The sequence below is a fragment of the Haliotis cracherodii genome, unplaced genomic scaffold (assembly GCF_022045235.1).
Source record: "Haliotis cracherodii isolate W230 unplaced genomic scaffold, xgHalCrac1.p SCAF_10, whole genome shotgun sequence".
Taxonomy (NCBI): Eukaryota; Metazoa; Mollusca; class Gastropoda; order Lepetellida; family Haliotidae; genus Haliotis; species Haliotis cracherodii.
In genome coordinates this window covers 40,866,055-40,938,143 of record NW_027266265.1, presented here as the reverse complement: position 1 = coordinate 40,938,143, position 72,089 = coordinate 40,866,055, and the positions used below count along the sequence as shown (strand labels likewise).

General features: G+C 40.2%; 2 protein-coding genes across 2 annotated transcripts; one reads left to right on the top strand and one right to left on the bottom strand.

Annotated features, from left to right (window-relative positions):
• The first annotated feature begins 19,486 nt into the window (after window positions 1-19,486).
• On the top strand, window positions 19,487-21,197 carry LOC139453822 (uncharacterized protein F54H12.2-like). The gene is made up of 2 exons (XM_071235281.1): window positions 19,487-19,849; window positions 20,172-21,197. Exons 1-2 carry the CDS (start codon window positions 19,487-19,489, stop codon window positions 21,195-21,197), a joined length of 1,389 nt encoding a protein of 462 aa, XP_071091382.1.
• Window positions 21,198-35,735: 14,538 nt separating this feature from the next.
• LOC139450609 (sodium- and chloride-dependent glycine transporter 2-like) lies at window positions 35,736-61,340 on the bottom strand. Its single transcript, XM_071232381.1, has 13 exons — window positions 60,905-61,340; window positions 55,726-55,857; window positions 54,936-55,194; window positions 53,556-53,688; window positions 52,463-52,597; window positions 51,532-51,635; window positions 49,968-50,092; window positions 49,593-49,705; window positions 44,210-44,350; window positions 40,844-40,943; window positions 39,201-39,301; window positions 37,501-37,668; window positions 35,736-36,686 (listed from the first exon to the last, which is right to left on the bottom strand). The coding sequence occupies exons 1-13, from the start codon at window positions 61,143-61,145 to the stop codon at window positions 36,540-36,542; spliced, it is 1,899 nt and encodes a 632-aa protein (XP_071088482.1). The 5' UTR covers window positions 61,146-61,340; the 3' UTR covers window positions 35,736-36,539.
• Between the last annotated feature and the right edge of the window lie 10,749 nt (window positions 61,341-72,089).

The window sequence follows — 72,089 nt, the reverse complement described above, 5'->3', positions numbered from 1 at the left end:
GTGGTGTTGCCAAATGAGAGCATAATAAATATGTTTTCAAAATCAAGGTTTGAACTTATCTTATTTCAGTGTACTGAAATCGTTACTTGCTGCTGGGGCAGTGGTAGACTCTTCTTGTGTTGTGACATATCAGTTACATATCTCATTTCATATATCTATTTCAGCTGATCACGGGTTCGAATACTAAATGTTTCAATAGTGGAAAATGTCTACGACCTGCCTCGGTTTTGCCTCCCGCATACAAAAGCGCAATGGTGCCATTTTGGTGGAATAATTCTATTGTGTTACATCGTGATTTCACTTACAGTAAACAACCCTTATAACGAACTCAGAGGGACCATTAATTTAAGTTCGTAATAACCGCAGTTCGTCGTGAGCATATATACAGCATATATACAACAAATGACCACGACTAAAAAAGAAGTTCGTTATATCGGTCAGTTCGTTATAAGCGTGTTCGTTATAAACGTAGTTTACTGTATTTGTATATTTTCTTCGAAATTTCGATTATTTTTCTCTTTACTTCGGGGAGCACGGGTGGCCCAGTCGTCCAAGGCGCCGCGATTCGCTTTGCAGAGTTGCGTCCCTTGGGCACGCCAGAAACCTATGATTGTGGGTTCGAATCCCGGTTCGCCCCGATTATGTTTCCAGGTTTGTCAACACCCTACCCATGCTCGTGGGTTTCACGGAAGTGGTAAACGTCTTAGACCTGCATCACTTCGGGCTTTCCTCCCACATTAGACTGACACGCCGCAATATAACTGGAATACTGTTAAAAGCGGCGTTAAACCAAACTCACTCACTCACTCACTCCAGCAATATCACGGCAGGGGACACCAGAAATGGGCTTCACAAATTGTACCCATGTGGGGAATCGAACCTCGGGCTTCGGCATGACGAACGAACGCTTTAACCACAAGGCTACCCTACCGCCGACTCACTTTTGACAAAGAAAAAAACAATGACAGTATCACCAAATAGGTAAACGTCCCAGAACTGCACCAGTTGGACTTTCCTCTCACAATGAGCCGACACATGACTGAAATACTGTTCAAAGCGACACTGAACCCAACTCACTCACATAACAAATACCGCATGTGTATGGATAGACAGGGAATTCAGGCTTCTTTGACTGCATGAAATGTTTGATTATTTCATGCGAACATTCATATAGAAATACCAAAATAATTTAACATACATAATTGAAAATATTTGGACAATATAAGTTATATACATATTTAGGTAAACCGATACTGATAATTTATGAAAGCATGTTACCTGAAATATATGCTGAGCACTAAAAAGTTGCATTGTGATCATGAATATTTTGGGGGATATTTTTTTGTCATGAAGACTAAGCACACAATTTCATATAAAAAAAATCCCCAAACATATTTATGATATCTAACTATTTCTTTTCAGTATATTAAGGAGGTCAGAGTTCACATGATAATGTATAGTTTTGATTAATGGCAACTTTTACAGATTTAAACAAATATATTTTGTTGTCAAATGTGTGACGACATATATAATATGACAGGTCATATTTAACTTGAAGTCAGGTTTCAATACAGATTGAGTTTTTTGTCAATGGTCATTTGGAACTATTGTTACAATTACTATTTTTGTGGAATTTATCTGGGTGTACCTGGAAGTAGATAAATTGAAATGTGACTCCATGGCACGTGGTTGGCTAACCAAGCAATCAGGCCACGCGCACCAATGGACCACTGTTTCCTGATTGGCTGATTAAAGAATTGGTGGTGCTTGTGTTGCATTAGGACGTAACTGATTTCGTATCGTTGTCTACAGCATTATGGTTTAGTGTTAGGGGAGTACACACTCGGGGCTCGGGGCTTGCTGTTTGAGGAGGACACCATTGTGGTTTGTTGTTAGGTAGGAAACACCCGGGGATTGCTGTTAAGGGAGGACACACTAGTGGCTTGATGTTAGGGAAGGACACACTCGGGGCTTGCTGTTAGGGGAGGACACACTAGTGGCTTGATGTTAGGGGAGGAAACACTCGGGGCTTGCTGTTAGGGTAGGAAACACTAGTGGCTTGATGTTAGGGGAGGACACACTCGGGGCTAGCTATTAGGGGAGGACACACTTGAGGCTTGTTGTGAAGGACACCATTGGGGCTTGCTGTTAGGGGAGGACACACTCGGGGATTGCTGTTAGGGGAGGAAACACTCGGGGCTTGATGTTAGGGGAGGAAACACTAGTGGCTTGATGTTTGGGGGAGGACACACTAGTGGCTTGATGTTAGGGGAGGAGACACTAGTGGCTTGATGTTAGGGGAGGACACACTCGGGGCTTGATGTTAGGGGAGGAAACACTCGGGGCTTGATGTTAGGGGAGGACACACTCGGGGCTTGATGTTAGGGGAGGACACACTCGGGGCTTGCTGTTCGGAGAGGAAACACTCGGGGCTTGATGTTAGGGGAGGAAACACTATTGGTTTGGTGTTAGGAGAGGAAACACTCGGGACTTGATGTTAGGGGAGAAAACACTCGGGGCTTGATGTTAGGGGAGGACACACTAGTGACTCTATGTTAGGGGAGGAAACACTCGGGGCTTGATGTTAGGGGAGGACACACTCGAGGCTTGATGTTAGGGGAGGACACACTCGGGGCTTGCTGTTCGGGGAGGAAACACTCGGGGCTTGATGTTAGGGGAGGAAACACTATTGGTTTGGTGTTAGGAGAGGAAACACTCGGGACTTGATGTTAGGGGAGAAAACACTCGGGGCTTGATGTTAGGGGAGGACACACTCGGGGCTTGATGTTAGGGGAGGACACACTCGGGGCTTGCTGTTCGGGGAGGAAACGCTCGGGACTTGATGTTAGGGGAGAAAACACTCGGGGCTTGATGTTAGGGGAGGACACGCTAGTGACTCTATGTTAGGGGAGGAAACACTAGTGGCTTGCTGTTAAAGAATGACATCATTGTGGTTTGTCGTTAGGGAGGACACACTCGGGCATGGCTGTTAGGGGAGGACACACTCGGGCATGGCAGTTAGAGGAGGACACAGTCGGGTATGGCAGTTAGGTGAGAACACACTCGGGGCTTGCTGTTAGGGGAGGAAACCATTGTGGCTTGCTGTTAGGGGGATGGGCACTATTGTGGTTTGCTGTTAGGGGAGGACACACTCGGGGCTTGATGCTAGGGGAGGACACATTCGGGGCTTGATGTTAGGGGAAGACACACTTGAGGCTTGTTGTTAGGGGAGGACACACTCGGGGCAACTTGGTGCAGACTGCCCAACGCCAGCTCGTTAGTTACCAGACACTGTCAAATTATTTGGCCTGGAAATGTGCGTATTTTAAACAAATGACATTGTACATTTATAGTGTCATATTCCATATAATATTCCATAAATTATTTTGGGTGCTTTTCTACGAGAGTTATCATTTAAATTGTGTATCCTGATTTACGATTGTTGAACATAAGAAAATGACAGTCCTTCTATAATTCCTATTTGCAATATATGTTCGGGGCCATTGTTTATGTACCCTTACAGTAGTTGTAGCAGCAGTACTCGTGGTTCTAGACAATAACTTGCAGCAATTATAGTTGTAGCAGTCATGGTTGTTGATTATCACATGGTCTGCGATCATTGTAGCAACACCATGAGCAAAGGTTTCTGGATTTCCAAAGGGACACAACTCAGCAAAGCGAATTTCGGCGTCTTAAACGACGGGCCACCTGTGCCCCTTCTACTTTCCCTATACACAACCTGTATTGAAATGACTTTTAAATAGATATTTTTCCTCACAGTTTACGTACCGTCAGAAATACATGAAAGCTAAGGAATTTAAGCACACAGACACCAAACAAATGGCATAAATATAGCTTCAAACACATTTCTAAAACAATTATCACAGGTGTTGGTGCCGACTGGCTCTGTATCCAAATATTTACATATTCTTGAACATGAAACCATGAACTGAAATACATGTACACATAGAGTATCTTTTTAATTCTATATCAAATATCTACTCCAGTAGATAAACGTTTAAAACACCGAGTTTCGACTTTTATCGGCGAGTGTTGAAACTGAAGGCCATAAGAAACGTTACCACTTTAAAAACATATGTTAAAACTATATCATTGAAAAACACAACAACTTCGACTAATTCATATTTATGTGGGGGTCATGGGTGGCCCAGTCGTCTATGGCGCCGCGATTCGCTGTGCAGCGTTGCGTCCCTTGGGCGCTCCAGAAACCTATGATTGTGGGTTCGAATTCCGGTTCGCCCCAATTATGTTTCTAGGTTTGTCAGCATCATACCCGTGCTCCATGGTTTCACCACCGTGATACTTCCCACAGAGTTTAGTCATGCACCATGACTGTGGAGTATATTCATTTTATGAAGAAGAAAAAACAAAAAAAAAAAACAATCTAGAAATGTATTCAAATGCAAGTCTAGCCTGCTCCAGCTAGCTCTATTCAAATGAATCCCTTCTTGAGAAGGCCGATAAGAATGAAATAAACAACTAAAGGCGTTTTGCACTAAGCAGCTGCTTGGGTAAACTATTTTGCAACTTCATAAATGAAAGAATAATGGAACACATGGAACACATGGAAAAAACTGTATTATAAAACCACTGTCAGACTGGATTTAGAAAAAGATACTGAACATCAAATAATATATTTGTTCTTTAAACATAAATATATTCTACAAAATGTTAAAAGAAAAGAATATACAGTTGCTTTGTAGACTTTCAAAAGGCCTTTGATTCAGATGACAGATCACTACTCCTTACAAATCTGAGGAAGTGTATTAATAATATTATCATCACTATATCTCTTATGAAGTGAAAACTGACAAGGTTATTTCACAATCCTTTAACTCCAACATCGGGGTAAGACAAGGATGAATTTTGTCCCCCACATTATTGGATATATTTCTCAATAATATTCCACTTTATATCAAATCTGAAAGTTATAATATAACACATAATGGTTTAAACATTTGCCGTTTGTTGTGTGCCGATGACTCAGTACTATTTGCGGATTAAAAAAAACCATAAGTGTTACTTGATGATCTAAGTGTATTTTGAGCAACAAATAACCTAAAGATCAATGGTGACAAAACAAATGTTGGTGATACAAAAATACTAGTTACGGATAGATATAATTACTAAGGAATTACATTTGAAGCAAATGATAAATTTAAAAATGGTGCTTAACTTCTCCTGAAAAAGTCCCTAAGGCCTACCACAAGCTTCAGTCTCCATTTTAACCAAAATAAACCTACAGCCCTTACTTGCAAATTATTCAAAACATTAATCGAGCCATCAATCCTATATAGTAGTGAAATCTGGGGTAGAGAATCAATCCTCCTGAACAACACTGAGTCATTCATTCATTCTCGAGAAACCGCAGCTCAGATTTTGTAACGGTCCATGACTGAAGGAATTGCAAGGGATGTTTACCACCAACTGGGCGTCGACAGATATTTTGCAAGTCTCGTCATGTTCTTAATTACAGTGCTCAAGTGTGTTGAAGCACTTCGCGAGGTAACACCTGTACACCCATACACGTACAATAACGTAAATAAGAAGTTAAATTCTCATTGCTGGGATGTGTTCAGTAACAGTTTTTGCTTCATTGTTTGTTGTTAAACGCCACATGCGGCATTATTCCAGCTATATGACGGCGGTTTGTAAATAATCGAATCTGGACAAAACAATCCAGTTATTGACATCAAGAGCATCGACCTACGCAATTGGGATACTATGGCATGCCTCAACCAAGTCAGTGAGCCTGACCACCCGTTCCTGTTAGTCGCCTCTTACAACCATGGGTTGCTGAAGACCTATTCTAACCCGGATCTTCACGGGTACATTTTGAATAATTAACAATAAAATTCTGTTTATGTTCAAAATACGTGTGTATAAGTAGATGGATAAATATCGGTACACGCAAATTAAATGGGTTCGACTGCATATGGTTCAGTCATGAGCTTTTTACTAGCTAGCCCGTATTTCAATACATGTATTTGATATTCATAAGAACTCCACAAGAGCTACACAATGAAGACAAAAACTGTATCAGCATCACATATACCACTAATACATTTTTGAATACGAGACGTTTGGTGAGAGAGTGAGTGAGTGAGGTTTTACGCCGCTTTTAGCAATATTCCAGCAATATCACGGCGGGGGACACCACAAATGGGCTTCACACATTGTATCCATGTCGGGAATCGAACCCGGGTCTTCGGCGTGGCGAGCGACCGCTTTCACCACTAGGCTACCCGACCTGCCCCTGGGTGAGAGAAGTAATGACAGTGAAGACATATCGAGACGCAGATGATATATGCTCTTAAAACAAAGTAAGGGGTTATGAAATATACAGTTAATACCAAGTACTAGAATAAAGATAAGTGTTGACGGCACACACCATATGCATGAACGTTTATGTCTGTGAAATTTAACACCAAAACACATCCGATAGTATGCACGTACCCCACGCATTAACGCCACACAAGTACGTCGGCTTTCGTTCTTTATTTTGACACTTTCAGGGAAAGTCGATTAATCTCTGTGGACCATTATTCAATCTTTTTGATGCTGCAGATCATACAGTTTTGGTTTACTTGGTTTGATTCATTGTTTGTGTATGAACTGGCGATGAGGCGTCCGCAACGCGCGGGGCGTCTACGGTTTGTTGGGATGTTGGAAACTGGCAGAAGTCATCATGCAATGGCCAGTACGTTAAATGTTTCAGTCTGTGATCAACAGACCATGGAACAGGTACCAACAAATTGCTTCCGTGTGTGAATGCAGGTTATACTTGGCATCTCAGTTCTCAGTTTCATACCGGATGTATATCTGAATTTGCATATGGAACAGCATGACAATTACTTGCTAGTCGTCAGTCTACAACACACATAACACGGTCAAACAATTTTGGGCACCGCTTTTGCAAGTTGTTTAGTACAATAATGTTTTATTAAAATCTCTTTCAATTTGCTTTCACCATTTTCCCTATTCCATTCCATGCCTGTTAATGTTGCTACATCCTATTGCTCATGTTCACAAGTATTATAAAACACTTTAATGTTTCTTCTTCCTAATCTAACGTTATAACATTTCAGGTCATTACCATCATCTAATACACAAGCGATGATACCAAGACATATTTTATTCGGTTTTATGGTCTATGCGGTCTTACAATTGATTTTATTAGTCTTTAAATCTTATGTCTAGTACATATTTTCACAAACAGGGCTGTTAGCTGATATAAAGAATGTAACATCCAGTTGAATTCCCAGTTGACGTACTTACTTTTTATCAAATAAGAGGACTGTATACGACATACGTTTGTCTCTTAACGAACTTACTACAATTAATATTTTGAATAAGCCGTTAATACGCCAGTTGTGACAGGGATGATGGTATGGTAGCTGTAGCAGACAGATTGACAGTCGTTGTTACGTGAGTCACTAGGTTATTAGTACGGCATTGACCTTGTTGATTGTTACTATACACTGTACTTTTGGGATTTCTGTAGCCAGTGGCGGACGTAATTCAAACTCCTTCCACACTGACACTGCATCAAATATATTTGTGTACCGATTTCATAACTCTTACGGACAGGGTGGGGTGGTAGTTCACCGGACGACACTGTGTATATTGGGCGTCTCCTTTGATATCGCCTCCAAACATACTTTTATTGAATGACCCATTAAACGAAGATACACATATATATCAGGGCACTAATTCATCTTTCATAAACTTTGTTTTGTCTTTGTGCTTAATATATCCACATATCAACGAAAATATGTAATACACGTATCCACCAAAAACATATACATATACAGGCTAGGTATTTGCCCACAGCAACACCTGCATAACTGTTTATTCACGCGTGGTGTGGTAGATTGTAATTGACCGAGAGCAGGTATTGTAGAATCACCTGTAAATGAGGCCGACACTGTAATTAGATACAACGTACTAATGAGAATATGAGAATTATCATATGAAGGCTGTTACCATTTTCATACCAAAACTGGCAATGCATTTAAAAGTTGCTTTCGTGTCACAATATTCACTCAAGTTTTCCTCAATCGCATTGAAACATAATTCCCATTGGTCAGTTCGACCCTGCATGTAATTAAGTAATTATTTCGAGATTTCGTTAGAATGTGAGATATTCAGCCAGACGTTATGCAATGAAAGACGAATCGGGTTTTTTCCATTGAAATACGCGTACCTAGTGTCACGTAATTGCTCAGTTTGATGTATCAACGAGACATAAAATGGGAAATGAAAAAGAAACTAACTAAACTTTAATGTTGTGGAAAACAACGCCAATGAGTTTGTGTACAAGCGCATGAATTCGTATGACAAACTGTCAAAACGTTTTTAAGGTAAGGCCGGGTTCATTACAGATCGTTACAATATGTAAAACAGGTGAAATCTGTAAAACTTCTATAAAGGAAACATCCAACCAAAGGCCCGTTTTAAATAGTAATGTAATGATATAATATTAAGTATATTTCACATGATACAATATACTTTGTACACAATTAGTTGATGCTTTAAGGGGACTGACGAAAACATGGGCGAAATAGTTCAATTAAGTTAAAATGAGTTAAATCATATTTCATGACACTTCTAAGAAAACCTCTATGTATTTGCGAAACAAAACCATGAGTTTTGAGTAAAGAAAAATATTCTCGCCAATGGGCCTACCCATGGGCCACATAGTGTAAATATTGAGTTTTTGAACAATTTATTTTTTCTTCCTTGGCATGTTCCCATGGAAACAGCATGTTTAATTTTGTAAGTACCTTAGACCGAGACTGGGTAAAGACCGTAGAGTTTCTGGACTATTGGGTTTCCAGAATTAAAATGGGACGTGTTTTTGTCTTTCAGTTCTCAACATTGATATTTTATATTGGTTCTATCAAATTATTTGATGCATTAGTAGTAGTAATCTCATAATAGACTTCATAAGTATGAAATGATATGTCTATAACTTAAGAATGTACACGCTTACACAGGCACAACACAGAAACACGTAGGTTACATGTATTTAAGAAATAAACGACGAGTGGGAGTTGTTTATCGTATAATAAAACACTGCAGGGAGAATAAACCATGAGGGGTGCATGTAGTGACAACAACGTAAAGACCTGTAAACACTCTGGTCACGGGGATGACAATCCCGTCACAAGAGGGATACGATCTCAGCTCCTGGGGTTTGCTTGCCTGTCGCTTTTGACCGCTAATCCACAAACAATTTAAGAGTGAATATGGACAAGAAAGCTATGTCAGTCGACCTATCCCACGCAAACACAGAAATGCACTAGCAAAGTTTAGACTGGTCGTGGCCCCTCTGCGGATCGAAACGGGCAGATACGAGAACATACCCAGAGAGATGCGGCTGTGTTTTAACTGCAAAAATGTCATAGAAGATGAGAAGCATGTCCTTTAATTCTGTCCCCTTTACGACGATATATGTTTTAGCCTCATCAACAAGTGCAATAGTTTATGGATAGATTTTACTTCTTTGACAGAGCAAGATAAATATATTAGGATTATATCAACTGATGACTTCACCTTTTACTGTGCCAGAACCTGCCATGACATTTTGTATACCCGGAGAAATATCTTATATCATTGAGTCTTAAACATTTTATTGTATATTAATGTATGTATATTTTAATATTTAGCTTTTGCTTATTTTTACTACATGTCTGTTTACAATGTACCGTCTCTCATAAATGGATGTGCGATTGGTTGTATACAACTTTAATGTAACTATATTTTTAATTTGTTTTAACAAAAATGTGGTATACAATTGAGACGTTAATAAAATCTTCTTCTTCTTCTCCACAGCCAAAAAATGCTTTGCTTGCTGCAATCCCATAGAATATGTGGTTTAAAGAAACTTGCTAATTTCAGTGGAATAATTGTAACACATGTGAAATAGTCGCAACGAACATAATGAAAAATACATATGTTACTCTGCTGACCTCTAAATACAATGTTACCCCTTTAAGATACGGGGTAGAATAGGTCTTCAGCAACCGATGTTTGCCGTAAAAGGCGACTATGCTTGGGCGACTAACGGGATCGGGTGGTCCGGCTCGCTGACTTGGTTGATGGGGGGGGGGGGGGGGGGGGTTGTCATGCGATTAATGACCTCGTGTAACCTTGACCAATAACCTTGTATAACAGTTGTATCAAGAAGCCATTTCCGGACAGTTGAAAGGAAAAACACTTGTATAAACACACGATTGTTTTGAAAGGAATCACTTAAATCAACGAGCGCGTATTTGAAACGTCTCCAGTTACTCAGATTATTTTTTATCAGTTGTATCAACAAGGCATTCCCGGACAGTTGAAAGGAAAAACACTTGTGTAAACACGAGGCTGTTTTGAAAGGAAATACTTAAATCAACGAGGGCGTGTTAGAAACGTCACCATTTACTATTATTGGAGTGAACCTGCAGATTAGTTTTTATCAGCTGTATCAACAAGACGTATCCGGACAGTTGAAAGGAAAAAAAAAAACACTCGTGTAAACACGAGTCTGTTATGAAAAGGGAACTACTCATATCAACAAGGCCGTCTCCAGTTAGTGTTTGAGAAAGGTCACATGTATATGAAAAAAAATATATGAATAAATGGTGATAGTTTTTTTCATTTACACACATCCATGACTCGTTCCACCTCAACCGACTCATGGAAGCTCTTTGGGAAAAGAATACCCAAAACAGAAGCTGTCTTTTTTTCTCAAATCGTTATCATTTATATCGTAGTGATAACTTGCATCGTGAATTTGAGTCTAAACCAAACCAATTCCAACATGTGGACCGAATTGCTCAGTTCACATACTACCTAACCCAAAAATCAAATCTAAAAAAGAGCCACCCTTAACCCACATGTGTCATATCGATAAACAAGCCAGTGGTTTTAATTTCATTAATGCAGAACGTTTTAGACACACAGAACAAGTTAAATATTATTTTCCCTGCTGTTGAGATGGATGACTGATTCCCTCCCCAGCACAGTTGAAAGGAAACACTTGTGTAAACACAACTGTTGTGAAAGGAAATACTTAAAAACAAGTGCGTTTCTGAGACCGTCTCTAGTTACCGTTACTCGAGCCCTACTGTAATTTGAATACACCTGGGTTTTTTACCCTATAAATAACAGTGTTGTGACCTAATATACTGCATTTGGTCTCTCTTGGTTCATGAATGAACATTGTGCTTATTCTCCATACCACAGGACTTTTTGGTCTCAATTTGGGAGAGATATATTTTCTGTGTGAAGGTAAGAGTTTAATTTTTTTTATTAATAGACCATATCTTTTTTAAAATGTATTTTCATAATACGTTTTATGTTATTACAAGTATTTCATATCATTGTTTCAATTTTTTGTAAAAACATTATCTGAGGATGTATTATAATTGTGAAATCATCATGTTGTCTTCATTAGTCTACACAGACATACCAATCTATTTTTATTTATTTTTTATTATTTATTTCAGAAAGATAAAAAGTATTCCAAGAACATTGTTTGCTAGACTTTATGTAAAAACAAAATAATGTCTATCCCATTTACAACACCTGTGTATACATGTGAGTTTTGTCAAAATTCCTACAGCAACAAACAGAACATTGTTAGACATCAGAGAAATTGTGGCCCTGCTTCCAAACATTTTGATTGTCAAATATGTTCCAAATCATTCAACCGTAGTGACAACTTACAAAGACACATAAAAAGTCAACACAAAGATCCACAACCATCTATTTCTACTTCTACCTTTACTTTTACTTGTCATACATGTTCGACCACTTTCCCATCTGTGAAAGATCTCACTAAACACAGGAGACAAACCCATTCAAATCAACAAAGTGGTGGAGGGGCGGCAGCTAAACGTAGGAAAACTAATGTAGATAATCAACAGTCATGTTCCAGACAAGCAATAAATGAAAATGTCAGGGAATTTGATTTTATTCCTCAGGGCCAAGAGGGAAATGATCCCTACTATTATTTTGTGAAAATTCAACCTGACATGATTCATCACTTGAAAACAGAAATTGAAACAAAACATAGTATCAAGTGGGGACTTTGTACCCAATTTAGATTCAGCAAAACAAACTCTGATGGTCTGACTACATTTAGTGAGCCTTACTTTAGAACCAAAATGTCTCCAGCCACCCAAGCTGATGATTTGGATGGGCTGTACACTGAAGTCATAAATACAATAATGAAACTAATGGACAATTACGAAGGAGATAGTTCAAACTTAAACTTTGAAACTGTGTTGAGCGTGAAATTATCCGTAGTTAAATTTCAACCCTTTTGCGGAAGTTCATATCTTCCCCTCCCCCCCCCTTCGTTAGAGAAAAAGCGCTGCCTGTTAGACATTAAAAATGTGGACGACAACCTCTGTTTTGCCTATTGCGTTTTGGCTCATCTGTTCCCCGTTCAGTCTCAACTGGTCAGAGAACAAGTGAGTCACTACAAGGACAAACTACACGAGTTAGATTTGAGAGGGTGTGAATTTCCTATGAGCCTCAGTCATATTTCAAAATTTGAAAAAAACGAACAATGTAAGTATCAACGTCTATGGTTTTGACGAAGATGAGAACCAACAGCATGTCATCTTTCCTTTACGAATCAGTTCAGTAACTTCCGAAGTACCCAAAGAGCGTCACATCGATCTCCTCCTATTAACTCAAGAAGTAGAGGAGGAAGACGAACCCCCGCTGTCTCATTATGTTCTGATCTCAAGTTTGCCAGCTTTGATCAGAAAAACTGGAGATAGTAACAACAAATTCATTTGTTAATTAAAATGCCTGAACCAAACAAAGCTTTTCGAACATTTGGGTTGGGCCACTATGCCAAAACAGTCAAAGTCCCCTTCGTGATCTACTGCGATTTTGAATCCGTGTTGTCGTCTTTAGAACATAATGAGACATCGGGGAGGAGAGGAAGTCACCAACACGTCCATGAGCACATTCCTTGTGGTTACAGTTATCAAATTGTATGTCGGGAACCCGACATGTACACATTTCAATTGAGAACCTATAGCGGGGAACGGGCTTCAGAGCATTTCTTGACGCACCTTTTGGAGGATTACGATCAAATCATGGACATCTTAAATCATCCCGTGCCTATGACATTAACAGATGATGAAAAGTTAGCTTTAGTTTTGGAAACCCATTGCTATCTTTGCGGGCAGAAAGTACAGCAGAATGAGCGACACATCGATCACGATCATTTGACGGGTCGAGTCAGGGGTCTATGTCACAATTACTGCAACGTCAACTACAACGAAGCCAAATTTGTTAATGTCATTTGTCACAATGCTTCGAGGTATGACAATCATTTGATTCTTCAAGCAGCAGAACTTTTTGCCGATCGAAAGTTGACGTGCATAGGTCAAAATTCGGAACACTTCATCATGTTTCAAATAGATCAACTTCGTTTCTTGGACAGTTTCAAATTTTTAAACACCAGCTTACAAAATTCGGCCAACAATTTGAGAAGCAAAGGAGAAGAAGAATTTGTCTTTTTGGCAAAGAAATTTTCCGAACATGTGGATTTGCTGACTCGAAAGTTACCCTACTTTTATGAGTATGTGGACAGTTTCGAAAAATTAGATCGAACAGACTTTCCGAGTCGTGACGACTTTAATTCTTCCTTATCGGAAGACTCCATTTCTGAACGAGACTATGCCTTCGCCCGTCACATTTGGGAGACTTTCAAAATTACATCGGTGAGACAGTTCATGGAATTGTACGTTGCCGTAGACACTTTGATTTTGACCGATGTGTTTGAAGCATTCCGTGACATGTGTCTGAGCTACTACAGATTGGACCCGTGTGAGTACTTTACTCTCCCGGGGATGTCCATGGATGCTTGTCTTTTGATGATTGGGGTGAGCTTAGATCTTATGACCTATCCCGATATGTACAACTTTGTCTCAAACGCAGTGAGAGGAGGCGTGGCGGGTATCAATCATCGCCACGCTCAAGCCAATAACAAACACATGTCCGATTTCGACCCCTCCAAACCCGAATCTCACCTGATGTACTTTGACATTAACAATTTGTATGGTGCAGCCATGAGTTGTCCTTTACCTCAAGGTCATTTTGACTGGGTAGACGAAACAGAAATAGAGTCTATTGATTGGTTGCAAGTCGACCCCGAAGGTAGCGTGGGTTACATTGTAGAGTGTGATTTGGAATATCAACGTCACCTTCATTCTGTCCATCAGTCTCTGCCCCTCGCTCCCACCAAAGAAACCATTCCCTTTGAAGATATGTCCCCCTATCATAGAGAATTGCTCGCAGAGCTTGGTATCAAAGGGGTGAAAGCCACAGGAACCAAACTTTTTGGCACATTGAAAGACAAAGAAAATTATATCATTTACTTTGCTACTTTGCAGCAATATTTACAATTGGGGTTGAAACTGAAAAAAGTACACAAAGTTTTGAAATTTACTCAATCCAAATGGATGAAGCCCTACATTGACTTTAACACTCAGAAACGAAAAGAAGCCACGGATGACTTTTCGAAAGATTTGTTTAAACTGTTCTCAAATGCCGTGTATGGGAAACAGTTGCAAAATGTAAGAAATTACAAACAAATTGAATTAATTGCGACCGAGGAGGACTGCGAAGGTTTTCATCAAAACCCAATTTCAAAAGTGTAAACATCTTTTCGGAAAATGTGGTCGTGGTAAGCATGGAAAAGGTGTCTGTGACTTTGAACCAACCCGTCGCCGTGGGCCTCACCATTTTGGAACACGCAAAAAGACTTCTTTATGACTTTCACTACAATGTCATGTTGAAGGAATACGATAGTGACAATGTCAGGGTCCTCATGACAGACACGGATAGCTTGTTTTATCAAATCTGGTCCCCCGTGGGTACTCCTGTCCGCGATCCTCAAGACTTTATGTCAGCTAACACCCACCTCTTTGACACCTCAAACTATCCCGTAGACCACCCACTTCATTCCATGGAAAGACACAAAGTCATCGGTTTGATGAAAGATGAAGTGGGTGGCACAACCATCAGAGAGTTTGGCGGATTTCGTCCCAAAAACTATAGTTTTATTTTTGACAAAACTCCCGGTGAAAGGGTAGAGAAACGCACTGCTAAAGGTGTGCAGAAAGCTTTTGTCCGAAACCATCTCCGTCAACGGATGTTTAAAGATTGTCTTTTTAAACACCAACAAAACATGGCAACATTTCATAAAATTCGATCCATTCATAACACACTCTTGACAGTCAAAGTGACCAAATTGGGTTTAACTCCTCAAGATGATTAGCGATACTTGCTGGCAGATGGCATCGAATCTCGACCCTATGGATTCAACCCTATTTAAACTTTGTAACTAACATTCCCCATTCCAAGAAAATAAAAAAAATGAGATCGTCTAGCAAACAATGACCACAGCCACGGAATAATGAAACCTCTGCAGTGTTCCTCGACACGTGAAAGGTAGTAAACACATTTCATTTTTTGTTGTTTTTAAAAATACTTTTGGAAAAATATGTTGTGAAATAAATTTTTAAAAAACAGTTAGTAATTAAAGCTAAAAAAAAAGACAGAAACAAAATAGGTTTGATATCAACACATCAAAAAATGGGTTTGACATAAAACTGAAAATAGATTTTATCAAATGAAAAAAAACACACAAAAAAAACAAACAAATAAAATAAAACACTAGAAATATGATTGAGAGTAACATAATATGTTTGAAAAATAAATGTGCAGGATATAAAGTTTAAATTTTTTTTTAAAAATGTGTTTTCTATAAACAGGATGAGTGGACGAGCAACTATCTACCACTACAGGGTGAGAGGGGGAAGAGGAGAACTTATCCGAGATGGGGCACAATCAAGACGATCTCTCCTTGCTGCATATCTTTCTGGATGTCGATCTCTGGAGAGAACCCTGAGAACTCATCGTCAACGGAATAGCATATCAGCGGATATATTAACAGGACCTTTTACTATTAGCGTCCGGGAAGTGAGTATTCCCGAACCAAATCATAATCTTCGATCAAACAGAGAACAATTTGAAATGGTCATTGAAAAGCTTTACTTGGACCGCCTGTGTGTCAAAGTCAATGAATTGTGCAATAGTAATTGTTATGGGTGTGAGATAAATCACCCATCGCAACGGCATCATCAGTGTTTGATGATGGAGCCGGATGAACGTGTGATGATGTACTTTGACGATGCTTTAGAAGCTGTGTCCCATGGCAACATCCTCGAAGAGGCGAGGACACAAAAGAATTCTTCTGGAGTTGACTTCCTGGACATTCAAAACCTGCCTTATGAGAATGTTGATGACTTGAGCAGACATTTTTTAATTTCCAGTAGGAAGGAACGATTGGAGGCCAAATTGATTGAGATCATATGATGAGATCATGAAAGTATGCATTTACGTATCATAAACTGATGAAATAATGCATAGTCAGTGAATTCAATTGATATAATGTAAATAAATAATATGTCTGTTACTCAGTGTGAATAAAAGTTAGAATAACAGAATAATGTGTTCTTTTCATGCGTGTTTGTCTTTCTTTGTTGAATGTATTATGAACAAGAGATAACAGAATGGTTATCAGAGAGAGAGTTTGAATAGAATTCAACCCATAAATATACTACATAAACACCCACTCAACAACCAATGAAATGTTTTTTTCATGTAGATCCAATCATCAAAGGTTTTCATGAACACGTGATCAACAAACTAACCAACCAACCAATGAATTTGAAATAATAGAATAGTGTCATGCTCGTCATTGCGCTTAAATCACACGCATTTCATCCTGTACCTTCAGAGACTCGAGTTGTGTCAGAAAAAACACGGTTACTGTATCATGGCACCAAGGTTAGTGTTCACTCCATTTTGATTTACAATTTACAATTAGTTAATGTCTTTTAAGTTGTTAATCATAGTTTTAGTATTCACTCGACATAGCTATTGCCTTTTAATTTGTTAATGCTGGTATTTGTCACTTTTTGGTTTTTAAAGAAAAAATAAATAAATAAATAACAAAGAGCTGTCACAGAAATTCTAAAGTCATTCATTCTATCTTTAAACAGAGTGGGAAGAAAAGACAAATCTACTTTCTATTGCTGGAAGCAGGTCGTGAAAATGCCGCACATCCTAAACGATGCAGTCATTCGTCAATCTCACGAATGGTTTCCAAGTCGAGACGAATGCGTGAAGGATGCCAAGCGCAAGTTTGAAGACGAATTCAACGTCACGAAGCGAGTCATCATCAAGAAATCTCGCTGGGCACTGTCCGCGGACGAGGTCGCTATGGCAGAGAAGATGAAACTCGTGGAAAACCTGTTGACTTTATTCTACTGTATTCAAGTCACCAAGATAATCAAACGACTGTCTCGTGAACTGTGTTTCGGGTGCATGTTCGATGCGGAAGGTGAACGGGACCACACCTGCAACATGTCTGAACAACAACTGGTGGAGAAATACTTTAACATGACATTATCCAACGTAGACGATGGAGAGGTGCACGAAAGCAAGAGAAAACTGCTGCTAGAAGACCCGAGTTTTCGAGATGTGAGGGACTTTAACTTGGTCCCGTATCGATGCAAGGACTATCGTGACTCTCAATTTAAAACGTCTCAATGGAAGGAGGGATTGAAAGAACGCGTCGAGAAAATGTTAAAGTTAGACAAAAGAATGTGAATGTACATTTTTAGAAAAATAACCTTTTGACAGCTGAATGGTGAGATGTTTTCTAGAGCGTTATGTTAGTTTGTTTGTTTATTTTAATTATGATATTGAAAATAAAAATCAATGTTGAAAATTTGTTTTGTTTTGTATTTCATCTTCAGACACGCATAGATGACAATGATATAAAACGAAACATCATCTATTATAGTCTATCATTACACGATGAGCTCGAGAGAGATAACTTCTGACAAAGTACTGGAAGATTATTATTTCACTCCCAGAAATCCGGGTGCGTTTTAGGGTCCGAGTAAACTCAAAAAGGTGTTAAAAGGTCAGTTATAAAGTTCCAACGATGGGTGTCAGACGGTTTGTCAACAATCAAGATGCTTACAGTTTACACAAACCCGTCAGATACCGTTTCAAACGAATGAAAGTCAGAGTGAATTCTATCCACGAAATGTTTGACGTGGATTTGGCCGACCTGTCTAGGTTTACTAAGTGGAACGATGGTGTGAGATACTTGCTGGTGGCCATCGACATATTGAGCCGCTTTGCATTCGCCCTTCCGTTAAACGATAAGAAACCAGAAACCATCTTGAAAGCTTTCAAACAAATCCTCGAGCAGCGACATCCCGAGAAAGTGAGAGTAGATGGTGGAAGTGAATTTAAGGGCGCGTTCAAGATGTTTTTACAAAAACAAAAGATAAAACTCACCATAGCTTGCAACGAAAACATCAAAAGTAATTATGTGGAACGTTTCAACAGAACACTGAAATCGCTGATCACCAGATACATGACCCACAATAACACCAAACATTATCTGGACGTTCTGGCGGATTTAGTATCCAATTATAATCATACCCTACATTCGTCTCTACCCCGTCTCTCTCCGGCAGATGTCGATAAAACCAACGAAGTGAAAGTGTGGAATCACGTCTCTCTGGAACCTCTGAGAAAAGTCAAACCCGTCATCAAGAAATACTTATTTAAATTGGGCGACCTGGTTCGCATCTCATACCTCAGGAAACCTTTCAGCAAGGAACTCGATCTCAAGTGGACAGAAGAACTGTTTAAAGTGGCCCAACGTTACAAGAAACAAACCTTCCCTCAGTACAAGCTGAAAGATTTTCACGACGAACCCCTGGAAGGCAGCTTTTACGTGAGCGAACTGCAGAAGGTCGACAAAGCTGCGGATGTCTTGTGGCAGGTGGAGAAAATTCTGAAGAGAAAAAAGTGAAAGGGAAAACCTACGCTCTCGTACGTTGGCTCGGCTGGCCTTCGTCTTTTGATTCCTACGTAGAAGAGAGCGAACTGAAAGACCTCTTAAAAAAAAAAAGACGCAATGGAAAAGTACATCTTTCTGAAAAGCACAGATTCCAAAACGACAGCCTTTCCGGAGAATTCACCTTATCACTTCCGCGTCAAATTAAATCAAAGGTTAACCTTCGACGGATTCTGGACAGTGTCTTTGGTCGAGCTCAATTTTGGAAAGCTGAATCTGACAAAAATCGCCGGTGGCGACCCCTACGTGGACGTGTTATGCAACTTAGGCGACAGTTCGTTGGTGGGGGAAACTCAACTGGCCTTATTGAGACGCATCGATCTGAGACAGGGACCTACGTACACTGTTGGTACCGAATTTAACATTCGTATCAAATTGAAAGAAACCGACAATATCGAGTTGTATTTAAAGTCGGAAAATACCTCAATGCCTCGGAGGAGACCTACGCCACACTTCATTTGAGACGTTATCCTTTTGTGGAGTAGTAGTAGTATTGTGACCATGGATTCGTCTTCCCGTCCGCTGTACTTTCCCGACTACGCCAAGTTTAAACATTACTTTGACAAAAAGAGGTCGCCTAGACTAGTCAACGGGAAATTACAAAGGATGGTGATCCAACCCCATCGACCGACAGCAGCAGCAGCAGCAGCACAAACAGCACAACCGTCAGATGCATCTAAGATGGTCGTTCAAATGACTTCGGAATCCCAGAGCGAGGTTGAAAGGGCAGAGGCTCAAGACAAAAGGGTGAAGGCTTTAAAACGAAAGGCAGGAGTCAAATGCGTCACTACGAAGAAAATTCGTCGAACTGACAACATCAACGCCACACCTTCCAAGACGGCGAAAGTGCTCAAGTGTACCCCGGTGAAAGAAGACGATATCTTTAGTTAAAAGTAATCATGGCTCTGTTGAACGATAAAGAACTCGAAGAGCTGGTGCCAGAAACCTCTTCACTCTTCACTCTACCCCCTTATCAGACTAGCGTTCAGAAAATTACTTCGTCAACGTGCGCCCTTTGAGCCAAATCAACGATTCCACGCCTTTGGAATTTCACGTGTCCAATTCCGGAAGCGACTACGTAGATCTGAAGCGCACCCGTCTGCACCTCAAAGTCGAAGTCACTCAAACGGACGGTACGGCTTTGGCAGAAGATGAAAATGTGGCCCCAGTGAATCTGTTTTTGCAGTCGCTTTTTTCACAAGTGAGGGTCTACCTGCAGAATCAGCTGGTGTCTTCCACCAACAACCATTACGCTTACAAAAGTATGATGAAGACCCTGTTGGAGTATGGACACGAGGCCAAGAGCACTCAGTTGACCACGCAGCTGTTCTACAAGGACGTAGCCGAACAAAACTCTGACCTGGAGAGCAGCAACGTCACCGGATCTATCAACGGCGGAATGTTGTCGAGAGCCTCCTACATAGCGGACAGCAAAGTACTGACCATGTCGGGACCCATCTACGAAGATATCTTCGACGTTAACCGGTACCTGCTGAACGAGGTAGACCTGACATTGAAGATGTACAGATCGGATCCTAAATTCTGCTTGATGAGCAAAGTGACCGAGCACGAATTCAAAGTTCAGATCTTGGACGCCTACCTGCAGGTGTGCAAAGTCAAAGTCAACCCAGCCCTGATCTTGGCTCACAACGAACTCTTCGTAAAGTCCAACGCCCTCTACCCGTACACCAAAACCGAGGTCAAGGTCACCAGCATCCCCACCAGCCAGCAGACGCACTCCATCGACAACGTGTCCAACCCGGTGGCCAACAGATACATCGTGGGACTGGTGGAGAGCGCCAGTTTGAACGGGTCGTATACCGGAAACCCCTTTAATTTCAAGTCCTCCATGCTTAAAAAAGTGACCCTGTACGTCGACGGCGTCAGTGTGCCGAGTCAACCCACGGAGGCGGACGATGTCGAGTCTTACATCAACATGCTCGATGGCATGGATCTCTGGAAGAAGGACGAAGGAAATGCCATCACCAGAAGCGACTTTCTCTTGGGGAGCGCCTTGTTCGTCTTCGACCTGGACAAGATGTGCAAAGATTCGGAGTACCTGAACCTGGTGAAATCGGGCACCATCAGGCTGGAACTGGAATTTAAATCGGCACTGATCAATCCTCTCAGTTGCGTCGTCTTGACTCAGAGGAATTCCCTCATCGAAATCGACCAAGCCCGCAACGTGTTCGTCAAGTTAGCGAGGCGATGAAGGCTTCTCAGTTGATGTGCGCCATACAGTGCGACTCGAGCTTACAGAGACACGTGTTAGGCGTTTATGCAAAAGATACTTTACCCGTGCTCCCCCCTTCTTTGCTGAAAAAAGGGAGTCGGTCTCATCGTCAATACAGATGTTAGACAAAACAGAGGTCGCCACTGGATTGCTGTGTATCTCCGAGGAAACAACAGAGCATAACTGTTTGACAGTTTGGCAGAACCAGTTGACGTTGTATTCGATCGTTATTTAAAGTCCTACGTCGGTTCTTACACTCGCAATATTCAACAGTTACAATCTACAGATTCCAAGGGGTGTGGGTTTTACTGCTTGTATTTCTTACTGTGTATATTTAAAGATCATTTAAGATTGAACCAGATTGTCCATCAGTTTGATGTCAATGAATTACAATGGAATGACGCCTTTGTCACTAGCTTCATTTGTAAAAATATTACTGTGCTTGTAAAAGAAATAAAAAAAATAAAAAGTAGTTCAATTCCAATCCTATCTTTGTTGTGTATAAATAACTTTGACCGGTAGTCATTCAGATCAGTTCTGAGGTCTACAGCGGTAGAGATAACATGGAAGAAAAGAAGTGCCTGATACCTTTTCACACACCAGCTACCATATCAGTGTTAGGTGGAACTTCGAGCGGAAAAACGTTTTGGACCGCTCGACTCTTAAAACAAGCCGATACCACGTTTGATCCGCCGCCCAACCTGATTATTTACTGTTACGCCGTCTGGCAAGATGTCTACAATGACATGGAAAGAACCATTCCAAATATTTGATTTCAAGATTCACTACCTACAGAAGAGCAGCTAAAATCTTATTCGTCAGAGTCGGGCAAACGATGTCTTCTCGTGACAGATGACTTCATGCAGCAAGTTTGCAAAAATCAGTTGTTTTTACATCTTTACACCACGCTATCGCATCATCTGGGGATTTCCGTCATCAACATACAACAATCCGCCTATCCCAAAGGAGAATGCAACAGAACCATGTCTCTGAACACCCATTACTTCGTTCTGCTATCCAACCCGCGTTCAGCGCACGAATACCAAATTTTGGCATCGCAAATATTTCCGGGACAGGCAAAATATTTTGCGGAATCCTTTCAAGATGCCGTTGGGGGGGAAAAATATGGGTATCTCGTTTTGGATGTTTCGCCTTATGCTAATCTGCAGTATGGTAGTTGGCGCACTGGAATATTTCCCGATGAAGTGTGTACGGTGTACTTGCCCCAGTGATGTTACTAAACAACAAAAAAAAGGTGATTTTGCACCGGAGTTCCAACATTTCACTTTCAACCCTCGAAGCGAGCAGACCTTTCTCGTCGTTGTCGTCGTCATTATGGATGTATGTGGAAGATTTGACGACGTAGTTCCAGACTGCGCCAAAGCAGACCTCTGTACTGAGGTGTGTGGACAAAAGTTTAGTGACAGACTAAAGACTTTTGACAAGTGGCCACTGCAGATGAAGCAGTCACCAACATCCATGGCTAAGGCCGGATTTATATACACTGGGCAATCTGATAAAGCCTACTGTTTCAAGTGCAAGCTACGCGTTCATCGTTGGATACCAGAAGATGATCCGATGACCGAACATTTCCGACTCTCTCCTCACTGAAGCTATATCCACATGGTGGACGAGCCCCAAAGTCAACAAGAAAGGTAAGACCAAACAAAAATGCTATAAAACGACATCGGTCAACGCACGCTGGAACATTTGTGAGCGACCATCTCAACATGAGTCAGCTACTAGAAAAACACGTGACTTTTCTTCTGATGTTGAACCAAGCTAATGCCGGACAAAGAAAAGCTTTGTTGAAACACTCGTCGGGCGACCAGTTTATGGCAGTGATAACTCTGATATTTAACATTCTGAGAGGAAACATACACTTACCGGATGGGGATAAAATGCGACTGTCGCGACACAAGAAGTACATTCGTATCTTGGCCAGCAAGACGATGGGACGACGCGTGAAACGGGAGTTGTTAATCACGCATCATTCGATTCTACCCATTTGCATAAGATCCTATCGAACCTACCTCTCAACCCTTCACGATGAGCAAGCCGATGATTCGTCTGACAAGGGATACCTACCAGAGACTGATGTCCGAACAGGAAGAAGAACAGAAGAAGAAGAAGAAGATGATGATGATGATGACAGCCAATCCGATAGCGAATCAAAATCATCGGACACCGGCACCTCCTCAGACAGCGAATGAATCGGAGGACGACAACACATCGACGAGGGATGGTCGAGATGAAAACCAACCCGTAAACAACAATGACTGTTTGTTGCGAGTTCCCGATCATCTTCTCAAAAACATTAGTTCTAAAAGAACTATAGGAAAACTAATGTCTCTGTTTCTATTTCTCAAACATAAAATTGTCACGGGTCACTTAACAGTGACGGGTAATCTGGAAATTGTGTTGCCAAACGGAAACGTGTTAAAAGATTCAAACCTCACGAAGCTGATTCGTTATTACACTCTAGACCCTTCTTCCGAGTCAAAAAGACCAACGGGTTACAAGGAGTTTCGCAAATTGCTACTCAGTTTAGGTGTACCGAAGAAGCATCTTGTGAGGAGAAATCACCATAGAAACCCAGAAAACAAGCGTGTGAAAAGACTGTACATAAAACGCAAATCTGTGCTTGGCGTGCCTGGAGGAGACTGCCTGGAGGAGACTTTAGAAAATTGGAATCTTTGTAAAACTGTTTAGGGTTAAATATCATTGTTTAATCACGTTTGTATTCATGCATCGAATAAATATTCTTGATGCGAATGTATTGCCATTTTGTTTTGTTTTTTAACATATACCAAAACCTGATACAAAACGGTCGATAAAACCTTGTGATATTTGCTGCAAGAGGTTGTGAGTTAAAGGTGATGAACACTTCGATGTGACATGGTGAAATAATAGAAAAAATATACAATAATTGGTATCAATAAACTCTTGATTTGGTAAAATACAATGTATGTCACTTAGCATGGATTATTTAAATTAGAACTCGCATTAGTATTTTCGTTCAAGATCAAAATGGATGTATTTAATAAATCCCAAATAGTATGTACGGATGTTAATCAAGTGCTATTCGATAACTAAACTACGGAAAGGTACATATGAAAATCGTGCACACGTTGCTGAGATGATCTTCTGACTTCTACATCTATTTTGGAAGATATTAGACATAAACATAACAATTAATGAAAATTATTCTTATAACTGCAAAGGAATACGAATATATACACTAGCTCATACTGTAAGTATGGTCAAGGGTCAAATGTGTTTGAAGTAAAATGCTCGAATTCAAACTCGTGAAATAGTCGTTCACTGGTTTCTCCAGTAATTACAAATACTCTGAATGAAGCATAATAGACACATACTTGGGAAGACATCCTCTCTCCGAATTTAATTTCTCATGCAAAACGCTGTATTCCCCCACCGAATATCATGTTTCCCACTTGATTTTGTTACAACGCAGAGAGGCGAGGTTTCCAGCAAACACCCCTGAAATTAATGCTAGGCGTCTTATAGTGAGGGTAATACGGCCTTTGTTTACTCGGTTGTGCGGCTCCACGTGCTTTCATCGAAGCCCAACGGAGAGCTAGCGATACGGTCGCTTTGGTGTATAAATAGATATATATTGTCATGCAACTCACTGTCGCAGGTGCAGTAGCATATCTATATAATTATGCAATACAATATGTAAAGCGCACCCTCCGATTAGTTGCATTAGTCCGTTCTGTACTGATTTCTGATGCCTGTAAGAAGCGGTGTTATGCTGACTCACAACTGTGCCGCAGTGTGAGCGATGATCTGTTGATAAAACTATTCCCCTTACCGCTATTTAAAATGAAGATTTAATTACAGTTGTATTTGTAATGGTATTCTTTTCTAATGTTTGATGCTTTCAATAACTAAAATTTAAAAAAGAAGATTATTGAATCAGATTTTAGTGACATAAATGTATAAGAATTGCGTTGATGTAAGTTTACTCAACATATAATATCTCCATATCTGATGTGACACTTTTAAGTCCCTGGATCCATCATATCTTTCCCATAATGTTCTATAACTGTCGGTTGCTGCTGATGTTGTTTATTTAAATATGTCTAAAACTTTCAATTAAAAATAAAAGAGTGAAAACCAAAATGCTTGTCGACGAAAAAAAGATTACTTAAATGACAATTTGTAAGCTTTCAAGTATGATCTACTTGGTGTTTCCCGTCTTGAAAGAAAGACAAATAAAAAAATACATCACATTATTGTCGAGGTAGTCTTGAATTTTCTTCTATAGATATATTATTAAATGGAGGAACAATCGCCACGGGTTTCTTTGAATTTTGATTAATAATTCGATTGGTTCCTTCGTTACTGTCTATAAGATATTTACAAATTTCATTAGTTCGAAAGTCAGATGCGATCATTGATTTATCCAGTACACGTTCACATTCTAAATAGTAGCCACGTCCTCTTCCCATTACTCGTCGAATCAAATCGTTATCGACACGGAAACTCATATCATTTTTGAATTTATCAATTCCTTTTTGGGGTACACCAAGCAAATCGTACTTAGAAATGATCTCCCTTTCAGCCATGTTTTCAAACAAAATGTATTAAGATAAAATCAAAAATTATTTCAAAACAAACTTAATGAAATTTTAAAAAATAAACACAATAAAAATGATAAACAACAACATATTTGACTCCAAGGACGCAAGTTCACGAAGTAATGTTTCTGAACTGAGAATGAATATGCTGGTTACAAACCCCAGTCTAGTACGATCCTTTGGAAAATAAACACACGCACACACACATACACCGTTCTTGCTGAAATATCTGTGGCCTCTCTATTTAAATAAAATAAAAGTTCAAGTTTTGATGAACGTCTTGAAAATCGACCACACACACACACACACGCAGAGAGAGAGATAGAGGGGGGCACGCCATGATTATATCACAGGATGAATAAGTGAGGGAAAACGTTATATTATACTTTCTTTGTGAAAAACAACTCTTGCAATGCTTAGGAAAGCGCTGTCTGTTCCTAAAATCACAAATTTAATACGCTCTCTGCAATGAGTGTGCTGAGTGTCCCACGCCTATTGTATGTACATATGTATACACCACATGTTTGACATTCGCCAACTACCGTATTTTCCTCAATATCAGAAGCCGGTCTGTATTAGAGAACCGAGTTCTATTGTAAGTAATAGTTTGTTTTTTTGCTTTTAGTTTTTCTTCAGCTGTTCAGAGCTTCAAATAGAGGAAATACGGTAAGCCTGCAGCTTTCGAGAGCGTATAGAATATCGGGAGACATTGCACTGCAGCGTATATGTCATATGTTTTGTTTTGTTTTTTTGTTGGTTGTTTTTTGGGGTGTTTTAAGCTATATTGGGTATACTGTTTCAAACCTATGTGTTCGTGTAAATAAACGTCTGATGTGTTTTCCGAAATGTTGCGAATTTGAAGCTCATTGTTGCTCCCTACCGACGAAATGATCTTGACATTGCATCCACATCCCTAGAACTTGAGACCAGCAAAACTTTACATCTGTACATCTCATATATTTGAGATGGGTGGCGACAAAGTGCATTTCTTCTCGACACATGCATAAAAATACGTTTTGCGTATATTTGAAATAAGATTTCGGGAATTTTCTTTCAAAAGAGGGAATTTGCGAATCATGGTGTTCACACTAATCTTTGATGATACTACATCGAATTTCAGGTTTCAAATTGGGAATGATCCTCAAGGTCTGAGTAATCAGATTTTAGACTTAAATGTATCTCGTCAAGTGAAGGATATTTTCATCTACTTCCTGTCCGAATTTGACTGTTTCCAACAGAAACGTTTCTCCATGGCATACAACGCCCAATTATCACTCGCCATCGATGACACGTTATTCATTTGCGACAGACAAATGAAAACACTATCTGTTCAAACCACGGGATATAACCATATCGCTCTGTTGGATGTTAGTGATCTCAAGGAAGTCGTTGAGCAGATCATTTCAAGCGTCACAACACTCCAACTTACCGAGTTTCGCAACAGATTTTTTCATTTGAATTAAGGTAAGTTTTCAAGATTACTCCAGTTGGATTATTAAAAAAACACGTTTAACACCTGATATGAAATTTCATACAGGTTTTATTTGTCAAAAAACAAGTTTCAGTTTCGATATAAGCTGTCTAAATAAGCTCTAAGGTTCCCAGTCTCCTGCTCAGTTCATTCACTCACATTCAACTTGAGACAATAGACTGGTTTTTGTTTCAAGAAATATTGAGTGAGTGAGTTAGTTGGGTTTAACGCCACTTTTAACACTATTCCAGTTATATCGCGGCGTGTCAGCTTAATGTGGGAGGAAAGCCCGAAGTGATGCAGGTCTCGGACGTTTACCACTTCGGTGAAACCTACGAGCTAGGGTATGGTGCCGACAAACCTAGAAACATAATCGGGGCGAACCGGGATTCGAACCCACATTTTTCTGACGTGACCAAGGGATGCAACTCTGCACAGCGAATGGGTCCCCCGTGCCCCCCGTTTTAAGACATAAAAAACAAACAGGTCAAAGAAGATTACATAGTTCTTTAATAAAAAAACCGAACAATGACATACATTTCACTGTCATATCCCTTATCAACGTAAAGTACATGATCTAAGATTATATAGTAACACATGGTAAGTTTTTTCAAGGGGGGGGGGGGGGGGGGGTGGGATCGTCCTCTATTGAATACACAGTTCTATGATTACAGGCCTCTTCTACTGCTAACTTCTGCAAGTTTTTTCATGAAAGTTCACAGGGAAATCCTCTTTCTCTATTGAGCTGTAGATACTTGTCACTGAAAATAAAAAGAAGTAAGCAATGCATTAAATCAGTATAGAACAACAACAGAACCAACAGATAATTGTTCAAACACTCATTCTTTAAAACAATATTTATTCTGTGATCTAATATATTATGAAACTAAGTACCTAGATTGGTATTGTATGGGCTGAATCACAAGTTAATTGCTGCGTTACTAAGCAAACTCATTAAGGGTTGTTAATGTAATCACATTAAGTTAGCTCATTTACTCAGTGATAAAACGATTGTGTGACTAACCTACATACGTCAATGCATGTATTAACTCATGGATGAGAAATTGTGATATCATGGACATGTGAACTAGTTAGGCAATCAATAATTTCTAACCTGTCCATGCACGAGTGTTCGATTTGAAAGGTAGTTATTGCTTTCAACAGTAGTCCACAAGATCAACTACAACTATGAAACTTAATCCTACATCGATGAAATATTTGTCAAATATTATACCTACATATAAAATAAAAATTCCTATTATCTTTCAATTTAATTCTTTCTTGTTAATTGTATGCAGACAATTAGGTCTTGCATGAGTGGAAGTAAGGATAAGAATTTATGGATGAACAACTTCTTTATTACAATTGTTCATCCATAAATTCTTATCCTTACTTAGTACTCCAACTTCTAAATGCCTATCAAAGAAGTTACTTGCATGAGTGGTTGACCTGGTCATCCGTAGTGTTTAGTTGTCATGGTCACAGATAACCACGCCCAAGCTCATAGCACGCAGAGTTCTAAAATTCCATCAAATAGTTTAGCATGCATATTATTATTATATTATATATCACCTTTGGTTGAGAACAGTGAAACGTTGCACCATTTCGCAATATAGACATTGTCATCCATAATAGTAGATCTAACTTGACAAAGAAACATAATTCTACATTGACTATGCAGAAAATTAAATACTTTTTAAATGTTAGTATAGTAACAGATGTGATTGATAATGCGTGTTGACTTAAGAGTAGAATAAAACCAGTCCATTATCATAAATAATTGAAAAATAATTCTCACCTCACTCTGACTTTGACTCTGTTCTCCCATAGAGATACGTCTGTCTTCGACGCATTTGAAGAACTTCAGGATGTTGAATTTCCTGTTGTTTTTGGAAGTACCCTGTCCTGTGAATACCATGTGAGGGCATCCAAGTATTGATGGTTCAGGAGAACATCAAATCTGTTATCACCTCCTTTCTTCTAGACAGTCGATAGGATAGTCTTGCAAACATCTTCATCGTGGATTTTGAAAGTTTCAGAGGACAATATCTCTAACAATATGTTTTTGGGTAGATCACTCACTTTGCATCGGATTGTACACTCCTGGAGACCACCACTATCGTCTAGCTTAGACATAAGCTCTTCCTTTACAACAATAACGACTTCAGGTTTAAAGACCTTGTTGGTGACGATGATATCATCAACTTCTGTTGACGTCCGCTTTAGAGACTTTGCCATAATTTGAGGATGATGGTGATGGTGTTTAGGCGTGGATCAGATAGAATGTGTTCAGACTTGAAATATACGTTCTTTATAGTCTTTCTTGTTTTTGTTTTTTCTTCTTCTCACAGGGGTTATTTACTTGATGGGAGTGTCACAGTAGTTTCAGATACGGTGTTGTTAATATGAGCAGTTCCCTTTTCAAAACAGTCTTGTGCTTACACGAGTGTTGTTTTTTTTCCCCTTTCAACTGTCCGTATACGTCTTGTTGATACAGCTGTTAAAATATAATCTGTAAGTTCACTCGAATAACAGTAACTAGAGACGTTACAAATACGCCCTCTTTGATTTAAGTATTTCCTTTCAAAACAATCTCGTGTTTACACAAGTGTTTTTCCTTTCAACTGTCCGGGAAACGCCTAGTATTTCCTTTCAAGACAGTATCATGGTTACGCAAGTGTTTTTCCTTTCAGCTGTTTTGGAAGGCCCTTCCGTGGGAACTGCACCATCACAGTGTTGACGTAGATGTTATCTTTCACTCATGTGAAATCCGTAGGTTCACTGTCCTCCATCTCAACAGTCGGGGAAAAACATATGTGACTTGTTCTGTGTGTCTAAAACGTTCTGCTTTAATGAAATTAAAACCACTGGCTTCTTTATCGATATCACACGTACGGGTTAAGCGTCGCTCCTTTTAGATTTGATTTTTGGGTTAGGTAGAATGTAACCCAGACACGAACTGAGCAATGCGGTCCACATGTTGGAATTGGTTTGGTTTAGACTCAAATTCACGATGCAAGTTATCACTACGATATAAATGATAACGATTTGAGAAAAAAAGACAGCTTCTGTTTTGGGTATTCTTTTCCCAAAGAGCTTCCATGAGTCGGTTGAGGTGGAACGAGTCATGGATGTGTGTACTGCTGACTCCTCCATGGTAAATGAAAAAAACTATCACCAACTCCTGCATTTATTCATATATTTTTTTTCATATACATGTGACCTTTCTCAAACACTAACTGGAGACAGCCTTGTTGATATGAGTAGTTCCCTTTTCAAAACAGACTCGTGTTTACACGAGTGTTTTTTTGTTTTTTTCCTTTCAACTGTCCGGATACGTGTTGTTGATACAGCTGATAAAAAATAATCTGCAGGTTCACTCGAATACAAATAACTGGAGACGTTTCTATCACGCCCTCGTTGATTTAAGTATTTCCTTTCAAAACAGCCTCGTGCTTACACAAGTGTTTTTCCTTTCAACTGTCCGGGAATGCCTTGTTGATACAACTGATAAAAAAATAATCTGTAGCTTCATTCCAATAACAGTAAATGGTGACGTTTCTAACACGCCCTCGTTGATTTAAGTATTTCCTTTCAAAACAGCCTCGTGTTTACACAAGTGTTTTTTCTTTCAACTGTCCGGGAATGCCTTGTTGATACAACTGATAAAAAATAATCCGTAGCTTCACTCACTCGACTAACAGTAACTAGAGACGTTTCAAATACGCACTCTTTGATTTAAGTATTTCCTTTCAAAACACCCTCGTGTTTACACAAGTGTTTTTCCTTTCAACTGTCCGGGAATGCCTTGTTGATACAACTGATAAAAAATAATCTGAGTAACAGGAGACGTTTCAAATACGCGCTCGTTGATTTAAGTGTTTCCTTTCAAAACAATCGTGTGTTTATACTAGTGTTTTTCCTTTCAACTGTCCGGAAATGGCTTGTTGATACAACTGTTATACAAGGTTATTGGTCAAGGTTACACGAGGTCATTGATCGCATGACAACACACACACACACACACACACACACACCCCCCCCCACACACACACACACTCACACAAGGTCAAGGTTATGTGACGTCATCAGTCACGTGAGGTTAGTAGGTGCACCTGTGACGTCATCAAATGAGGATGTGAGGATGGATACATCTTAAATATATACTACTTACGGGCTTTGCTAAGTCGGTGAAAATGCGGATATATACTCCGGACCTGTTTGAATGAATGTCGATGAAACAAATCGTTGTCACCCGACCCCTCGGGTCATATGATGTGATGTACCTACCCTGTGTGTGAGCTCATGTGTGTCCAGAGACCATATAATAGATTGGTTGTCTGGTGTATCCCTCGCCAGACATCTCGGCTCGGCATACACAAGCTCACAGTGTACAACGTCTCCTCCAAGGGACCAGTTGACAATGAATGTTATTATACACATGGTTTGTACAAAAATGTTAAAAATGGGGCATAGCTCTCAATCTTTCGATCTCAGCGACCAATGCAAAACGACGATCACATGGGTGAATGCGGTTTGCCGTGAACGTTAACCCTGCAACTCATATATGAAGTAAACATTTTTCTTTCTCTTTCAATGATGACTCAATTAATTTACAAGCTCAACAGGCTTTATGAATCATATATCGAAAATAACTATGTTTTCATCATAATCTCAACTTGGCTTTGACACATAAAAACATTCGTTTTCAGGTTCGTTCACATGGGTAGTTACACTACTGTGCAAAAGCAACGTCTTATGAAAGGGTTTGTTTGGGGTTGTTTTAACGCTGCACTCAGCAATTGTACAGCTGTATGACGGTGGCTTGTAAATAATCGAGTCTGGACCAGGTTCATGCAAGCAAGGGATCCACATCATGAGCATCGTTCTTCGTAAATGAGATACGGTGACATGCATGAACCAAGTCAGCGAGCCTGACCAAATGATCCCTTTAGTCGCCTCTTACGACAAGCATGGGCTGCATAAAAACCAATTCTAAACCGGATCTGCGCAAGGGAGACAAGCAGAGATTGCAGAATACCAATTTTAACCTGGATATTCACGGGGGAGACAACCTTGGGTTGCTGAAGACTAATTCTAACATGGATCCTTACGAGGGAGTCAAGCAGAAAATCAAATCTAATCCGGATTTTCACTAGCGCATAAACGGGTTTGATATTACACCATGAATGCATTATATCAATGCAATATTAACGCGTTATTATATGAACCCATTACGAAAGCATATATGAATACTTAATGATTGGGATAGTCTGGATTCACACTACGACCGTCAATATAGTGGAACACTATGGGGCAGGTCGCATGCATTTACGGGGAATGTGACACAGAAACAAACCAAAACAAATGCAATATTTATTACTTAAAACATCAAATACTTACATTGTAAAATAACAGAAACAATTACGTAACAGTTAGAGAATATGCACAGAATATTCATAAACATCGATATCATGAAGAAAGGCAAACAACACACACACACACAAACAAGCACGCACACACACACACACGCGCGCGCGCACGCACGCACGCACACACGCACACACAAACACGCAAATACTCACATAAACACGCACACATAGAAACCTTATATACGTAGAAGCGAATAGGGAACACACACACACAGAAACCGTATATACATACAGTGGAATAGGGGACACACACACACACACACACACACACACACAAAATCCTTGTACACATACAACGGAATAGGGGACACACACACACACAGAAACCTTATATACATACAACGGAATAGGGGAGGGACACACACACACAGAAACCTTTTATACATACATTGGAAAAGGGGACACACACACACACACACACACACACACACACACACACACACACACACACACACACACACACACACAGAAACCTTATATACATACAAGGGAAAAGGGGACACACACACACACACACACACACACACAGAAACCTTATACACATACAAGGGAAAGGGGGACACACACACACACAAACACACACACAGAAACCTTATATACATACAAGGGAAAAGGGTACACACACACACAGGAACCTTATACACATACAAGGTAAAGGGGGGCACACACACACAGAAACCTTATATACAAACAGGGGAATAGGGGACACACACACACACAGAAACCTTATATATATATACAAGGGAAAAGGGAACACGCACACACACACACACACACACACACACACACACACAGAGAAACCTTATATATATACAAGGGAAAAGGGGACACACACATACAGAAACCTTATACACATACAACGGAATAGGGGACTCACACACAGAAACCTTTTATACATACAAGGGAAAAAGGGGACACACACACACACACACACACACACACACACACACACACACACACACACACACACACAGAAAACTTATATACATACAAGGGAAAAGGGACACACACACACACACAGAAACCTTATATACACACAAGGGAAAAGGGGACACACACGCAGAAACCTTTTATACATACAAGGGAAAAGGACACACACACACACACAGACCTTTTATACATACAAGGGGAAAGGGGACACACACACACACACACACACACACACACACACACACAGAAAACTTATATACATACAAGGGAAAAGGGGACACACACACACAGAAACCTTATACACATACAAGAGAAAGGGACACACACACACACACACACACACACACACACACACACACACACACACACACACACACACACACACACACACAGAAACCTTACACACATACAAGGGAATAGGGGAAACACACACAAAAAACCTTTTATACATACAAGAGAAAAGGGGACACACACACAGAAACCTTTTATACATACAAGGGAAAAAGGGACACACACACAGAAACCTTATACACATACAACGGAATAGGGGATACACACACAGAAACCTTTTATTCATACAAGGGGACTGGGGTCACACACACAGAAACCTTATATACATACAAGGGAAAAGGGGACACACACTCACAGAAACCTTATACACATACAAGGGAAAAGGGGACACACACACAGAAACCTTATATACATACAAGGGAAAATAGGACACACACACAGAAACCTTATACACATACAACGGAATAGGGGACACGCACACAGAAACCTTTCGTACATACAAGGGAAAAGGGGACATGCACACACAGAAACCTTATATACATACAAGGGAAAAGGGGACACACACACAGAAACCTTATATACATACAAGGGAAAAGGGGACACACACAGAGAAAACTTATATACATACAAGGGAAAAGGGGACATGCACACACAGAAACCTTATACACATACAAGAGAAAGGGACACACACACACACACACACACACACACACACACACACACACACACACACACACACAGAAACCTTACACACATACAAGGGAATAGGGGAAACACACACAAAAACCTTTTATACATACAAGAGAAAAGGGGACACACACACAGAAACCTTTTATACATACAAGGGAAAAAGGGACACACACACAGAAACCTTATACACATACAACGGAATAGGGGATACACACACAGAAACCTTTTATTCATACAAGGGGACTGGGGTCACACACACAGAAACCTTATATACATACAAGGGAAAAGGGGACACACACTCACAGAAACCTTATACACATACAAGGGAAAAGGGGACACACACACAGAAACCTTATATACATACAAGGGAAAATAGGACACACACACAGAAACCTTATACACATACAACGGAATAGGGGACACGCACACAGAAACCTTTCGTACATACAAGGGAAAAGGGGACATGCACACACAGAAACCTTATATACATACAAGGGAAAAGGGGACACACACACAGAAACCTTATATACATACAAGGGAAAAGGGGACACACACACAGAAACCTTATACACATACAAGGGAAAAGGGGACACACACACAGAAACCTTATATACATACAACGGAATAGGGGACACACGCACAGAAACCTTTTATACATACAAGGGAAAAGGGGACACACACACAGAAACCTTATACACATACAACGGAATAGGGGACACACGCACAGAAACCTTTTATACATACAAGGGAAAAGGGGACACACACACAGAAGCCCTATACACATACAACGGAATAGGGGACACACGCACAGAAACCTTTTATACATACAAGGGAAAAGGGGACACATACACAGAAACCTTATACACATACAAGGGAAAAGGGGACACACACACAGAAACCTTATATACATACAAGGGAAAAGGGGACACACACACAGAAACCTTATACACATACAAGGGAAAAGGGGACACACACACAGAAACCTTATATACATACAAGGGAAAAGGGGACACACACACAGAAACCTTATATACATACAACGGAATAGGGGACACACACACAGAAGCCCTATACACATACAACGGAATAGGGGACACACGCACAGAAACCTTTTATACATACAAGGGAAAAGGGGACACACACACAGAAACCTTATATACATACAAGGGAATGGGGGATTCCTCACCTTCCATGCAAACCATGACATCATAAATGGAATTCCTCATCGGGTTACATACATACTACGTTGAAAATAGATGCATCGCCAATTTGGAACAAATCGGGACGCATCGCGTTCAAAAGTCGATTTAAAAAATATATATACATACAAGGGAAAAAGGGGCACACACCCAGAAACCTTATACATATGCATTACCCAGATTGCCAGAAGGGCTGTATCCCTGGCAGCAAACCCGGTTACTCTCCCAATGTCAGTCAACAGATTGGGAGGTACCAACCCTAAGACACCGAGATCAGTGGGGAGTCGGGCAACTTGGTAGGGGTTGCTGTTCTTCATAAATAGTCACTGACCAAGAATGATCAAACTGAACAGTAGCAAGCAATCTCGCCAAAGAAGCAAACTCCCTGGTCACCACGGTTTTTTTATCCTTCTAACGTCGACATCACTGTATATATTTGTAGGTAGAACATCAGTACAGGTAGTTGAAGGTTGAAATCTTTCTCAACACTCTACTTTTTCAGGCTTGTGTTTCCGTATCTAATAGTGAGATAAAGGTCACAACCAACTGGGCCGTAAGACTGTACATCCAAACGTTCCTAAATGTTATGAGGCAGAAATTGTTATTCATAAATTTGTATGTTTTCTTAGGTACCTAATGGTCGCATTGTTTCGACTTGATAGCATTGCTTAAGAAGGTTATGTACATTATTAAAAAAAACATTATCACACCGGTTTCTCCCTTATGAATATAAAACGTGCATTTTCCAGAACAGATATCTTTTCTCCGAGCCAAAGGTCATACTCTTCAGCTCTTATACGCCGCGTGGAGATTTCCCATCCAGAATCAGGAGCCAATGACATTTTCATTCTCTGGAAATAGAAACATATATACAGCTGCGATAGAAAATCATAATATAACATTCTACCATGAATTTGGAATTTACTCGATTCTGATTGGTCAATCAGAGGCTATCAAATCACAATAAACCCCCTCTGATTGAAACAGCTGGTTTGACGGCCGCATCACCGCGGAAGCTGATAGTAATATTCACAGACGTGCGACGTAGAGCGAAAGCCTTGCAAAGCTTGCTTTGTTTTCTTTAGGGATGCCCACCTCATGTTAGCTTACAAGTTGCCGTGCTTATATGCTTTCAATGCCTGTCATATGTTCGAGTGAAGTATAACGGTGTATACAGCACCATATTTTGTTCGGGGATTCCGTAATTCAGATCGAGAGCCCACTCAAAACACTGAACTCAACCCATGCCGCTTCACTCAGTATATTTGCTAACACCAAACAGTGTGCGTTTTATTTCGTCATGGTAGAATGGAGATAAACATACTGTGTTTTCAATGTAGAGCTAGGTTACCTGTAGATTTAACCGCGCTAAATTTAACATTTGAAACTTAGCGGGGTTAAATCTACAGGTAACCTAGCTCAACATTGAAAACACAGTATGTTTATCTCCTAATTATTCTCACGTACTTCCGTTTGCAATGGCTATGAGTTGCTTCGTTGAGGATTAACACCATTTTAACAGTTCTGAAGTTTACAAGATTATTGAGGAAAGCAAAACGTGGCTGAGGTCGAAGATGTGTGTGTTTGTGTAAACTCACGAGAACGAAACGACTATAAACTTTTCGAAATTATCAAATGCAACAAACAGAACAGTATCATGTTTACCTGACGCAACGAGCCTTTTCGTTTTGCAACTTGTATTACCATAGTAACAGGGATGGGCACTATTGAAACAACAGCGATGAACCAGCCAATCATGACAGAGAATGGAGGATATATATAGTGCCCGTATGATGGTGATTTAAAGGTGATCAGCGTTACAATAAGGGCAATCTGTGGAGAGATGTAATTGAGCATTAATGACACACATAATGATTTTGTGAAGAAAATATTAATAAGGATTTAAACAATATGTGTCTTCTATGCAAGATGTATTGTTCAACTGAGCGGTATATTGATGAGTATGTGATTTGTATGTCATGGTATGGTAAAAGGGGAAAACTGCTAGATCCCCGTATTTAAGAGTGATGTGAAGACATTGTTTCAATATAAAGTTGCATACGGGCAATTTGAAGATTAATCCCAATCCTGTAACTTTCTTAAACAGACACATCAGAGTCTGTTGAGCCTAGTCCCAATTTAAGAAATAATCGGGAGCTATTTGTCTGCCGACTCAACAAACAAAAAAATATTTTTTTACTTTTCCAGTGAAACAGTTTCTTCAGACCTTCCTAGTTGAATCGTGTTCCCAGAACCTAATAGTGGATACTATTCGTACAATTAACCCTAGATGAGCAGTATTAGGCTCGAACGTATTGATAGCACAGAACTATAATAGAACGTATCAGTAGGACAGTGTTCACGGAATCTACTCCAGTAAAGCAGTAGTGACAGAACCGTCACCAGCAGGTCAGTATTCACAGAACTAACACCATTAAATCCGCATTCACAGAACCCCCACTAGTACAAACGTATTCACATGTTTTACACCAGTAGGACAGTGTTTACAAAATCTACTCGAGTAGGACAGTATTTATAGAATCTATTCCAATACATGTATATCAGTATTCACAGAACTAACACCATTACATCAGAATTCACAGAACCTTCACAGAATCTACTCCAGTAGGAGAGTATTCATAGAACTAAGACCAAAAGCACAGTATTTACAGAATCTACTCCAGTAGGAGAGTATTCATAGAACTAAGACCAGAAACACGGTATTCGCAGAATCTACTCCAGTGGGAGAGTATTCATAGAACTAAGACCAGAAACACAGTATTCGCAGAATCTACTCCAGTGGAAGAGTATTCATAGAACTAAGACCAGAAGCACAGTATTCACAGAATCTACTCCAGTAGGAGAGTCCTTACATAATCTGCTACAGCAGGACAGTATTCTCAGAACACCAGTAAGACAGTATTCATAGAACCTACTATCAAAATGTGATTCACCAAACTTACACTAGTAATACTGTACTGACCTTACTTGTAGAACAGTGTTTACAGAACTTACTTGTAGAACAATGTTCACAGAACTTACTGGTAGAACAGTGTTTGCAGAACTTACTTGTAGAACAATGTTCACAGAACTTACTGGTAGAACAGTGTTTGCAGAACTTACTTGTAGAACAATGTTCACAGAAATTACTGGTAGAACAGTGTTTGCAGAACTTACTTGTAGAACAATGTTCACAGAACTTACTGGTAGAACATTGTTTGCAAAAACTTAATGGTAGAAACATGTTTACAGAACTTACTGGCAGAACAGTGTTTAGAGAACATACCGGAACAGTGTTTCCAATACTTTTCAAGTTGATGTGTTTTTCGTCATTTAATCTTTCCAAGTCTCGACCTTGAACTTACCAGTAGGAGCGTGGGTGTGACAAAACAGCACAGTATCTTGTATATGACGGGTGGTTGTCTGCCAAGCATATACTCCACATCGACCGAAAACCGGCGGATTCCTAAGAAGACAGTCAATAAAAGTAATCATTAATTATAACACTGCTATCAACTTATGTATTCCGGACGTGCAATGTAGATCAAGCGATGAAGTACATTGATTTCATAATACCTTGGTCGCGAATATTATCGTCAATAAGCGACATTCTGGGTGGCTAATGAAAAAAATTATATCCGAAGGTCTATTTTTCCGCTTTTCACTCAATACTAATATGAGTTTGTTTAAGGCCGCAGTCAATAGTATACCAGCTAGACAAGGACATATAGTAATTGCTTGACAATAACTCTTGGAGATATATTGTTGATATATGTAGATAGTCATGTCTGTGTTTGTCAACCACGAAGACACGGGTTAAAATAGGTTCTGTTTACTCTGTTCTTTGGCGCATGTGGCGAGTGGCTAGGTTTGGGTAGTCGGGTTCGGTGACTTGATTAACTGGGTCTTATCGTACCCCAACGGGGTGGCACATTTCTCTTAAATAATACCAACAAATGTTTTATATTATATCGGTCAGACCCTATTTCCATGCTGCCATGATATAGCTGGCATATTGCTGACTGAAGTGTAAAACAACACCTGAACAAGCCAACTAACGACATGAATCGCGTTTTTGTTATAACAACAAGCATCGTTTCATGTATATAGACACCTTGATAACGTAACAGATACTGAAAGCAGACCCCAGTGCTGACTGCATCAGGTAAAAAGATCCCTTCAAACGACTATCCTTGGCTTGGCCATATACTTGACGGCCGATCAGCGAGCTATTGCTCAAAGCGTCCCAAAATCAAACCACAAAGACATTCGCCGAAACTGTATCATGTGACAGAGGCGCACATAAAATACTATGACACCACAACATCGATCATCTGATCGCATCCATCAACTCCATGATGTGGACATCAATCCCCCAAAGCAAGTTTTCTGTCCGGCATAATGTCATATCGACTGATTTACGACACCCATTGTCTGAAGAACATTTAATTGCAAAGGTTCATTACCCTGGAGCCATGACATCTATATGCCTTGAAACACTTAACTGCTGTTATTTATAAGATGCTAATCCTAATTGTTAATCCCCATTTTTGTGTGCCATCCTGAACGAGATGTGCAAGTAAGAATTACTGTTTATATTTATATTTATTACTTACTAAATGTCAGGTGACCTTGGCTATATAAGCCTTGGTCAAGAGAGATTGAGAGAAGGGAGAAAAAGAAAGGTCTAACCCTTAGCCTAGCTAGGGTTAGGCTGGGTGCTCCGGGGCACCTAGACAACAACCACTACCACTATGTGCTGAGCTGGCACATAGTGCCTTTTGTATGTATATATCTACATGTATAAAGTAAAACTGTAAATACCGCAAGCCATCGTCTCCAAGTTGTCACTTCCTACTGAGAACCATACGTCGGCCCCTTGCATATACGAGTATGCAAATTATTCATTAATCAACGTCACGTCAGACCAGCGCGTTGTTAATAATCTAGACTTATTTTAGTCAAAGCTATCGTGCATTGTGTGCTACTCTGGTACACACAAACGTACCATAGAACCAGGAGATGACGACACACTCGAGGAAGGCGATGAGGAGAAGGGACACCGCGGCCAGGTGTGAGTCCAACAGCTGGTATATGTACATCCCTCCCTGAAAAGATCATCTTTCTGTTAACCACATACTGGCATTCAAATGTGCATCTTAGGATGTGACTATCGCAACTCTTATACAATGAAATATGTCATGCAGAAATTATGAGAATCTGTTGATTGACCTTCCGGAATCAACCGCGAAAGAAAGTTGGTTTTCAGCAACCCATGCTTGTGGAAAGAGACTACAAATGGGATCGGGTGGGCAGGCTCGCTGACTTGGTTCATGCATGTCATCGTATCTCAGTTGCGTAGATTAATGTCTATGGTGTCAATCACTGGATTGTTTGGTCTAGATTCGATTATTTACATACCGCCGTCACTTCGCTGGAATACTGCTGAGTGTGGCGGAATAAACAGATTCGAGTGATTTCCCTGACTTAAACCATGTTATGGTTGAGACATATTTGCTCTAAACTTTTGCATGATGACCCATAGTTACGTCAGATTTCTTTGTTTAAAATGCACGTTCACAATAACCAGTGAATTCCTGGCTTAGAATCAACTGCAGGAACAATAGCGTGACGTCATCATGATGATGGATATAAGGCTGTGACGAGCGAGCGTTGAGATCGCAAAACAAGGAACTAGGCCCGACTGTGCCCTGTGTCTTGTGGCACGGGACAAAGGCATTTGGATGAAAGGACATGTCGAGAACACGTAATATGTTTCTGGTGTCTGTCGTAAAGTTTGTCACGCCCAAAGAACGAAAGTGGCGAATTGATTTATAACATTAAGCGGGAGATGCCCGGTTCCTCGGCAACCGAATGTACGCCATGGTAACCGTCATCAACAACATGACTGGTGTGATAGATACTTGATGTTAATATTGACTTCATGCCAGCTGGCAATGAAGCTTTATCTAATCGTGCACATGTTCAGGGGTGTACACACATGTATAAAGAAAGCAAAATGGTTTGAGTGAGCAATGTGACATACGTTTCTCTATCTCGCTTCTTTCTTTTCTTTCATTTACTTTATTACTTATATACAGTAAAGTACGGTTATAACGAACTCAAATGGACTACTAATTTTAGTTCGTTATAACCGTAGCTCGTTATAAGCTTATATATATAGTAACTACGGCAGATAGTCGGGACCAACAAAGTAAGTTCGTTATATCCGTCAGTTCGTTATAAGCGTGTTCGTTATAACCGTAGTTTACTGTATAAGCAAGCATGCAAATCAATGGGAGAGGGTATTCTAAGTAGTGATATCTTGTGCCCAATTCTTTCCATGAGAATAAAATATGTTTAAACTAAAAAAACTAAAACAAGAGGCTTCCATGGATCATCTCGGCAGATATCAGGATGGATCCATGTTGGAACTGATTGAAGTAGTTTCAATAGGGATATAAAGGCATCTCGATCAAACTGTACGTTTTGTACTGTAGTGAGTTTGGTCTGAACAATACGATTAGTTACACCATAGCGTGTCGGCTTGACTTGTGTGGATCGTCGGAGCGAAGTCCTACACGTTTACCACCGTTATGAAACCAACTAGCACCGGTATTGTGCTGAAAAACCAAGAAACGCGCTTAGAGTGAATCTTGAATTGGAATTGGTCATAGGTGCCTGGCACGCGCAAGGGAGGCAACTCTACACTGAGAATTTCTCACTCCTACGCGCACATTTACTAATTGTGTAACTCATTTTTTGACCTGGGATTATTCTATGTACTCGCAAAGAGCAGCACCATGAAACTTAAACCACCACATGGAATTTAATCGATCTTTCTGCACATATGGACCGCCTTAGCAATAAAACCAAATCATGGCTTACGAATCCTCCCTCATACAACAGAAGTATGTTGTCCAATTTAGACGAATCTTCCACTCACATATTCCAATACCAATATTGTCAGGGGACACGTATCATCGTATTATGGCAATTACCAGTTCTTGATGAACTTCCAGTGCCAATTCCCTACAAGAAATCTTATTAACAACTGCATGTTTTTCACAACGCTGTATATATGTAGCAGTGATCCCTAGGTTAATGCGCCGTTCCTTCGTCACAAGGTTGGTTCATGCCCCAAATGTCACAATGTCTAAACCCCGCCTGTAAAGAATTATTGAATTAAACACAAGTTGTACATGGTTAGCTCTAAACGTGTTGATAAAATCCTGAAACGAACATTCCAAATATTTGGCACATATTATCTAAACATGTTCAGAATCTAAACATATGTGTGAGTGAGTGATTGAGTATGGTTTCCGCCGCTTGTAGCAATATTCCACCAATATCACGGCGGGGGACACCAGAAATGGGCTTCACACATTGTACGCGAGTGGAGAATCAAACACAGGTCTTCGGCGTGACGAGCGAATAAACACATGTGAGCTTGGATCTCACTGCTCTTCCTTACCATGTTCAGCATTGTGTTGAAAACCTCAGCATGTTTAGATTCTATACGTGTAAAGCACATGAACACGAAAATGTGCGGAAAATACTAAAAAGTGGGATTCTGGTCTCCTTAAGTGTTTAGATATCAATACAATTCTAAACAAAAGAATTATAAACATGTTTAAGGTATAAACACATTTAGGCCCATATCTAGGTTATGGGACAAGGAACGAGTTTGGCTTGTGTTTATATGAAAATAATATAGTCGGAATTGTACAATCGACTCTGTTTTTGGTTGAGATTTCTCATGGAATATGGAAAGGGTGTTGTAGTTTTATTTAGGATGTAACCACAACATTTACAGTGTATTGTATGATGTCGCAAAGCTGCCATAACGGTGACAAACCCCACTACCTGAAGCGTGCGGGTGAATGAATGTTGTTCAACGCCGCATCAACATTATGCCACCGGCCTGTATCATGCAAAACAGTGACTGAAACCATGATCAACGATTCACGACGTCTGGAAACTGTGACACGAAAATAGGCAACATGTCACAGTATCTGATCCCCCGATACCCCTTGGAGCCCTTTCATACAAGGATGAGGTATTTTTTACCTAATCGGATCCGGGATCCCCACGGAGCATCGATATGCTCCTTCCATGGGGTTCCTGGGTAAGAATTGGTTTCCTATGTTGGTCGTATAAGGCTCGGACGGTCTTACTCGGTGACTTGGTTGATATCGTGTCATCGTTTCCCGACAGCTTGGATCGTTGGGCACGTTGAGCTAGGGCTCAAACTAGATAATTTACATGCCGCCGAAATATTGCTGTAAGTGGCATTGAATGAGAAGCACATGTACACATACGCACGCACACGCACACGCACACGCACACGCACACGCTGCGTCAGGTGACCTACGCTGGTGGTGAGTGGTAGACCCAGAGCGAAGACCAGGATGACATACACCCCAGCCAGGAGACCATGGAGACATTTGTTGTCAGGTAGAAATCGGGAAAACAGTTCCTCCAGTGTCACAACAACTGTCTCCATAGTCACAAACTGCAAACAAACAAAAAACAATTATAAAAATATTGTAGTCGCTACGTCATCACGCTGCATTCTGGCCATATTTCTACATAATCCTCATTTAAGAGCCATGCGTTACTTGCATAAGGGATCGAATAAAACAATTACACGAAACGATGGAATATTCCTTCACTGCTTAAGTCGTAAACCCCAACACACTGTCGTAGCTGTTCATTGCCATTACGTTAGACCCCCTACTCATATCCCAGTTGCTCATTCTATTCATTACGTTAGATCCCCTAGTCCTATCTCAATTGCTCATTCTATATAACGCTGACAAACACTGCAGTGGCGTGATAGGACTGGTTCAATAAATCAATGCAATTCATATTATGATACCCTTATCAACACCACCAGATGAGCATCGCAAAAATAGAACAATGCGTGGCAGTGGATCTGTTTGATGATTCGTGCACGCACGAACACGTAGAGGACTTGGCATGCAGTGAGTGACGGTAACAATATCGCGGCGTGTCAGTTTCATGTGGGAGGAAGGGCAAATGATGCAGGTCTCAGACGTTATTACGTTGGTGAAAAACACGACACGAGTATGGCAGTAGTATAGAAAAGCTATGAAATGATGACATTAAAAGGAATCACTGCGATTGTATTGCATCAACAAACGTAACGCATGTCGACAACAATGGTAGATTGGAATGTTAAGTACCCTCCGCAGTTGTAGGTGGAATGTAGCGCACAGTGAACAATTGCAGGCAGTTTCCACGTCGTATGCACAAAAGCCTATTGTTGAATCACCATCTATGTCTATTATGCGATATTTAAATGACGACAATGGGGATTAACACTATAGACTGTTTCACTTTCACTGACTGACTATAGCCAGACTACAGCCTGTCTAGGTAGATATAACACAAAAATTGTATGTAGTGGTATAGGTTTTTATTAATTATTAATTAAAAATTACATTCATGTACAGAATGTACAGGGAGGGAGATTATGCACCCCAACTTAAGACGGGTAGATCTGAGAGATGGTCCTAACTGTCGCTTAAACCCAATGTGGTATATCGTCGTGATTCTGAAAGATACAGCCTTTATCGGAATTAATGTAATGCGTGCCTCATGTATTCATCCTTCATTCTTCTAAGAGTACACAAACGTGTCACTTTTCTTGCGCCACTACCCATTCCAAGGCTAACCAAAAATGGAACGGAAATGGGACATTGATGACCCCAAGAAGCTCATTCAGTACTTCGAGAACGTCACGAGAGAATCATTTCATTCTAACCTAAAGAAAAATCACCACCATTCGTTCATGCGGGGCGGCCGGGTAGCCTAGTGGTTAAAACGTTCGCTCGTCACGTCGAAGACCCGGGTTCGAATCCCGACATGGGAACAAAGTGTGAAACCCATTTCTGGTTTTGCTGGAATATTGCTAAAAGCGGCGTAAAACCATACACACTAAACCATTCGTCCATGCTTACTATCATTCCTAAACAGTACATTTCAGCAAAACAGATATCTAATACAGCTAAATTAGAAGTGATGTCACTCAATCAGGACATAGTCGACAGAGCCGAGGCATTATAGAACAGAACTGCGGCCTTAAAACGTAAAGTGAGTGAGTGAGTTGGGTTTTACGCCGCTTTTAACAGTATTCCAGTTATATCACGGCGTGTCAGCTTAACGTGGGAGGAAAGCCCGAAGTGATGCAGGTCTCAGACGTTTACCACTTCGGTGAAACCCACGAGCACGGGTATGTTGCTGACAAACCTAGAAACATAATCGGGGCGAACCGGGATTCGAACCCACAATCATAGGTTTCTGGCGTGTCCAAGGGATGCAACTCTGCACAGCGAATCGCGGCGCCCTAGACGACTAGGCCACCCGTGCCCCTAAAACGTAAAGCTGGTGACCAGATTGTCACAACCAAGAAAGTGCGTCGTGAGGGTAAGATCATATCATCATCTCTACAATCCAAGGACACAACTGCAGTTCGATTAAGGGGTATATTCAAATAAGTCACCATGTCCGTCTTGACTGACAAAGACTTTAGCGAGGCCTTACCGTCCAGTTTAGACCTTTTCGAAATGCCTTTTTGAAATGCCTCCTCATCAGACGATTTTCTGTGAATGTGCGACCAATTTCGGACAATTTCTCATCTCTCATGGAGGGGGTGATCGCCTAGATCTAAAACGATCTCGTCTCCATGTGAAACTGAGAGTCACCCACGTTGATAGCATGGGTTTGTTTGTTTGTTGTTTAACGCCGCAATATTCCAGCTATATGACAGCGGTCTGTAAATAATCGAGTCTGGATCAGACTATCCAGTGATTGACAACCTGAGCATCGAACCACGCAATTGGGATACGATAACATGCATCAACCAAGTCAGCGAACCTGACCACCCGATCCCGTTAGTCGCCTCTTACGACAAGCAGAGTCGCCTTTTTAGCAACCATGGGTTGCAGAAAACCTATTCTATCCCAGATCTTCACTGGTCCTGATGGCCTGGGCCAGAACTGGAGAACAACGTGCATGTGGCCCCTGTCAATCTGTTACTTCAAGCATTATGGTCGCAGATAGCGGTATACCTTCAAGGTCAATTAGTCAGTTCGAGTAATGGAGGTTATCTTAGATTCCACAGATCCATTTACTGGAGGAAATGGTCTCATCAATCGAGGATCATTCATTGCGGGAAGCAAAACAGTAACCATGTCGGATCCACTGTTGGAAGATGTGTTTAATCTCAATCGTCACTCAGTCCATGGAGTCAGTGACAGTATCAAACTGTCCAGATCCAGTCCACATTTTACGCTTATGTACGGAGCTAGTGAAAAAGAGTACAAGATAGAACTACAAGACGTGTAACTTCTTTGATAGGCATTTAGAAGTTGGAGTACTAAGTAAGGATAAGAATTTATGGATGAACAACTTCTTTATTACAATTAAGAGCGACGTTTCGGTGTAGGTTCTAACACCGTTTATGCTTGATAACGGTGTTAGAACCTACACCGAAACGTCGCTCTTAATTGTAATAAAGAAGTTGTTCATCCATAAATTCTTATCCTTACTTACAAGACGTGTACCTGGAAGTCTGCAAGCTGAGAAATCAATGAATTATGCCCTGGTTCTAGCACATTGTAAACAGTTTGAGAAAGCTAATGCGTTGTACCCCTGCATGAAAACGTCGCTGAGACAAGCCAGCGTAAGCGCTTCACGGATTGCTGATACTCATGATAACTTACTTCAAGACAACTGTCCAACTCGGGTCGGTGTTGGGTTTGTCCGTGGAGCGGGTGTGAGCGGTTCCTACTCTAAAAACCTGTTCAACTTCCAAGGCTCGATCATCAAAACAGTGGGGCTTTATCTAAATTGGGTCAATGTTCCAGGTAGGCCGGTTGATGCAGACGACATTAAGTATGTAACTTGTTTATCTCTGTGAACTTGTTTGAAGGGACCCTCACGTGGCGAGAGGACAAAGGCAATGATGACAATTATCTTAATTTGTGGAAATCAGGGAACCTGAGACTCGAAGTTCAATTTTAATCCGCTCACCAGCACTGTCAATCTGATCGTGTTGGCACAAACACCGGGTCTGATTGAGGTGGATTAAGTATGTAACTTGTTTATCAAGTAAACAACAACATGAACAAGGAACAGCTCTTGTGTGCTATTGACAGTGACCTAGTACACCCCAAACACGTATGGAGTATATGCGAGGGACACCCAACAAAGTATCTATCAACAGACAATACTTACTCATCGTAGAGGATGGGGATGTGTAGTGAACACAGATGCATCAAATTCACGTGGACAAACCTGGGTAGCATTTTACTTTAAGAAGCATATTTGTGAATTTTTCGATAGTTTTGGACATCCACCTGACTATTAAAGTCAAGGCTTTGGGATAATTTTCAGAAAACACTTCAGAACATTTAAATATAACATCCATTTGCTTCATCGAGTGTTTGTGGATTTTATTGCTTGTATATTTGCTACAGAAATGTAGGACAGGCATAATACTCGAAAGTATTGCGTCTTCTTTTACACGTGATGAACTTCAAAATGATATGTACGTATCAAACTATGTCGTTATTTAGATATTGCCTGACTTCAAAATGTCCATTGCATTTAATAAACTCACAGCATAGAGTCCTGTATTTTTGCCATGTATTGAATGAATAAACAGTAGTTAATCTGCTTACGTACACCCATGTTTTCATTGCAAACTGAGAAGAAGCAAGCGATAGACAATGGCTTGGTATGTGTTAAAACATTACGATTTTTTTCTAAGATATATATTAGCTTTCAATGAAAGACATGATAATTTGGACAATATTATATGCATGTTTTGGGCGCAAATGTTAGGAATGACAGCTATTGTCCGACGGTTACTGGAATACCTGTTACCAGTGAAAGAAATGAGAGGCGGAGATTTCTTCAAGGAAACCCCAACAATCCGTGTTAATCTGTACTGCGGCAGTTTGTAAGTTCGAGTACATCCAATCCAAGACGCAAACGGTTGTCGATTCGTCAAACGCCTCTCATACATTTCATCTTAAAACCAGATCACACCAATGCCGTCAGAGATGAGGCGGTCAGACGCGCAAGGCTTCTAGCTCGTGCTACCGCTTAAATAAGCATGCATATAGTTGCCATAGCCAGCACCATCATATATATATACTGACTTCAGTAACACTGTGTCTTAGTAAGAAGTCTCTGATATATATACTAAGACCAAGGGTTACTGAAGTCAACATGGAGACAACATAAGTCCAGAATACATTTAACTCTTTTCCAGATATGATGATATGCAGACATATTTGTCGACACGCGTTTCCTTTGATGATTGCAGTGATCCCTTTCAATGTCATCATTTCGTAGTTTTTTTACTACTTGTGGTGCTGACAAACCAAAAATCACGAGGGCATATATGGTATTCGAACGCCTTTTTTTCACTAGATTCTAATCTAGGGACTCAGTTCTTTACAGGGAATTACGGCGCCTGAGCCACTTGGCACATACGTCATTCAAATATAAAATGTCACCGCCAGATTATCTGCCGAAAGAGATTCATTTGAGCGTAAAAGGCAAATTGCGGGTGAAAATTATGTTTGGATCGCTGAACACAGGTCTTACTTAAAGTAGTGCCTGCTGGTGACCGTAAAGGATAGTTTCACAGCCTTAGTCTTATGACTGTCTCCTTACCATTACCAAAGTGGCCTTGAAGAAAATTCACTCAATGGTCTTACCATGGAATCGATTCCCAGCACGAGGAGCATAAGGAAGAACAGGACCGACCATAACTGTGGAACCGGAAGTAAAGACAGGGCTTCTGGGTACACGACGAATCCTATCCCTGGACCTGGAGATAAGGTCTTGGTTATAAATATACTGGGTGTGCAGCTGTAGCCGAACAAATGTCCACATTCGGTACAAATCCCGTACACCCCTCTCACCCCTCCACCCCTCCCCTCCACCCCTCCAAACACACACGCACGCAAGCACGCACGCACGCACGCGGTATGAGATATATTTCACTTACATTAATAACATAAAATAACTTGCGATATAGGTATTTCAACTTCATATAAGAAAAATCTCACAACAAAGAACACTCCCTTTACCTGAGGAAATCACTTGCGATATAGGTGTTTCAACTTCAGCTGCCAGGAAGCCGAGGGCAGCAAACATCACAACTCCTGCAAACAGGCTGGTCACCAACCCCACCAGGGTCACTATGAATGCATCCCTGAATGTACAGTGGAAGATCTACTATCATAAAAGGCATTGCAATTTCACTTATGCTCAAATATGCTTCAACGGTACATACTTTTACTAAGATACACTATTTGAAAACTTATTAAAATCTTCCGTGTGGTGGTTTGTGTTGTATTATTGTTATCATTTCTTATCTACCTCAACCTTGGTCTACTAGGGATGGGGTTTGGGGTGGGGGTTGGGGATGGGGGTGGGGGTTAAACGAATGTAGCATTTTTTTGGTGTTATGCTACTGGCACATGCACATCAGTTTAAGTTTTGCATACTTTTAGTAAACTTTTTACTGACATCCGGCTTTTAGAGAATGCCACCCGAGTGTATTTTGGTATATCTGATATCAAAACGCTCAAGGGTGAGATCATATTTATCATCCAAAATCATTTTTCCAACTTTTCAAGGCTGTAAGCAATAATAGCCAGTTCTCGGAGTGTTAAAAGCTAAAAGCAAACCAGCTTCGGTGGCTGAACGGTTAGTGATGTCATTTGTCACATTGGTCTGCAAAGCATTGTAAGCTAACTTTGTTTGTAGTGGGTATCTCCCCTGGAGATATTGCTTCTTCTCACACAAGCGACATCTCATGTGGAAGCCAGGTTTGGATGATAAAAACAGATTACATTTCAATTTCAGCCTCATATTATGTAAACCGAGGAGAGAGAAAACTATACCTCTCTGCTGATGTTATCATTTATGTTTTCATGTTTGATAGTGAATTGAAAATATCTTAAATTAATGATATTATATCCCAAAGATTAACTGTACTGGCGCTACATTCAGAATAATCTTTTTTTTAAATATTATTTTATTCCAATCTTTTAAAAGTAAAAACAATGATTTCGCAAAAACTTCAACGCTGATGATTTTCATCCTTACAAATTTGCTTTTTTCGGCACAAATTTACAACATTTCACATATGGTAGGTGTCACGTGGTTGCAAATTAATTTCTCACCCCCCGTCTTTGTTGAATCAATTTATTTTCCCAAACAATTACCCAGCAACAGATGAGTTTTTTCCAAACTGTTGCAGGAATGAGCGATGGTTCATAAATAGATATCACCAAATTTAACAACAGTTGTTTCCATTTCCAATTACATGAACAACAAACTCGGTATACTTTCTTTATATGTCTCATTAGCCATCGGTAACTATGATCAAATGTGATTGAGACAAATGGTTAGGCAAGTAGCAGACAGAAACACATGGTCGTGACATCAGTTTGTTCTCACGTATACTCAAACTACTGCGCAACAGATCAAAACAAAACAGTAGGCACCTAACGTATGCCATTAACTTGAGTCACACCTTCCTGACTCATGGACATAGTGTACATGCCTATCTTGCGATAGTTTTCGATCTCTGTGTCTCGCTATTAGTTTAGGAGCAAGAAAATATTTTCATGTATGAGCACCTACCATGCGGCGTTGTTATGAGGCGGGTTATGGCTGGCCATAGTGATGATGGCGCCCCATGCAGGACCCACCGAGAAGAAGACTTGGACCAGAGCCTCGAGCCAAACCTACAACATACCGACCTATGGAGTGAGTGAGTGATTGAGTATGGTTTTAAGCCGCTTGTAGAAATATTCCAGCAATATCACGGCAGAGGACACCAGAAATGGGCTTCACACATTGTACCCGTGTGGGCTGAACTATAGAACACACAGCATGTGGTGGTGTCATAACTGAAGGATTAGATCTGTTAATGTGTCATGTGTGAAGGGAAGTGTGCCTTATCATGTGTCATAAATGACGGGAACGTTTCCCGTAGATGTGCCACATTTGAGGGGAAATATCGGAAGGGAACCCAGTGAGGAGAGGTGAAATGAGGTTTAACGTCGCCTTCAAGATTGTTGCACGTATGTGTGTGTGTGTGTGTGTATGTGTGGTTGCTTGCACTAGTTCGGACTTATGCCGATTTTGTAGTGCTAGCCCACTGATATACCATGCCGCAGTTTAACATGGAAACCGACCAGTCCTTGTTTTAGCCCCTTAATGCCGAGTCTCAGGCAGGGTAACAACAAAAACCCTCTTTTAACGGTTTTTGGTATGACGCGGTCTGGGATCGAACTCCCTACCTTCAGCTCTCCGGACAAACGATCTACCATAGGAACCAGGGAGGCGTTCTCAAAATTGAAAATACTTATTGCGGTTGTATTATATCTGAAATAAACTATCGCTATTGAATTATACCCGTCATAACTGAAGGGACCTTTACCTGCGGATATGTCATTATTGGGGAAACTTTACCTGCGGATATGTCATAATCGGGGAAACTTTACCTGTGTTGTATCAAAACTGAAAGAAACTCTATCTGTGTGGATATATTATCTGCAGTGAAATTTACCTGGGAATTCGCTAACTGAGAAAAGTCCGGACTAATGAAGTATAAAATCCCATCTAGAGCACCTGGCATCATGCATGACCTCACCAGCAATGCCGGCAACAGGAAATACGGCAACAGCGCTGTTAAATACACCACCTGCAACCACAAACAACCTCATTTGTTCTACCGTGGAAATAGCAGCAACGTCAAAGGGAATATTAGTAAGTTTCACATTTGTAAGAGATTTCTCGTGGGGTTTTTTTTTTCAGGGGAACAATTGACTTGACTTTGCATGTATTTGTGACGAGCGCAAGCAGTGGTGCAGGATACGTTCACCTTTTTTGCGAACACCTGGTATCATCATATTTCATAGCGAGTCATAAACACATGCCCGTACAATTGACTTATTTCTTATGTAATATACAGCAGTCGCAAGACAGGAGTGCTGCTGTGTGGCATCAGGCGCTATATACTTATTTATTATGCAAATTGTGTGAATGGCGGGTGCTACCGATAGGACAGGACATGCTTACCCTTTTCGCTAACACCTGGTGTCATCACTGATTTTCAGTGGTCCATTCATGTAATTTTCACAGTTATTTTGCCCTATATTCCAAATTGAATTTGTTTGGGCGGATAATCAAGACTGGTTATTCTCTTACATTAACATTTTATGTTTGTGATAATGGAAATGTTTCTGTCGCTTAATATTTGTCATAAAGGTTAGGATGGTGTATGCGTGATATTTGCATTTAGGAGTCAAAAGCTGCGTTTTATTAGGTTGGTAAAATATTACATCCTTAATGATGCTATTGATTAGATATTACTCTACACGGAATGATGGCATTGCTGACGGCATTGATGATTAGTAGGAAATAAGCCTACTGTGAAGAAAGGTGTTACTTGTAGATTTGACAGTGCTTAATGGAAATTGAGAAACAAGTCTGTCAGCAAAAGGATATATGGCATGCATGTTAGTTTCACAAAGACGCCGATATGATTTAATTAGAGGCAGGTAATTGTGATTATACGTCTAATTGGAAACAATTAGAATATAGAGTAACGTAATGGCATGGCTAAACGAAGTTATATACGTTTACTGGTCATATCTAACCTTTCCAACAGATCGTATTCCTTTTATGACACACAAGAACATTATCAGACACGTGGCAAACCAGGCGCCACCTAGGTGGGGCTGCAGAGGTCCTATATGATCTAGCCCGGATGATAGACGAAGCACGTCCCGTCTGAAAACACAAGTGTTCATGAATGCATTTACCTCCTAAATACTACAAACATCTCCTTATCTATATATACTTCTCACAAGATGTTACCCCTTCATAATCATAGGGGCGGTCGGTTAGCCTAGTGGTTAAAGCGTTCGCTCGTCACGCCGAAGACCCGGGTTCGATTCCCGACATGGGTACAATGTGTGAAGCCCATTTCTGGTGTCCCCCGCCGTGATATTGCTGGAATATTGCTAAAAGCGGCCTAAAACCATACTCACTCACTCACTCACTCACTCACTCATAATCATAAGGAGTTCAAGAACATCCGATTTTCTGGCTGACCTATAGTAATATGAAGGAATCGGGTGTTCCTAAAAAACTATAGTAATATGAAGGAATCGGGTGTTCCTAAAAAACTATAGTAATATGAAGGAATCGGGTGTTCCTAAAAAAACTATAGTAATATGAAGGAATCGGGTGTTCCTAAAAAACTATAGTAATATGAAGGAATCGGGTGTTCCTAAAAAACTATAGTAATATGAAGGAATCGGGTGTTCCTAAAAAAACTATAGTAATATGAAGGAATCGGGTGTTCCTAAAAAACTATAGTAATATGAAGGAATCGGGTGTTCCTAAAAAAACTATAGTAATATGAAGGAATCGGGTGTTCCTAAAAAACTATAGTAATATGAAGGAATCGGGTGTTCCTAAAAAACTATAGTAATATGAAGGAATCGGGTGTTCCTAAAAAAACTATAGTAATATGAAGGAATCGGTTGTTCCTAAAAAACTATAGTAATATGAAGGAATCGGGTGTTCCTAAAAAAACTATAGTAATATGAAGGAATCGGGTGTTCCTAAAAAACTATAGTAATATGAAGGAATCGGGTGTTCCTAAAAAACTATAGTAATATGAAGGAATCGGGTGTTCCTAAAAAACTATAGTAATATGAAGGAATCGGGTGTTCCTAAAAAAACTATAGTAATATGAAGGAATCGGGTGTTCCTAAAAATCTATAGTAATATGAAGGAATCGGATGTTTCCAAAAAAACTATAGTAATATGAAGGAATCGGGTGTCCCTAAACTTAATCGGGTGTACGTAGTATAGGTACGAGAAAACGTGAGAGTTACAGACAAAATGCTAAATTGTTACCCTATAACTCTATAAATGGTCTTTGCTATCTTTTCAATGCTGACTACTTGATCTAAGGTGGATGCATTATTTACAACAGGGAAAGGTTTCTTCAAATTAAAGTCTCCTACTTCCAGAATTCTTCAGCTGAGGACCGGAATGTGTCATTGACCGTCTCAGTATAGGTGAGATTGGTGTCCAACAGGGCGGTGACATTGGTCCCAGCGTCTTTGTGAACGACACACTGCTGCGTGTTCCACGAGTTGTCACAAGTGGTCCAGGGCAGGACGGTAGAGAAGGAGCTGTACAGGTAGTAGAGGACCCAGGCAAACACCATGCTGTAGTACGGGACGATCATGCCACAAACAATGACCTGGGATATCCCTATTCCTGAAACAATGCATTCAGTAATCGATTTATTCAATTACAAAATATTCGAGTGAGTGAGTAAATATAGTTTTACACCGCTTTTAGCAATAGTCCAGCAATAGTGCGGCGGGGAATGCCAGAAATGGTCTTCACACAGTGTATCCATGTCGGGAATCGAACCCGGGTCTTCGGCGTGACGATTGAACGCTTTAACCACTCGGCTACCCAACCGCCCTTAAAAATATTCGACTCACGTTAACTGTAGTTACTGTGACACGGGTGATAACTGTTTTACCAAAATTAACAAAACAAGACCCGTCACAGATATAAGTTAAGCATTATGGTATCACTGTACAAGCTGTATATTGTTCCGATCAGGGGAACGTTCATTGCAAAATTCGTTCTCATATCCATGACATATTATCAACAGTTACGCAGCGTTGGCAATTGACGAACATGTCCTTCCAGTCTGGCAATATTGAACGATTTTAATGCAAAGTTAGGCTAAAACGGCTAGGCAGCCAACCCAACTGGATGAATACAGTGATTTACCTTTCATAAGGGGACACAGCCCCCATGCTCCTATGGGCCCGCGACGAGACAACTGAGCTATGATTACTTCGAGGAAGAATAGAGGCATGGCCACTGTCATCATGAACAGTAGGTAGGGGATGAGGAAGGCAGCTGGTGTAAAACAGAAGGTGCATTTCTAATACATTCCACACAATACATATCCATTGTCAAACAAACGTTCACATACTCTCGAAATAAATACCTCTGAAATACATGAAAGAAATAGATAAATGAAACATACGTATATATAAATGCGTTGTACTGATATGGGTGGTCATGTATATATAAGTGCGTTGTACTGATACGGTTGTTCACATATATATAAGTGTGTTGTACTGATATGGGTGTTCATGTATATATAAGTGTGTTGTACTGATATCGGTGTTCACATATATATATAAGTGTGTTGTACTGATATGGGTGTTCATGTATATATAAGTGTGTTGTACTGATATGGGTGTTCACATACATAAGTGCGTTGTACTGATACGGGTGTTCACATATATATAAGTGCGTTATACTGATATGGGTGTTCACATATATATAAGTGCGTTGTACTGATATGGGTGTTCACATATATAAGTGCGTTGTACTGATACGGGTGTTCTCATATAAATAAGTGCGTTGTACTGATACCGGTGTTCATGTATATATAGGTTCGTTGTACTGATACGGGTGTTCAAGTATATATAAGTGCATTGTACTGATACGGGTGTTCAAGTATATATAGGTTCGTTGTACTTATATGGGTGTTCATGTATATATAAGTGCGTTGTACTGATACGGTTGTTCACATATATATAAGTGTGTTGTACTGATATGGGTGTTCATGGATATATAAGTGTGTTGTACTGATATCGGTGTTCACATATATATAAGTGTGTTGTACTGATATGGGTGTTCATGTATATATAAGTGTGTTGTACTGATATGGGTGTTCACATATATAAGTGCGTTGTACTGATACGGGTGTTCACATATATATAAGTGCGTTATACTGATATTGGTGTTCACATATATATAAGTGCGTTGTACTGATATGGGTGTTCACATATATAAGTGCGTTGTACTGATACCGGTGTTCACATATAAATAAGTGCGTTGTACTGATACCGGTGTTCATGTATATATAGGTTCGTTGTACTGATACGGGTGTTCAAGTATATATAAGTGCGATGTGCTGATACGGGTGTTCACATATATATATAAGTGCGTCGTACTGATACGGGTGTTCACATATATATATAAGTGCGTTGTACTGATACGGGTGTTCAAGTATATATAAGTGCGTTGTACTGATACGGGTGTTCAGGTATATATAGATTCGTTGTACTGATATGGGTGTTCATGTATATATAAGTTCGTTGTACTGATACGGGTGTTCACATATATATATAAGTGCGTTGTACTGATACGGGTGTTCACATATATATATAAGTGCGTTGTACTGATACGGGTGTTCACATATATAAGTGCGTTGTACTGATACGGGTGTTCACATATATATAAGTGCGTTGTACTGATATGGGTGGTCACATATATATAAGTGCGTTGTACTGATATGGGTGTTCACATATATAAGTGCGTTGTACTGATACGGGTGTTCACATATAAATAAGTGCGTTGTACTGATATGGGTGTTCATGTATATATAGGTTCGTTGTACTGATACGGGTGTTCAAGTATATATAAGTGCATTGTACTGATACGGGTGTTCAAGTATATATAGGTTCGTTGTACTGATACGGGTGTTCAAGTATATATAAGTGCGATGTGCTGATACGGGTGTTCACATATATATATAAGTGCGTCGTACTGATACGGGTGTTCACATATATATATAAGTGCGTTGTACTGATACGGGTGTTCACATATATATATAAGTGCGTTGTACTAATACGGGTGTTCAAGTATATATAAGTGCGTTGTACTGATACGGTTGTTCAAGTATATATAAGTGCGATGTGCTGATACGGGTGTTCATGTATATGTAAGTGCGTTGTACTGATACGGGTGTTCATGTATATATAAGTGTGTTGTACTGATACGGGTGTTCACATCTATATAAGTGTGTTGTACTGATATGGGTGTTCACATATATATATAAGTGCGTTGTACTGATACGGGTGTTCATGTATATATAAGTGTGTTGTACTGATACGGGTGTTCATGTATATATAAGTTCGTTGTACTGATACGGGTGTTCACATATATAAAAGTGCGTTGTACTGATACGGGTGTTCAAGTATATAAAAGTGTGTTGTACTGATACGGGTGTTCATGTATATATAAGTGCGTTGTACTGATACGGGTGTTCAAGTATATATAAGTGCGTTGTGCTGATACGGGTGTTCATGTATATATACGTGCGTTGTACTGATACGGGTGTTCATGTATATATAAGTGCGTTGTACTGATATGGGTGTTCACATATATATAAGTGGGTTGTACTGATACGGGTGTTCAAATATATATAAGTGTGTTGTACTGATACGGGTGTTCAAGTATATATAAGTGTGTTGTACTGATACGGGTGTTCACATATATATATAAGTGCGTTGTACTGATACGGGTGTTCACATATATATATAAGTGCGTTGTACTGATACGGGTGTTCACATATATAAGTGTGTTGTACTGATACGGGTGTTCATGTATATATAAGTTCGTTGTACTGATACGGGTGTTCACATATATAAAAGTGCGTTGTACTGATACGGGTGTTCAAGTATATATAAGTGTGTTGTACTGATACGGGTGTTCATGTATATATAAGTGCGTTGTACTGATACGGGTGTTCAAGTATATATAAGTGCGTTGTGCTGATACGGGTGTTCATGTATATATAAGTGCGTTGTACTGATACGGGTGTTCATGTATATATAAGTGCGTTGTACTGATATGGGTGTTCACATATATATAAGTGGGTTGTACTGATACGGGTGTTCAAATATATATAAGTGTGTTGTACTGATACGGGTGTTCAAGTATATATAAGTGTGTTGTACTGATACGGGTGTTCACATATATATACGTGTGTTGTGCTGATATGGGTGTTCATGTATATATAAGTGCGTTGTATTGATATGGGTGTTCACATATATATAAGTGTGTTGTACTGATACGGTTGTTCACATATATATATATAGTACGTTGTACTGATACGGGTGTTCACATATATATAAGTGCGTTGTACTGATACGGGTGTTCACATATATATAAGAGCGTTGTACTGATACGGGTGTTCACGCATATATACGTGCGTTGTACTGATACGGTTGTTCACATATATATATAGTGCGTTGTACTGATACGGGTGTTCACATATATATAAGTGCGTTGTACTGATCAAGTATATATAAGTGCGTTGTACTGATACGGTTGTTCAAGTATATATAAGTGCGATGTGCTGATACGGGTGTTCATGTATATGTAAGTGCGTTGTACTGATACGGGTGTTCATGTATATATAAGTGTGTTGTACTGATACGGGTGTTCACATATATATAAGTGTGTTGTACTGATACGGGTGTTCACATATATATATAAGTGTGTTGTACTGATATGGGTGTTCACATATATATATAAGTGCGTTGTACTGATACGGGTGTTCATGTATATATAAGTGTGTTGTACTGATACGGGTGTTCATGTATACGGGTGTTCACGCATATATACGTGCGTTGTACTGATACGGTTGTTCACATATATATATAGTGCGTTCACTATATATATACACGTCCGTTGTACTGATAATGTGGCTTCCCTGCTATGTAAGTGTGTTGCAGTGGTAATAGGATATATGCTGGTAAGTTAGTAGTTCGATACCATGGTGACTGGCGCTGATATAATTTAATCAGTTGGTTACACACGTCAGAAACTATTGATGTTTAGATCTCAGGTGAATTCTAGCCTTTAACTAGTTAAAAGAGAATTCGTTACTCGCGTGAATTTTATATGGCAATATGTCAATGAAGCAGCAAGGCCTTCTGAAATGGTTGGTTATAACCGTCCTCTACCTTATATCCGTGTCACATCATTGTAACCATGATCTATTGTACATCTTACGCGAACGTAGATATACACTGAACACTACGTATCTCTGAAGGTAATTTTTTATTCAAATAAAAATATAACATACCTATACTTTTATTGTCACACGGTTGTACGTGTTGTCATGGTGTTCTTTGCGTCCAATTATCAGATATTAAAGGTGTTTGTGTCACAGGAATATCCCATTATTTTCTGCTCTTCGTCACAAAACTATACTTATAGTACTTTAGTATAGTAAACTTATAACTTATATAACTCATGTTATATTATGTGCTACGCCGTGAAATAACTGGAATAATGTTAAAAGCGGCGTTAAAGCCAACTCACTCACACTATTATCAGCTGAAACTGAATAACAAAAATAATTTCATCTCACATCAATTATATCAGCATCCATAGCTCAACAAATCGTCCACGATCAACTGTGTATGGGATAAACTGGTGCACGCTTCCGACAGTAGGTCATTAGGTAAAACACTGCGAAGTCATGTGAGGAAACACGCTCTTTCACCGACGCACCACCCTCACGCAATGTTGACACTGGTCCCCTTTCACTAGCGCGTTGTTATGCCTCCCGGGACCCGTGTCAACATTGAAACTTTCTCTGTACTACATACATGTATGATAAATCAGGACAAGCCAATGGCCGCTGCAATGCCAATATTTTTATTGAGCGCTAAGACTGAACTGGAGATCCCGCCAATGTCACATCGCATTGTTTGGGTTATTGATCGCATTGGCTGGACATACTACTTTTCATATTACGGCCTTACCCGCCGCGGGTAAAACTGCGATAAAAATAGTTATCAAATGATTCATGTGAAAACTATTCACAGTCAGTGTTGTGATAAATAGCTTACAGACCCTCTGTGGGACACCCAGTAACACATTGTATCATGACACCGATATGTTTTAGCTCATAAATATGAGAGTTTATAACAAGCGTTAGCGAATTACATCCGAATGAGGAAGCAAAAAGGGAATAGAAATTCTGCGGTCTTAAACCGACATGACCCCAGTGTGCACTGAGTTACATGGTCGAAGACCTTAATCAACCTCTTCATCTATACAACAGCTGTGTTACTTTCCTCTATACTGTACATACCTCCTCCATTTCTTTGACACACAAACGGGAACCTCCACAAATTCCCTAACCCAACCGTGTACCCCACGAGGGTCAAAATATAGTCCAGCCTGCTTGTCCACATAGCTTTCCTCCACCCTGAGTCCTGTGGCCACAAAGCTCGCCTCACCCCCGGACTGTCCATGTCCTCAGGGTCGGGACTGCCCATGTCCTCAGGGTCGGGGCTGTCGCGCAGGGGGAGAGTAGACGTCCGCTCCGGCATACTGTCAACACTGTCGTGTATCGGGTGCAACACGCCGTGAGTTGGGGGTCTCCACTCCGTGATTATTGTAGTGTGACGTTTGATCTAGGCCAGCCCATCAATTATTCAAGATGCGTGTGGTGTTTGCATTATTGTGTTCACGCTGGAAAATATCTTTACAACTAACTCGTCGACAGATGAAAGGCTCAAAACCCATCCTTCTTTATGTCATTCCACCTCAGTAGTTGTAATCCCAGGTGACGTCAACATGTCATTCTAAACTGCATTGTGAATGTTTTCAAAAATACAAAGGCTAAAGCATATTGCATGTTAGTTTCTGGTAGGGTATCCGTTTCATGTTGTCACTATATCAAAGTCAAACACTGTAATCAATATGTGCACATTGATCGGAACCTTCTACACAAAGTTACCAACAAACGGCGTACACAAATCGATGTAGTGCTCGAGATGGTGGGATCATCAGCATTACGTTAGCCCAGCTATTGGAGGGGTGGTCTGGTGTAACTGCCCAGTAATGAACCAGATTAACCTCGCCAGTGCAGCCACTTTGTATGAACATAACTGCGATCTTTCCGAGGCTGAAGAACCTTCCTTCTGAAGGCGAAACGTATTGAATGTAGATTAGGCAATTAATGAAATCTAATTGAGATTAGGCCAGGTGAATGCGACAGTCCTAGCACGTCTAATTCACGTCATTCAAACATCAATTTGTCGGTTCCATAATAATAATGATCATGATCATAATAATCATAATCATAATGATATACGTACGTAGATTAGGAACAAACTCCAGGACCAAGAAAAAGATTCGGGCAGAGTACAAATGTAGACTTAAGAATATATGGAGTTCAGAGCAATAAAGTCCAAAGACACAAATACTTATACTGTACCTGTCCTTTCGTATTCTTTTGGAAACAAGGAATTCACGGTATTCACGGTATCAAAGTGAAGGTTCTTCATGACTGAATTGTATTGTGCACTTTTGCACACATTTCTTTGTCTTACTCTTGTGAAGCATGTCAAGACTCATGATGAAAACAGCACCAATTGAGGCGCTAGAGGGTTTATGGTCACATTACATCACACCCTACTAGGCTCCATATACTGCTTGGCGGACAGAGGCATATTTCAAACAAAGTCATTTTCGTCAAGAGACACCACACGTGCTACATTTGCTTCAGTGTTGGGCAGGGCTGAAGTCCCAGAAACACTCAAGAGTCAAGCTGACGTGTACGGACACGGTCACCCATGCAACTACTTTCCGCTACCAAAGCTGCAGTTAGCAGTTATTACGCACAAGGTGGCATTGTCTCAGTTGTATCACAAGGAACTAATTGCAACGCCTAGACCAATAAGGAATATATGTATTTGACTGTGGAACGCTTTGCATTTTGAAATATGTATCATGGTAAAACTTTCTATTTTGTAGTGAAAGGATTATTCTCTATGTTCATTGTAGTTGGGCCTATCTTAGTGACCAATATACAAGCATAAATATTGCTGATAGGTCATTGATTACCAACACGGAACTCACGGAATTGAGTGTGAGTGAGTGAGCGAGTTGGGTTTAACGCCGCTTTTAACAGTATTCCAGTTATATCGCGGCGTGTCAGCTTTATGTGGGAGGAAAGCCCGAAGTGATGCAGGTCTCAGACGTTTACCATTTCGGTGAAACCCACGAGCACGGGTATGGTGCTGACAAGCCTAGAAACATAATCGGGGCGAACTGGAATTCGAACCCACAATCATAGGTTTCTGTCGTGGCCAAGGGACGCCACTCTGCACAGCGAATCGCTGCGGCTTAGGCGACTGGGCCACCCGTGCACCCTCTAATCCATGTACAAATGTTGCTCTTTATATTTGTAGCGATAACAGTATTGACAAGTGTCAATAAACATTCCCAAGAATACGCTCATAAGTGTTAAGACACAATTTGGTCAGGTGGATGTAAAAGAAACTTAAAGGCTTGTGCATGTACTTTGTATTGGGAAATTGCAAAATCGGTCCCTTTCATTATACGTGTGATTAACTGATCACATGCTTTACAATCTACTTTTAAAATACTGTTTTTCGTTAAGGATAATAAAATATGGTATGACTGTTCGTATATTGAGATATGCACTGATATATTTAGCTTAAGCCTAAATCAACCCCTTTGGGATTTCTGAGTTGGTCATCAGGTAATGTTTTTGGAGTGGGGGTATTTGTGATCTTCTGCGGAAATTGTTGTAAAGGGACTGCGTTTGCTTTCGTCAGTGCTTGTAATTAAACAGATCTAATTTATGCCCAGTATTTCAACGTGCTGGTTGTTTGTGGAACAGGCCATTAGCTCTTTGACATCATAGCAGTGCATTGTCCCGAGGACGACTGGAGTGATTCGGATGGTCAGTATCGGTGACTTGGTTGGTTGCATGTCGTTGTGCTCTAAATGCGTTTGACGTTGTTCATAACATCAACCACTAATTTTACTGAAGCTACAGACCGACCAGATACAGCTGGAATATTGCTGAAAGCGACGATAAATCGGCATTAGTCCGGGCTAGTACAAGCAGCCACATACAAACACACAAACACAAACGTACATGCACGTCGCTATATAAGTGCAATAATCTTGGACGCGATGTTACACCCCATTTCACCTCACCTCTAGTTATAGTCTAGCTGTCACACACGCCAAGAAGATGTGTAACTGTGTTGGTATAGATCAAGACAGATAAGTGGCCATGGTCTCCTCCCATTAGCATGATTAGTAAGACAGCCCAGTTGTGAGACACCTTAAAACAACAATATTATACCTGGTTGCACATGATAATCAGGTAATTAACCCCATCATGAAAATGGACTTGTCTTATTATAGACAAAAGAAATGACTCAAGATGCTTGATACCCTCTTTTACATTATTTCATTCAACATTTTAATTCATCCATCCCTTAAATCCATTGTTTTAGAGTTCAGTTAAAGTTAATATCACGGTTCACATCGAGGTTGTCACACTGACACAACCTTAATCCATCTTCAGAAGTTTGCCAACAGCATCCAAGAACTGGAGTGGTGTCTTGACACCCTGGGATAGCTGATCCTTCAGTCTGGAAAGTCGATTGTCAATCTCCTTGTACACACGCTTTCTTGCTGGTGGAGCTGCACCTAGGTCTAACTGAGATAGCTTGGTCTTATCAGATTTCTCAATCTTCTTGATGATCTCGATGAACCTGTAGAGATTAGGATGACGATGGTGTCTTCTGGTTGTGTACAGTGAAATTTCTAACAAAATTTCAAACTGTTGTACATTTGCCAATGCAGGTCTTAACGGTACATCGCCAATGAGTACCAGTTTGTCTTACTTTGTTCTTGTAGTGGAGATATCCCCGAAAGAGGACCTGGAGAGTACCTCTTTGACTGCTAATGAACTCAACCTGCGGCAAACCTGCCATGATTGTGTATGAATTGTTCACAGACTAGGGGGAATTTATATGGGTAATAAGTAAGTTTTAACAAAACATGCATCTCAACTTTTTTTTAGTAAGCTCCTACAAGCTCCTAACTTTATTTCCTGAGAATATTCAAACAGAATTAATGGCCTACTCTTATTGGCCATTGATGAGTAGGCCTTAGTTCTCAGCAGCTGCAACATGGCAACTTGTCTAGGCGGTTGTCTAGGATGACCACACTGCTGGCAACGTTTCACCGCGGTGTCAAAAGTAGGGAAAGTCTGGATTCGCCATCGTAGATTATGTTGATCGAAGTTGTCTCTTTCCTTGCATTCTCCAACTTCCTTGAATTCTCCAACAATCTAGACTTAAACACATCGACGTCCTAGATGTAAGGCAGTACCTCATGGTTAAGCTTAGTTGGTCAAATCTTGATAATACGATCGCCGACGGTCTGAACGGTACCCTTGCATTGCTGAATAGTACATCTCCTGTAAGAAGCATCTTCTTTCATCCTGGTCAGTTAAAATATTTATGTCCATCATAGAACGCAAACCTACCGCCACGAGTGCGTGGTGTGGTTGGATAGATTCAGTAATTGCAAACTTGCACAGTAGCCGTAGTGGTAATGAACTGACAACACTAACGATATTTTCATATAAGAATATATAAGAATATTTTTATATGAAGATATCGTTAGTGTATATATATATATGTATATTCTTAATCAGGTTCATATTATTTGCAGGCCAGTGACATTTATAATCAATCAGTGCACCATTTCCTATAGACAATGATCATATAAATAGTCAAGTCACATGGTCAAGATTATACCAGTACTAGTATTCAGGAACGCAAAAACCAATAATGCATAGCGCAGTCACAGTACTGGCACCCCTTTGTGCTCACTAATGGACACTACCAACGTAAATCAATGCCAGTTTGTTTGGTTATGTGGGCTTTGATTTACTGAAGCGATAATATGTGATCTGGGCAATAGGTGATCCGTAAAGTACATATATAGGTGATGGGATGGGAACCAGCATGAACTGTGCATCCCTAAAGAAATTTCAAATTCTCTATTGAAATACATTCCCTTTGTAGATTCCTATCATGTTTTCGGCACAAAATGTATTGCGACATATCCTTTGAGTATTATGATAACCACAACTTGAACAATTATGTCGTTTAACTTGACAGGATATGTATGTGATCAAGTGATGGATCTCCACACGATGTCTTGGATATGTGTACAACACAACAGTGTTTTGGATATGTGTACAATACAACAGTGTCCTGGATATGTGTACAACACAACAGTGTTTGGGATATGTTACAACACAACAGTGTCATGGATATGTGTTCAATAAAACAGTATCTTGGATATGTGTACAACACAACAGTGTCTTGGGTATGTGTACAATACAACAGTGTCATGGATATGTGTACAACACAATAGTGTCTTGGATATGTGTACAACACAATAGTGTCTTGGATATGTGTACAATACAACAGTGTCTTGGATATGTGTACAATACAACAGTGTCTTGGATATGTGTACAATACCACAATATCTTGGATATGTGTACAATACAACAGTGTTTGGGATATGTGTTCAATAGAACAGTGTCTTGGATATGTGTTCAACACAACAGTGTCTTGGATATGTGTACAACACAACAGTATCTTGCATATGTGTACAACACAACAGTGTCTTGATATGTGTTCAATACAACAGTGTTTTGGATATGTGTACAATACAACAGTGTCTTGGATATGTGTACAACACAACAGTGTCTTGGATATGTGTACAACACAACAGTGTCTTGGATATGTGTACAACTCAACAGTGTTTTGGATATGTGTACAACACAACAGTGTCTTGGATATGTGTACAACACAACAGTGTCTTGGATATGCGTACAACACAACAGTGTCTTGGATATGTGTACAACACAACAGTGTCTTGGATATGTGTACAGCACAGCAGTGTCTTGGATATGCGTACAACACAACAGTGTCTTGGATATGTGTACAACACAACAGTGTCTTGGATATGCGTACAACACAACAGTGTCTTGGATATGTGTACAATACAACAGTGTCTTGGATATGTGTTCAACACAACAGTGTCTTGGATATGTGTTCAATACAACAGTGTCTTGGATATGTGCACAATACAACAGTGTCATGGATATGTGTTCAATAAAACAGTATCTTGGATATGTGTACAACACAACAGTGTCTTGGATATGTGTACAACACAACAGTGTCTTGGATATGTGTACAACACAACAGTGTCTTGGATATGTGTTCAACACAACAGTGTCTTGGATATGTGTACAACACAACAGTGTCTTGGATATGTGTACAACACAACAGTGTCTTGATATGTGTTCAATACAACAGTGTCCTGGATATATGTACAATACAACAGTGTCTTGGATATGTGTACAACACAACAGTGTCTTAGATATGTGTACAACACAAGAGTGTCTTGGATATGTGTACAACACAACAGTGTTTTGGATATGTGTACAACACAACAGTGTCTTGGATATGTGTACAGCACAGCAGTGTTTGGGATATGTGTACAATACAACAGTGTCTTGGATATGTGTTCAACACAACAGTGTCTTGGATATGTGTACAACACAACAGTGTTTTGGATATGTGTACAACACAACAGTGTCTTGGATATGTGTTCAATACAACAGTGTCTTGGATATGCGTACAATACAACAGTGCCATGGATATGTGTTCAATAAAACAGTATCTTGGATATGTGTACAACACAACAGTGTCTTGGATATGTGTACAATACAACAGTGTCCTGGATATGTGTACAACACAATAGTGTCTTGGATATGTGTACAACACAACAGTGTCTTGGATATGTGTACAACACAACAGTGTCTTGGATATGTGTACAACACAACAGTGTTTTGGATATGTGTACAACACAACAGTGTTTTGGATATGTGTACAGCACAACAGTGTCCTAGATATGTGTACAACACAACAGTGTCTTGGATATGTGTACAACACAACAGTGTCTTGGATATGTGTTCAACACAACAGTGTTTTGGATATGTGTACAACACAACAGTGTCTTGGATATGCGTACAACACAACAGTGTCTTGGATATGTGTACAATACAACAGTGTCTTGGATATGTGTACAATACAACAGTGTCTTGGATATGTGTACAATACAACAGTGTCTTGGATATATATGTGTACAACACAACAGATTTTTGGATATGTGTACAACACAACAGTGTTTTGAATACTTGTGTAAAACATAAAAGTTATCAATTGGCATTGTAACAAGGTCATTATATTACAATTATTGATGACTGGAGCTCAGAGATCACAAGATATCACTAGGTCGGGCTACCAATGATGTTGAACATCATAAACGACTATAAACAACTATATATTCATTGCTTCTTCTGTTACATTGGCGCTCATAGTTCAGTTGGACCTCATGAAAATCATATAGTGATGGACCGCCTCCGTGGTCTAGAGGCAGAGCGTCCGCCCGGAGAGCGGAAGGTACAGGGTTCGATCCCCGGCCGCGTCATACCAAAAGACGTTAAAAGATGGTACTTGTTATCCTGTCTGGCGCACGGCATTAAGGGGCTAAAACAAGGACTGGTCGGCTCGGAGTCAGTATACTGTGTCTGAGTGGGGTATTCATGTTAAACTACGGGATGGTATCTCAGTGGGCTAGCACTATAAGTCGGTATCAGTCCGGACTAGTACAAGCAGCCACACACACAAACGTGCATGCACGTCGCTATATAAGTGCAATAATCTTGGACGCGACGTTAAACCCAATTTCACCTCACCTCACCTCACCTCACCTCACCTCACCTCATATAGTGATGGCAGGTTCATTACACTAAGCAGTATATGTGTGTACACAGAATATATGAAACATTATATTTCATACAATATATGATACAAGCTGTTGCCAATGAATGTATTGCATCTCACAACTCACAAACAAGTGTTAGCTTAGTGTGAGTGACGGATGCTACCAGTAGAACGGGTCATGCTTGCCCTTCTCGCGAACACATGGTGTCTAAATTTTAGTGATCCATTCATATAATTTTCACTGCTATTTTGTCATTGACACCCAATGATATTTGTATGATCAGACATTTGAGCATGGTCATTTTCGGGTGTTGACGTTTTGTATACTAACATAAATCCTTTGGAATAAATGAACTTTTCACGCATGTAATGTAAAATAGAGTAGGCAATCTTGTAATTCATGTCATTCTTAATAAATGCCTACTGTTCATCCATGACGTGACTGTACCGTTGCTGAAATCTTTAAACTGGAAGTTATAATCTTCTTCCCATCACTCAACAACATTTTACAGTTTAATATTTTGTCACTAAAAGCAAGAACTTCTACAAATACTGCTGTTGACACACCTGGAGTCAGACACAGACACGCAATTTCAGAAATAGTCAGAGTCAGATATAGACTCCCACAGTCAGACATAGACATCCAGAGTCAGACATAGACATCCAGAGTCAGACATAGACACACATGGTCAGACATAGACACACATGGTCAGATATAGACATCCAGAGTCAGACATAGACACACATGGTCAGACATAGACACACATGGTCAGACATAGACATCCACAGTCAGACATAGACATCCACAGTCAGACATAGACATCCACAGTCAGACATAGACATCCACAGTCAGACATGGACATCCACAGTCAGACATAGACATCCACAGTCAGACATAGACACCCAGAGTCAGACATAGACATCCAGAGTCAGACATAGACATCCAGAGTCAGACATAGACACCCAGAGTCAGACATGGACATCCAGAGTCAGACATAGACATCCACAGTCAGACATAGACACACATGGTCAGACATAGTCAGAGTCAGACATAGACACCCAGAGTCAGACATAGACATCCAGAGTCAGACATAGACATCCACAGTCAGACATAGACATCCTGAGTCAGACATAGACACCCAGAGTCAGACATAGACATCCAGAGTCAGACATAGACACACATGGTCAGACATAGTCAGAGTCAGACATAGACACCCAGAGTCAGACATAGACATCCAGAGTCAGACATAGACATCCAGAGTCAGACATAGACATCCTGAGTCAGACATAGACACCCAGAGTCAGACATAGACATCCAGAGTCAGACATAGACACACATGGTCAGACATAGTCAGAGTCAGACATAGACACCCAGAGTCAGACATAGACAGCCAGAGTCAGACATAGACATCCACATTCAGACATAGACATCCACAGTCAGACATAGACATCCACATTCAGAGTCAGACATCCACAGTCAGACATAGACATCCACAGTCAGGCATAGACATCCAGAGTCAGACATAGACATACAGAGTCAGACATAGACACCCAGAGTCAGACATAGACATCCAGAGTTAGACATAGACATCCAGAGTCAGACATAGACATCCAGAGTCAGACATAGACATCCACAGTCATACATAGACATCCAGAGTCAGACATAGACATCCACAGTCAGACATAGACACACATGGTCAGACATAGTCAGAGTCAGACATAGACACCCAGAATCAGACATAGACATCCAGAGTCAGACATAGACATCCAGAGTCAGACATAGACATCCAGAGTCAGACATAGACACACATGGTCAGACATAGTCAGAGTCAGACATAGACACCCAGAGTCAGACATAGACATCCAGAGTCAGACATAGACATCCACATTCAGACATAGACATCCACAGTCAGACATAGACATCCACATTCAGACATAGACATCCACAGTCAGACATAGACATCCACAGTCATGCATAAACATCCAGAGTCAGACATAGACATACAGAGTCAGACATAGACACACAGAGTCAGACATAGACATCCAGAGTCAGACATAGACACACATGGTCTGACATAGTCAGACATAGACACCCAGAGTCAGACATAGACATCCAGAGTTAGACATAGACATCCCATGTCAGACATAGACATCCAAAGTCAGACATAGACATCCACAGTCATACATAGACATCCAGAGTCAGACATAGACATCCAGAGTCAGACATAGACACACATGGTCAGACATAGTCAGAGTCGGACATAGACACCCAGAGTCAGACATAGACATCCAGAGTCAGACATAGACATCCAGAGTTAGACATAGACATCCAGAGTCAGACATAGACATCCAGAGTCAAACATAGACACACATGATCAGACATAGTCAGAGTCAGACAAAGACACCCAGACTCAGACATAGACATTTAGAGTCAGACATAGACACACATGGTCAGACATAGTCAGAGTCAGACATAGACACCCAGAGTCAGACTGATTTCATTAACTGTATCGTGTACTACACCAACAGCAATCGACGTCTATTTTACTCATCACAACGTTTATTTGCTTCGCCACAGTCACATTGTATGTGATATACGGCACCAACTGGCTCCTTCAATCAATTTACTGTATAAACATTGATGTTAATAAGTATATATACCTATGTTGTTTAGCACTATCCATCACTTGCTTGATAAAGCTGTTAGGATCTACACCGAAACGTCGCACTAATTGTAATAAAAAAGTTGTTCATCCATAGAACGTGTCTTACTTCAATTTATGTTTGGGGGTAAAATCCCAGCCGACCAGCCGACGAAGTAACCGAGCCAGAGTGAGTGAGTGAGTGAGTATGGTTTTACGCCACTTTGAGCAATATTCCAGCATTATCACGGCGGAAGATACCAGAAATGGACTTCACACATTGCGTCAATGTCGGGACTCGAACCTGGGTCTTCGGCGTGACGAGCGAAAGATTTAATCACAAGGCTACCCGACCGTCCCTCGCCGAGCCGGAACATCCGATCCATTTAGTCCCCTCGTAGGACAAGCATAGGTTGCTGGAGATCTATATTCTTATTTCCCATTGGGGTACTGACACATGTAGCAACAGCAAAATGATTTTCTTTTTGAATGTCAACAATGTATGATCAATATATTTATCAATATGTTATAATCGACATGCGTGATACTGATGGTTTCAATGTATTTTTTAGGAGATACGTCGTGAAGATCCGGGTGAGAACTGGTTTTCTGCAACCTATTCTTGTCGTAAGAGGCGGCTAACGGGACGGGTGGTCAGCCTCGCCCACTTGGTTGATCCATTTCATCGTATCCCAATTGTGTAGATCGATGCTCATGATGTCAGTCACTCTATTGCCTGGTCAAAACTCGATTATTTAGTATTCAAGGATTTAAAGACCCATAGTACAGATAAAATAATGTGACTCACAAATTCACAACATATGTAAGCTGTGACTGCATCAGAATTGTGATAACCACTTGTAACATTCAATACATCAATATATGTAGTAATTATAAACTTCAATTCTTTACTCACACAGAACATGTAAAAAGGGGTACTTTGCTATATGAAAGATTAGCTCATCATTATACGAGTTTAACATGCTTACCA

Coding starts and splice junctions, on each gene's coding strand:
- LOC139453822 (XM_071235281.1), top strand. CDS start 19,487: ATGGATTCGTCTTCCCGTCCGCTGTACTTTCCCGACTACGCCAAGTTT. Junction 19,850..20,171: donor AAGTGCTCAAGTGTACCCCG/GTGAAAGAAGAC, acceptor CTGTTTTTGCAG/TCGCTTTTTTCACAAGTGAG.
- LOC139450609 (XM_071232381.1), bottom strand. CDS start 61,145: ATGCCGGAGCGGACGTCTACTCTCCCCCTGCGCGACAGCCCCGACCCT. Junction 55,858..60,904: donor GTGTCAAAGAAATGGAGGAG/GTATGTACAGTA, acceptor GTTTTACACCAG/CTGCCTTCCTCATCCCCTAC. Junction 50,093..51,531: donor CCTCATAACAACGCCGCATG/GTAGGTGCTCAT, acceptor CTGTACATTCAG/GGATGCATTCATAGTGACCC.